Raw genomic sequence first — 72,089 nt, forward strand, 5'->3', positions numbered from 1 at the left:
ATACGATTTAATCAAATCTCAGCAATTTAATTTAATCCCAAAATATTCCTAAAAATCTAATTTAACAAAATCCCTGTAGTTTAACTTAATTCCGACATATTCCCAAAAATCTAATTTAATCAAATCCCTACAGTTTAACTTAATCCTAAAGTATTCCTAAAAAGTTATTGTAAAACTCACTAGCTTTTGTCAATATGTTTAGCCTATTTGCCTCCCTCGCTAAGCACACAATGTCAATGGAGGTATTGTTAATGAATTACATTTGCTTCAATGTTTATTGCTTGTTTGCCACGACTTTCATGAGTTGGTTACTGTTTCCGCTGCTATTTGAATGGATGTTAATGAAAGTGTTTCGTGAATGAATGTTGGTAAACGATAGACTGACTATTTAAGTAAGAGTGCTTTAGCTAGCGCCGCACGACCCTTCACAAAGGTGTGAAAATAGTCAAACCGTGACACTTGGTGCGCCATTTTGTCAACGACAACCAGAAGAATGGCGTGCAACTACTTGATGTCGCTCCGTTCTATGGTAATGCCCAAAGGAGCTCAACAACCAACAAGAACCCTTTTGAGCTTGTTACATGCCAACAACCGCTATTACCTCACACAGTGGGTGAGCCGTACAGACAAAAGAGTGTAGTTTAATTTAATTCCAACATATTCCCAAAATACACATACAATAATCCCAAACCACCCTTTTCCATATGTCTGATTATTCAAAAAAAATATAATAATTCATAATTACAAATCCTATATGCTTGAATATTCTGAAATATCATATATATCATTTCAATAATCATATCCTCAAAACATACATATAATAATTTAAAATTACCATTTCCATATGCCTAAATACTCAGAAAAACATTTATATTATTTCTGTAATCACATTCTAAAATTTAATGAGTTAAATTTCTGAAAATAACTGATATAATCTATTCCCCTTACCTTGGCCTTGGAGTGGTGCTTAGGATCCCCAAATAATGATTCCACTCCGGCTAACTTGTTGAGGATTGTCGCTAGGACCTTGTAGTGGTGTTCATTTTTCAATCTAACTTACGGATGGAGAAAAATCTTAGAAAGAGAGTAAGAGTGTTTGAGGAGAGAGAGAGAGGACCATTGCACGACCCGGGGGGGGGGGGATGACTCTCTAGATTGTGAAATGGGAATTGAAATCTTCCTTTGGAAGATTCGTTCCCTTTACACACACACACATATATATATATATATATATATATATATATATATATATTATTAATTTAATTAATTTTAATTTAATAATTAATTTTTTTTTTCATTTCCATGCATATTATTTTTGGAGTCAATACAGTATATAAACTAGTGTTTTGCTTTCTACCCTTTGCAGATTGACAAGTTCCACAATGACAAACAATTTTGGCGACATCTCTCTTGAGACTAGGCCAAAAGTACCTATCATCTACCATAGCAATGGTTTTATCCCTACCAAAGTAACCTGCGGCACCTTGTGCATGCAGTTCCCATATCAATTGGTCACGTAGAGATGTGGAGGGGATACACAACCTAGTACCTTTGAATAGGAATCCTCCATGGATCGCATAGTCTAGATGGGATCTGGGTAGTCCTTGTAACAAATTAGAGAAGATGTCGTAGAAATCCAAACATTGAGAATATTCTTTCTTGTTGCTCTTGAAGCTTATTACTCTTACTTCCAAAGTTTGTAAAGTGGCCACTACTCGGCTCAAAGGATCAACAACTTTATCTTCAACACCGCCACGGTGTTTAAGCATAAGGTTGTACTTTTGAATATACTCAATCCATTTTACATGCTTATGATTTAGTTTCTTTTGAGTGCATAGGTACCTAAAGGCCTGGTGATTAGAAAAGAGAACAAACTCTTGTGGGAGTAAATAATGTCTCCAGTTCCTTAAGGATTTGACCACAACATAGAATTCCTTATCATAGGTAGAGTAACGCTACTTAGCATCATTCAACTTTTCGCTGAAGAATGCAACATGATGACCCTCTTGACTCAGCCCTCCTCCTATGCCAACTCCACAAGCATTACAAGCTACTTCAAACAACTTTTGGAAATCAGGGAGGTGTAGTACAAGGGCTTTGGTCATCTGGTCCTTAATTTCTAAGAAGGCTTTGGTTGCAGCCTTAGGTCACACAAATTCTCATTTATTAAGACAATTGGTAATGGGTGCCATGATGGTACTGAAATTCCTAATGAATCTTCTATAAAATGTGGCTAACCCATGGAAAATAATTATTTACTTTTGTTTTATCTATTTTTAATTTGATGAAATCCCTATTGTATATGTTGGAAATAATAAAAAGTAGATTCAAAAGGATAAGGTCTACTTAGTTGTGAGGAAAATTAATTTCACTTTCTATTTCTAATTTTTCAAATAATTATAAAAATCTAATTTATAGGATAAGGTCTATTTAATTGGAAATATTACCAAATACTAATTTTTATTGAAACTAAAAAATTTATATGATATTTTAGGATGTTCAAAAGTAGATATTGACTTTTAAATAGTTATGAATTTATTATGATGCCAAGTCAAAAAAAATTATTGTAAAATATTTTGTGTGACAAAATAATCATATGTTAATTATAAAGTATCTAAAATTTATTTATACCAATGCATTAAAACTGAACAGTATGACTCCGTATTCTTTTCACATTAGAACATCACTTTTCTCGTAATTAATCCTTTTTATAAAAACTCTTATCTTTTTTATTGGTTAAAAATTTAAATCTTTTAATGACGTGTTCTATTGATTATTTAGATTAGCCAAAAAAAAAAAAAAAAAAGAATCCCAAAAATAGCATTTTTCTTGGGTACTATCATTAGCATAATGACATTACTAAATTTAACTATGTCAAATAATAAATTTAATGTTCAGTCAATGATCATAGGCTTATTTTATTACTCCAAAATTATTATTGTGTAAGCTCGTCTTAATTTTTTAGTAAATATACGTTAAATTATTTATATCACTTCCTCGCACATAAAATGAAGCGAACAAATTAACTTTATCAATTCAAAATTTTAAATTTTTTTTATTCACAAATCCAAAAGATAATGGTGATAAAGCCAAACAATTGGAAATTTATGACTTTGAATTTTTGTTGTTTGAATGATGGCAATGCCCTGCGACTCTTCCGGGTGTCATGGATGAGGGAAAGCCCACCAACTCAGACCAATTCAGATTAGCCCCAAATCTGTGGGACGGTTACGTGGACTGACCAAACAAGCCGAAACGTCCACGTCACGCCCATGGCGAAGCCCGAGTCCCACGTGCCCGGCACACACGTGGCACAGGTTTCTCCAACCTGAATTCGCCACGGCCACCGCCCGCACCCACCTGCAGTTGTCCACCGTGTACCATTATGCCACGTTGCCCAACACCTAGAGGATTCCCCGTCAGCCTGGTTGAGCCCACTCGTGTCGCCCACACGCATGACAACATTTTCGTGAACCATCGTCTGTTTGTTTCGATCCTCTTTTTCGTTTTCGTGTTCTGTGGCGCCTGCCACGTGGCCCCGCTATGGAATTTCTTCTTTATTTATCCATTTACCGCTTTGAAACTCGCCTGCCACTGTCCGCTCTGTAGTCCGTTCTTGTTTTACGCTGGAAGAGAGAGAGAGAGAGAGAGAGAGAGAGAGGCTTTGCTCAACTTTTTAGCAGGAGAGAGAGAGAGATGAAAATCTTGGGAAAATTTGGAAATTCTAGGGCTTTCGGTTTTTGAGTCTGCAATCGTACATCGATTTCTTGTGAACATGGCGACGCCATTAACGGGTATTAATCGGCACAGGGGTGGAGGTGTAGCTATAATGCCAGCAGTGAACCCGGTCGATCCTTCGTCGCCCGCGAGTAGCTTGAAGAACTTGTCCCTAAAATCTCCAATTCTCATCTTCTTGTTCTTCCACAAGGCCATTCGCGCCGAGCTCGGTGGCCTCCACCGTGCCGCCGTTGCTTTCGCCACAAATGCGCAGAGCGATATCAAGCCCTTGTTGCAGCGTTATCATTTTCTTCGCGCAATCTATAAGCATCATTGTAATGCGGAGGACGAGGTCCATTTCTGCCTTCTCAATAGCCTTGGAACTTATCAATATTGATATTTTTAGAACTAGATTCTTTAATGAAATATACGGAATCTTAAATTATAAAATTGGAATTTGACCTTGCGGAATTAAATATTTTTCAATTGAAATCGGTAGAAATTACTTAAGGAAATTTAGGGATATGTTGTCCCAATTTCAGCCTTCCCTTCTCTTGTCTTTTTATTAGTTTAATGATGCTAGCTTTGTTGAACAGTACATTATTCTCTTTTGGTTATTGTGCTCTTATTGGGAGCTGCCTGTGAATAGGTTGAATCCACTAAATATGGATTACGTTCTGTGAATACTCGGGCGTCTTCCTTGTAAGATTTGTAGGTCCATGTTGCTAGGTGAGAAGGCAGAGAATGAAGGACTTTGTAACTTGAAAGTACAGATTAAATTTTAGCACTGCTGTTTTCTGATGTAGAAGTTTGTACCCACGCTTTTCTATAACATGTACTTCTTTTGCTATTGCTTCCCAACGGGCCTCATCTCTTCTAATTCCTTAGTTGACTTTAGTTGGTGCCATATCTCTTAGCACCCAAGTAAATTATGTCTAGCATGGAAATCCATATGTAAATCATTGGATCTTGATATTCATATATGCACCATTTGTAATTTGTTGTGTTGTGTGTGTGTGTTTTAAATGATTTGTTAAAGATTTATTGATACACATACATTGTTCTGATACAAAGCTTCCTAGATATTTCAGTGGGATTGGGATACCCCTAGGGCCCTAGTAGTACACTTTTGTTTCCGGGTGCATCTAATTTACCAACTTACTTCGATTTCTCTTATTCTTCTATTCTTGTTTTTGTTTACCCATGTATTATCCCTTTAAATTGTATTTGTGTTGCACCCTATTTCATGCCCTTCTTTTTTTCATGAATTCTACTTGTTTAACACATCGGCACTATGTGTGTATGCATGCATCTATATGTGTGCACGCGTAGTTTTCATTGACCTCTGAATGTAAGCACTTGACTTAGGTGTTCCCCTATGATGCCACTCCCAAAAGCAATGGCTGGGGGGTTGACAGAGCAATAAGAATAAAAAAAGACATGGGATGCAAAGGCATGGATGAATGGCTAAATGGATCGCATAGAAGTTTTAAAAAAGAGGGGTGCAAAATGCACTTTTTATTGAACTGCTCTACTTTCTTCTCGTTTTGTTAATACTTTTTTATTTTATTTTTTGAGATTTAATACTTGTTTTTGTGTTAGAAATAAGGAATGCAGAATGACTGTAGGGAAAAATAAAATTATTTGCATGAAATCCCTTTGATCCAAATTTTGATTGCAAAACAAGAGGGTGGGGTGGCTAGGGATGCTAGTCCCTTGGCTGCCCCCTCACTAATGTATATGGGGGTAAGCGTTTAGGGTGAGGTGCACTAAAATTACTGAAAAACCGAAAACTAGAGCTAAACCAAATTATTTTATATTTAGGTTCAGTTCTTGGTTTTGGATTTTGATTTTATAAAAAAGTGATTTTTGGTTTCCATTCTGATTTTACAAGAGAACTAGATTGAAAAAATGAATTTTAAATGGATACACATGCTCACAAGCTGTATTTTTATGTTCATATATGTTGATAGATACAAGTAGATGGCTTGCAATTGGAATTGACAAATGAGGAAAAGGCTAAAAATTTGAGATTTATCCGCAAACTAGAATTAAGTTAAGCTTGCACTAAAAAAGATAAAAATTGGAAAGCTATAAGATATACATAGATACACACACACACACACATAAAAAGTTCATAAGAATCATGTATGTTAAAGATATATACAAGTAGAAGGCTTGGACTTAGAATTGACAAATGAAGAGAAGCTAAAAATTTGAGACTTATCTGCACAACTAGAGTTTATGAAGTTTAAGATTACATTAAAAAAGTTGAAAAATTGGAAAGCTATAGGACTAGATCACATCCCAAGTTTAGAAACACTCGGGTGATAATGGAATTTTATTTGGTTAATTAATTTATTTGACACAATTATAAGAAGTAAGAAAATGCTAGACGAATGGAGAAAAAACACTTTAATACCTATAAAAACAAAGGAGATATTCCAAATTGTATAGCTATCATGGAATTACACAATGAAACTTTGGGAAAGGAGAATTGAACAAAGACTGGTTGGAAATGAGGGTTTCAAAAAATCAGTTTAGTTCTATTCTTGGGAGATCAACTACAGAAACGATTATATACTAAAAAGATTAATGGAATTTTAGCGAAAAGAAGAGGGACTTGCACATAGTTTTTACTGCTTATTAACCTAGAGAAAGGTGATAAGGTACTAGAGAAAGGTGCTAGGTTCTTGGGGAAAAAAAGGAGTATGTAATGGATATATTAATGTTGTTAAGTATATGTATGTATGATGGAGTAATGACTAGTGCTAGGATTATAGGTGGAGAATCTAGAAAATTTCCAATCACGTGTTTATCAAGGTTATGTTTTCAGTCCTTTATCTTTGCATTGAGTATCCAAATTGAGATTCCATGGTTATGTTGTTTGCATATGATATTGATTGATGTAAATAGAGGTGGGCTTGAGCAAGCTTTAGAATCAAGAGGTTTTAACAATAAGTAGAAATATGACTATAAATGAAATGTAATTTTAGTCATGGAAGGAGGGATATTGCAGAAAAAAATTTAAACGTCAAGAAACTAAAAGGACTAGTAGATTTTAGTACCTTGGATCTTTTAAGCAAGTTGAAATAGAAGTTGAAGAAGATGAAATGTATAGTTAATGCAGGCTGGGTAAAATGGAGAGGTGCTTTGGGCATGTTGTAAGTTCAAAGAATACCCTTAAGAATAGGATGACTATGAAACCATCTATGCTATATTCAAAATGTTGGACAACTAAGAAACAACATATTTAAAATGTAAACAATTTCCAGGAGAAAAGGTGGATTGAGTGGTATATCCCTAAATGATAAATTAAGGGATGAATACATTTGTGGTAAGTTAAGCATAGCATGTATAAAAGATAAGAGAGGGGCTGTTAATGTGCATACATTTGTGGTAAGTTAAGCATAGCATGTATAAAAGATAAGAGAGGGGCTGTTAATGTGCTTTGGATACTTGCAACACTGGCATAGAATGATGGTACAAGGGGTAGGGGTAAGAATAGAATAACTTGGAATGAGATGGTAAGGATTTAGAAGCCCTCAACTTGTTAGAGGATATTGCCTAAGATCATGTAAATTGGTGCAAAAGGATTCATGTAGCTGAGCCAACCTAGTGGGAATTCAGGCTTGGTTGTTGTTTTTGAAAAGATGTGGGAGAGATGATGTAATAAGATGAGGAAGTGATGGTGTTTTTATAGAGGAGGATAGGATGTTAATGTGGGATAGGGAATAGGTGACAAGCCGAGATAATTACTCGGCGCTTCCTTCAGGAAACAATTCCACAACAGAGTTTTGCACAGTTATGACAAAAATGGGACAAAGAACCCCTTGCTATGACAAGAAATGTGATGAAGAAAGGTGCATGGAATCCAAAAAAAGAAGATAATAAGTGATCTTATATTGACAGAGATGGCAATTGGAGCTAGCATGAACTTTCAAAGTTTGCAGGCATGTGTTTGTGTGTGTCTGTTTATATGTGCATGGGAGTCTTTTTTCTTCTTCGTCATTGTCTTCTTCTTCTAATCTTTGTCCTCCAAAAACTTGCTCAGCTGCATACATCTATCAAGGAGCTGTGAAAGATAAGAGTTTCTGCTTTCCACTGGGACTTTCTTCAATTGATTACTGCATGATTGTACCAAAACGCACAGAAACACAGAAATGCATTAATTTGCAGTAAATTCCAATCTGTAGTACAGTAATAAAAATAACAATACCGACTTGTGATCACAAAACCTTAATCAAAAATTGAAGCAAACTGTCATGAGGAAATTTTGAAGTGAGAGAATACAATGTGACCTTGGAGAATCTTGGTGCCTATGGCCATGGCCTAGCTGGTGTGTAAGACTATAGAATTAGTGTAGTTATTGGTGGTGTGAGTGGAGTTGTTCTCATTGCCAACCTCTACATCTTTCTTTATGGCAGATTTCATCCATGACATTTCAAATTTGCAATCTATGAGAATGAGGCAGAAGCGAAGTATCTTAGTGCCACATCAACCAAGAGAAGAAGAGAAGAACCTTCCCCCTCCTCTAAAAACCAACCCACCTTTTTACATTTATATTTATATTGGCTAGGGGCAACCATAGTTGATAACATATGGGTGTTATTTTAGCCCTAACCCAACTTTTGCTTCAGAGCCCTTAGAATGATGAGGTCATATCTTCTGACTGTTAAATGAAAAAATTATAATTTGTTTAAAACTCATTAAAAAAAAAGAATTGAACCCATGAAATTTATAGTTTGGTTTTTATTGAACCATTGGTTTTTGATTTGGTTTCGACTTTAAAAATTTAAAATGATGAGGTCAGTTCAATCATCTGTTTTGGACAAAGCCAAATTGAACATATTACACTCCTAAGAGGGGGAAGCATGGCGTGGAGAAAAATCTTCAGGGCAGCCATGAGTTACAGACATGGGTGTATGGGTTACCGAGGATACTCATGTGCTGGATATGGAGAAAGAATGTATGTAGAGAAACAGTGTAGAAAGTGTTTAAATAGAAATAAAAAAACATTTCTTGAATAGTTTTCTCTCTAAGAATTTAAATTACCTTTAGGATTTAAATTATCTTGTAATTGTCATATTCAAACTCTGGATGACCCACTGCTAGGGTTGTACATATATTATTGAACTTTCCATCAATATATCTGCTTTCCATTATCCTCAACATCAAAATGGCAGTTGATTTCCACCTTACAAAATTTCATTGAATCATTTAAGATTTATCGAATCTCAAAATTTTGCTAAACTTATAGAAATTTTACTATAGAATGAAGTTTTCTTGGAATTCAAATGTTGAGATTTTAACCCCCAAATTGAAATTTCTCTCTTAATTTATCTTTTTTTTTTTTTTTTTATAATTGAAACCAAAGATTATTACAATGGCTTTTAAAATTATTTGAAAAACTAAACTTACTCCATCTTTGGGAAATTGGACTTCAGACCTCGGATTTGGATAAAATACATTTCAAATTTGTACTAAGTTTCACCCAAATCCACACAAAGTCAACTTCAAGGTCTTAGATCCAAGCTCCCAAACACAGCCTATATTAGTAGAAACATTTTATTTTTAACCATTTATGTCTAAATTATCTTTATTTGTATTATAAATATTAACTAATATTTAATTGATTTGTGAATTTCATTTATATTAAGTGAAATGTTTAATATGAATATCAATCATATTAGAGCTGCCGCACCTCATGAACAAGTATGCTATATTTAATTTACAACATATTAGTTCTGAAACTTGCATTATTATGTCTCTTAACCATTTCTAAATTTTCATAAAAGAATTCCATGCTTTCCTACTGATTTCCATTATTTTTTAAAATCAAAATTTCCATTGAAATTTCTATACTTTTTAAGCTTCAACAATACAGTTGAAATCAAGGTTGAAGACCTTGCTTCTATCCTTGATTTTATAAGCTTTTAGCCATTGAATCCATAGTGAAGGAGAAGAATTGCATTTTTGCCAAGGAAGCTTTACAGCAAAAGCCTCACTTATCTGACTTAAGCTTTTAAGGCCTATACCCCCTTCAGATCGAGGTGTAAAAATCTCATCCCAACATACACTGCAGCATGCAGGAACAGGTTCAGTTCCTTTCCAAAATAACAGCTTCAAGTTTGGCTCCCAAATCTTGATCACATAAGAAGGTAGAACCAGAGAAGACCCCAGGTGCTGATGTATACTGAGGATGACTGGTTTAATGAGCTGCAATATTCCTGTACAAGAAAGGTTTTTATTCACAAAGCTATTAATTCTTCCAGAGATTTTATCAAACAGTGAAGAGCTGTCTTGTTTATTGATTCCTCTTGAAACCAGGGAGAGTCCTGGATATTTTATTGGGAGCTTACAGATGGGAATTTCAAAAAGTCTCTGAATATTGTTTCTAATCTCCTCAGGAACACCAACAGTAACATAATAGATTGGGAAGGATTTGCCTGGAGACCAGAGAGGAGATAGAATAAATCCAGTCAGTTTTATACTTCTTGCTGAGGCTATGTCTCCATGAGAGAAGATTAACAAATCGTCAGCAAAATACAGTTAATAAGGCCAATCTTCTTACAATAGTTATGAAAACTTAACTCTCCTTTCACAGCAGCAACTTCAATTAATCTTGTAAGAATGATCCCCCATAGCCTAACAAACAAGTAAGGAGAGAAAGGATCCCCCTGCCATACTCCTGTACTCCTTTTGGAAAAACCTTCAAAGAGCCTTTATTAGCCAAAGTGAGAGGGAGTGAAAATGTGTTCCCTGATCCAAGAACAGAAGATAGGAGGTTTATTTATGGCATCAAGGATACTAAAGAGAAAATCCCAATTAGCTGAATCAGTGGGCTTCTTTATATCCACTTTAATAACTAAACATGGAGTGCCTATGTTGAATGGTAATTGTGATGAAGGGATTGAGCTTAGAAGCAAGTTATCCTGAATAGACCTTTTCTTCACAAAATGAGTTTGGCTAAAGCTTATAAATGATCCAATCAGTCTTGAAGTTTATTTGCCAGGATTATGGTTTTATAAATGACATTGCAGCAATACAGTGGTCTGAAATCTGGGTGTAAGGCGGGGTGCAGATTGGAGAATGTTGGGGCCAGGGTCAGTGCAGTATTGTTAACCTGAAGAAGAAGAAGAAGAAGAAGAAGAAGAAGGAGAAGAAGAAGAGATTGCATCAGAAAAATATGTTTCAATTATGTGCCAGCTGGCCTTGAAAAGCCAGGCATTTAAGCCATCTGGGTCTGGGGCTTCATCAGAGAAAGAGAAGATCACCTTTTTGACTTCCTCCGTCCTGACAGGCTCTCAGTTTTTCTGATCATTAAACCAACTAAACTTTAGCAGGCCCTGCGAGAAAGAAAGCTTACATGGGAGAACCACCTTATTCTTCTCCCCTGACAGACCATTATAGAAGTTGATAATTTTCATTTCCTTATTAATTTCGTCAAACTGGGTGATCTTAGTACCATCTGTCTTCATTAAGAACTTTATTTGTGATCTGGCTCTTCTTATGTTAAAAATATCAGAAAAGAATTTCTTGTTTTTGTCAACCAGCTTAAGCAAATTTACTTCATCATTTTGCCTGACAATGCTCTCCTCATCTTGCATTAGCTTGCTAAAACAGTTCTGACACTCTTTAGCTTCTTTAAGAATTTGGGGATTTGCTAGAATTTTCAGCTGCATGTCATCCATTTTGTTTCTAGCTTGAAGAAAAATCTTAGATATCAGGTTGGTAAAATTTTGCTAATGAAAATCCTTCAGGTGATGCTTAACTGCTTTTAATTTTTGGTAGTCCCTGAGCATAGGAACTCCAATATGTCTGCAAGAGTCTCAAGCCTTCTTAACCATATCCTGAAAATCTGAACAAGAAGTCCAGCAGCTCAAGAACTTCAGAGGTTAGTTCCTCCTTTTATCTTGTAAACCTTTACCCAAGCTAAGGATACTCGGTGAGTGATCTGATACCTGAGGAGGAAGGAATTCTACCAACATATCATGGAAATCATCAAAGCAACCTGGGGAAGTCATTAGCCTCTCCCACTTTCTCACAATATGTCCATATCTCTTTTGTTTGATTAAGTAAGCAAAGGATCAGCATGAGGAATATCCTGAAGTCCAGTTGTAGATTTACATTCCCTGAAATCTTTCATTTCAGAAATACAAGTAGTTGAGGAAGCCATTGTTTCAGAAAGATTGCCAATAGCATTAAAATCCCCAAGAACAATTCAAGGGCCATTTCCAACATCTGCAGAAAGACTAGCCAAATGGCTCCACGAGCGCCTGCACTTTTAACTTGCACAGTAATCTATTAGGTTGGTGGTCTTTGCTAGAATATTAATGGTCTTGGGATCAAATCCCACTCCCACCCATAGTCTACTGTATCAGTGATCACTGCTATAGTAATGAAGGAAAACTCAGCCCTACTTATGGCTTGTGTGATTTTTGCGAAATTGGCACCTTTAACTCTTGTTTCACACAAACCATCAAACTTAGCTTCCTTGATCTAATAGCTATATATTTTTGCTTAAGATGTTAATTCATGCCCCTTATGTTCCAGTCACCAAGATTCATTGACATGAGGAGCTTGCACCTTTATTTTCTCCAGATTTACTCTGGAATTTGCTAGGCCTGCCTCCCTTTTTTGCAAACTTTCTTGAAGTAATAGAATTATTACCTTCAGTAATTGGCAAAAGCATGCTGAGACCGTTTGATCATGAGTCCTTGCAGCTGAGCTAGTGATAGCTTTTCTTTTTTAATCTTTAAAGCCAGATAAATTTCCTCCTGCATTTTCCTTCAGTTAAAGAGAATTAGAAGAATTAGCCTCTTTATGGATTTCTTTTACCTTTCAAAATTTGGCAACATTCCTTCGATGAAGACTGGGGAACCATTGAAGCATCAGGATTTTTTACAGCTTTCTCTAAATTATTCTTTATGGGAGAATCATTTTTATTCCCAGAATGAGGGCGTCAACCTTTTTTTTTTTTTTTTTTTTTTTAAGAATCCAAACTTTTGTAACTGGAGTAGCTTCCGAAGGCTCCGTTTTCATGTTAACAGACTCCTTAGAGAGACATTAATCGCTTCCTCATCATACATATTCTTATCAAGATCCTCCTCCAGTTCACTGAGAATTTCGAAGGAGTTAGAGACGGTCACAGGATCTTCATGTTTTTTTTTTTTTTTCCTCTCAGTTCATCTTTCTTAATCATACAGTTACCTTCTTTATGACCAAAATTTGAGCATTTTTTCACATTTTTGTTGTTTCCAAGAAAATTCCAAATTAACAATCATATAACCTCCTGGAGCTGTAAGCTCAATCTGATCTGGTAAATCTGAATTCACATCAATTTCCACCATATTCTTGCACACAAAAGTTTTTTCATTTTCTGTGCAAAAGAATCCAGATATAAAGGCCACCCAACAGAACTAGTGACATCCCAAATTTGTCCAGTATACTGATGGAACACCAATGCATTTGACCCCCTACAGGAACAGTATCAAGCTGTAATCTATTGATCACCAAGGGTTAGGCAAATCGCGTTGTTCCCTATGAACAATGATGTTTTCGATGCACAATTTGTTTTCTCCTTTGTTAAATTGGAAATAAAAGCTCCATTATACATGTGGATATGTTGATAGGGTGAGCTTTCCTCCAAATTTTCTCAGTTATAATTTTACATAGAAGAATGCGGATGCTTTTCCAAGGAACCATCCTAGCAATGAATCTTTCCATTTTTCCTCCCTTGATCTGAAAATCTTCTGAGGTGGATTGATAAGAATCTCCCTACCATATGAATTGGTTCAAAATATCTAAGTTCATAATCCAATTCCTCTGATTTGAATAAATTCCTCCAAGTTGATTTCAAATTTTCCTTAAGTTTCTCCTGGACACTGATTACTGTCTGCAAAAGTATCTTCTATTCCAATTCCAAGAGATTTTTCCACTTCTTGAGATGAGTGATTTCCAAAAGAATCCTTGAATACAGACCAGAGATCAACAGAAACAGCAAGTATCCCCCCCCTAGAATTTAGCAAATTTTCAGTTTCTCTTGAAGAACAGCGTCAGCAGAAGAATCCAATCCTGCACCTAGAGCAAATTAAATTCCCGCTGGAGACTCCAGACAGTAAGTTACTAGAACAGAGAAGCTTGACATAGTCCTAAATCTCCTTACACACATCAAGATGCATGCACGTCCATGTAATTTGAGATTTCATCGAATTCCACGGAAGTGAAACAATCAATGCATCTTTTCGAATCCAATCTCATTCTTCTTGTTTTTGATGGTCTAGTCTGAAAGAGATGTTTGGATTGGCCTAGTCTGCAAATAATTATTTCTGCTCAATTTCTGGGTCATAACTGTGGGCAATGAGGAGGGAGTCAAACTTTTGGGATTCATGGACTCCAACCTAACAAACGAAAGCAAGACCAGTGATGAACAAGACAAACAACCACGCCAACAGATAGAATCACAAGCATAATGACACGGCTACTGCTCCTGCACTGATGGCCTTAGCTACTATCAGTGGACAAACGCTGAGGATGCCAAACACTTGCTAATATAGTTCATCTGATATGACTCTGTGCAAACAATAAAAAAGGCTGGAACTTTGGGCTTAAGACCATAGCAACTGACTTGATATCATGGTCCAGGAAGATTCAAGCCATGAAAAATCAAATCAGAGCCAAAACAGGCTTTTTGGAAGCCTTGCGCGCCAGGGTGCAGTATTGGAGATGTCAGCCTGTGATCTTGAGGGTGCTGGGGGCAGTGCCAGCAATGACTATTCAAGGACTGGTAGATTGACAAGGCTCGTGAACTCCTGTTGGTTTTCCAAAAAGATGAATGGACCATGCTCTAATAACATGTTAACAGAGTGTAGTAAAATGGATAACCTAACACGGTGATAGGTCTCCCTCTCTACTCATAATATATCTCCTGTCCACATTAATGACCATTATACCCCTACAAACCTATACTAACATACAGTGATAACGCAAGTAACCGATAGCAACTGCTTTCATATTAAGCTTGCCTTAGTTAATACATTTTGATTGTCTAACGTGATTTGGTAGTTTTTTTTCTTGACTTATTAATTAAGATTTTAAGGATCAGACTTTGTATTGTTTAGTGCACAAGCATGTTGGTGTCAAAATTTATAAAGTTAATATTAACTCAAGTGTCTAATATGTTGAAATATTGGCATAACTAATATACTGAGGGCCTATTCTGTATTATTATTATATTTCTAGTGTGAAGCTATGTGCTTTTATCAGTTTGATGTATAAGAAACAATAAAATTGTTGTGTCACATAACTTAAAAAGTTTTTCGGAGTGTAAATTAGCCCACAAGTCCCTGAAGTTTGACGGAATTGCACTTGTCTTCCTGAATTTGAAATTTTGACATTTTAATCCCTGAAGTTTCACATTCAGCTTCAGGCTAGTTCAAGTCCTTGTTCAGGGTCCTCATAAAAGCTAAAATTGGAATTTTAAGGATCAAACTGTCACAATTTAAACTTCTAGGGGTGAAGTGCAATTCAGCCAAAAAGCAGGGAATTTTGTATTCACCCAAACAATTATTATGTCGGACTAAGGGCTGTAAGATAGGTGACCTTGACATTATTTTGTTGGATGCATGGGCCTTTGGATCCTATTCACTTGTCAATCAAGGCAGGTCACTGGTTTTATTAGTGAAAATGTTATCCCAAATGTAATTGTAAAAAAAATGGTTCCATCCCCCCTCTCTTCCATTTTTAGCTCACGAAATAATATGCATCGCTTGGAGGATGGAGGTTGTCAACATTTTCTTTAACTGCAGGTCATTTTTCCAGCTCTTGATATACGTGTGAAGAATGTGGCGCGAACTTACTCCCTGGAGCACGAGGGAGAAAGTGTTCTGTTCGATCAATTATTTGAGCTACTGAATTCAAATATGCAAAGTGATGAAAGCCACCGTAGAGAGTTAGCATCCTGTACAGGAGCCCTTCAAACATCTATTAGCCAGCACATGTTCAAGGAAGAAGAACAGGTATATGAATTTAATCTATTTATATGTATAAAAAAACATATATATATATATATATATATATATTGCTAGGGGGTGGGGGCGGGGGGAGTGGGAAGGGTAGGGTTAATGGAATTTCAACATCATGGAATTCACTTTTTCAATTGTCTTTTGACTGGGTCTGTTCAATATCCAGTTCATGATTTAAATTTCTGAATGGTTGATTAGAAATTTTGTGTTCTTTTCATGTTCTTCAATTTCATTTGAGTGTCGTCTTCATTTGTGTGCTTTTTTTTTTAACGGCTATGATGTCTGGTGGCATATAGGTTTCAGTATACATGGTTCCTATGATATGTTGTCCTCGATATGGCATTCAATTCTTGGATACTGCATTCGCTTCAGCATGTGGCTATTTCTAGCATTATTCATGGTCAGTCAAATGTCTAACTTAGTAAATAAGGTGCCATTAGGTTCCATATTTCAAGAACTCATGCTATGTAAAATGTTTTGCTTTGTGAAATGCTCGTGACTTACATTTTGTTATTAAACTGCATTTATCTTCTATGCCTTTAAAGTTTTTTCCAAGTCATGCCAGCAGTATATGTCCAGTGCTGAAACTATGTAAGATCGTCCAGACTTCGTATTTTATTCATTTATGGCTCAACCGAAACACACAACGAAGACTCCTTAGTGGAAGAGGAAATTCTCTTAATGACAGCCTAGTAGACTAATTTGGTACTGAAGAGGTCAAGATGAAGTTGATAAGCAATGATCACATGTGAATAAGTTCATATGTGCCTTTTCAACAAACTCATATGTGAATTTTTTTTCAAGCTCATCATATATGCATTTTTTTTTAACAAGCTCATATGTGCCTTTTCTTTTATGTTGTGTAAGTTTGCTAACTGCATATTCATGTGATGGTTCCATGTTGCTAATCTTGCCCTGTCATCTGCCCTGCTATCATTGCAAAGTTTGATATTGTGAATTAAAAATATATGTTGTCTTACATGCCTGCTTTTTGATTTTGGCAGGTCTTCCCCCTGCTTACTGAGAAGTTTTCATTTGAAGAGCAGGCATCATTGGTATGGCAGTTTCTGTGCAGCATTCCTGTAAATATGATGGCAGAGTTTCTTCCATGGCTTTCTTCTTCTATTTCATCTGATGATAACGAGGATATGCATAATTGCTTGTGCAAGATAATTCCGGAAGAGAAACTTCTTCAGCAGGTGAGGTTTCATTTGGATGTGAACCGCATTTTTGGATGCATGAATTGCATTTTTGGATTTTTCGTTATACAAGAATATAATATGTTCTTGGCTAATTTTAACCTGTTCTATGTGCAGGTTATTTTTAACTGGATGGAAGGGGTAAAAGATTATAACATGCGTGGTAGTCATGGTGATAATTCTAAGATCCAGTGCTCGATTGATTCTGGAGCTAGTTCTTTAATCAGACCAACTAAAAAGGGGTGCTGTGCATGTGAAAGTTCCAAGACTGGTAAGCGGAAATTTGGGGATTTGGACTCCAACCTTGCTAATTCCACTTTGGCATCTCCAATAGATGAAATATTGCTTTGGCACAATGCCATAAAAGGAGAGTTGAGTGATATTGCTGAGACGGCTAGGAAGATACAGTTTTCTAGTGATTTTTCTGATTTATCTGCATTTGACAAGAGGCTGCAATTTATTGCAGAAGTTTGCATTTTTCACAGGTATAATTTTCTTTTGTATTTTCCGCCCTTTTTTGATGCTACTTTTTAGGTGAACATTATTTCTGCTAAATATGACATGAGCCTCATACTTCATTATTGTCGTGGTTGGTTTATTTAGCCTTGTGGTTAAGGAGAAAAATGGTCAGTACATCCTCCATTCCTTGATGGTCATAGCCTTTATGCAAAGAATGTTCACTGCTTTATCTTGATCCTAAAACTTTAAAAATTTTATGTTCCTCCTTACTCCTTAGAGTTTAACTCCACCAAAGTATAAAAATATTGTTAAATTTCCAAATGACATGCATATACAAAATACATACAACAAACAAAATAGCAATATACATTTAAATTTTAACCAAAAAAAAAAATCATATTTCATTGTATGCTTTCTCTAAACAATAAATATTAAAGGAAGGAGTCAAGAAAGTTAATAAAATTAAACTTTATGTTGTGGAGGATTTCTTGTTCTCATTCTTCTGGTACATTCTTCATTTTTTTTTTCTTTCTAATAAATTCATCTTCTTTTGCTATAAAAAAAAATTGAAATTTATGTTGTTTTAAGGAGAGGAATCAAGAAAAAATAATAAAAAACTGAACTTTTACTGTTTATCAACAATAGAAAACATATTTCATGCATAATCTAATTAAGAAGCAAAAAAAAAAAAAGCAAAAAAACAAAAAGAAATGAAGATAGTTGAGCAATCTACTAAAAAAAACGATGGTTTATATCTTAACAACACAACGGCATGAGAATACCGCCTTAGCACACCAATTTTCTTCCCCTTCTTCTCAATGGCAAAACATTATATTCCTCCAAGGGTGGAGAACGGTTTTGTGAGGCAACAAAGGACCTAAAGTTCTGTTTTCTTGTTTCAGCAAAGAACTGACTTAAAGAAGGAATGGAAGGCAATCATGTAAAAAAGCAAAGGAAAGGTTGTCTTTGGAAGGCTTTAAACCATTCGGGTCTGACTAGATCTGATAATTGATCATTCATATTGATTCTTTAGATTCAGTGGGTGAATTAATAGATTTGATAACAATTCAGTTTTTTTTTTAGTTCTCCAGTAAGATTTGAATCAATTTTGATGTGGAATTGATTCGAATTGCGAATCATAATATTCTAACAACTATGGTTTTAGTTATGATTAGGTAAGTCACCATTGTCATGCCTAAAATTTTAATTCCTCTTTTTTCCTCATTAAAAGAGCAATGTGCTATTACTGTGCAACATTGGAAGTTGAGGAAGTTTGTAGGACGTGTGCATATTCAGGACACCCTATGGTGTGTGTGTGACTTTTTTGCGTGTATAATGAAACGTTATCTTGTAAATATTATGTTTTGTGTATTTTTATCTACTGACATCCTTCGCATCTTGTATATATATGTTAATTGTTCTTCACTTAAGCAATATAGGCTATTCAGCCATGTCCCATCTGTCCCCTGCATCATTTATTGGAGTTGATTGTGTCTGTAATGTCAAATTTCTCTCCTCTTCTAGCAAAATTCTAGACATTTTGAGAGTTTGTCTAACACTTGCTGAGGAGTGTTGCATGACATGGTTTTTGGTGCCTATATGATCTTGTACAACTCGGTAGGGATGGCATCATGGTACCTGCCCTGTCCTGCCATTAATGGAATAGGGATGATGTGCAATTTGGCTTGGTATGAAAATGGGAGGGTTGGGACATGCTAGCATTTTGATCGTCCTGTCTCATCTTGGCTTGCACACATAGCGCAGTAGAATAGTTAATTTTCTATGAGCATCTACTAAGATGCAGCAGAATTGTGATATAAAACATAGTGAGCACTAATAAATTACACAGCAGTTCTGTTTAAGAATTCAGCGTCAGATCCATAGTTCAGAAATGGAGTAAATGGAAGAAGGATGACAATGGCCTCATTTCTATTCAAAAACAACTCTGACCATGTACAACACTTTGAGGAACTCTTATGAAAATTTACATTTCAAGTAATGATAATTTAAGAGAGTTCCCTTCCTTCTGCTTCACAAACTTCAAGGTTTATGATGTTGTCTGTTGCATTTGGTAAAGCATTAAGAAATTTAATTATACGATATACATGCTATCCTTGTTCATTTTTTTCAGCCTGTGCCTTCCTGCCAACTCCCTGACCTTGTGAAATGGAATGGCTCTCTTCTATGGGATTAAAGAGGGTTGATGTTAGTAGTGGGCACTTAGGTGAAGCATGTTGCCTGCTAGAAATTTGGGCACTGCTTGGCCTAGATCGAGCTTGTTTGGGAAATCAAGCCAAGCCTGCACCTGATTTTGGAATTTTGGCTATTCAATCTGGTGCACTAACACAACATGGTACACATTGAAAGGGCTTATTAACATGTGTAGGTGTGTTAAATTATGAAATACAATGAAATGAGTTGCTACAAATGGCAGACTCAATGAAAGGTGATTTCTGGGATAATTCAGTCTGCCTTGTTTTAGTGTTAAATGTTCTAGTACAAGTCAAAGCAAAGAAAAACTAGCTGAAGAGCTTGACAGATGTAAGAGGGACTGTCAAAGTCTTAGTTTAAAGCACTTTCAAAACTCAAGGTATCATAGGTTTTTTGCCCAACTTGAAATTCTCTAATTCCAACAAAACTTGAGGACGTTTCTATTTGATGAACAAGCTTTCTTTTTTGGTTGGGCCAGTTTGCGTGGCAGGCTTCCCTGGAACCAAGCTAATAGCTGTCAAGTCTACTTCTGAATGACCCAAGACTAGTTATACCCTTAATGAGATCAGCTAAACAAAAACAAACCCAATGGTGGCCAGGTTGGGTTGGTTTGGTCCCAATCTTGCAATGGATGTACTGGATTCTTACATACAGCTGCTTGCTAGATATTTAAGTATTCATACCCTTAAATTTCTACAGTTATTGTATCTGCTGTCCATATATATGTTAAATGATATTTAACTGAAAGAATTACCATAAAACAATGCATATGTAAATTTTCGTTCTTTAACAGTTTGTGGGCATTTAATCTCCCCCCTCCTCCCTCCCCAAAACACCATTATTGACTGTCAGCAGGCTTCTCGGACGTTGTGCATAGCCAATTTGGTCCTCTCTCATGCGAGGTGGCAAATGAAGGTAGATGGTCATGGAAGGAATTTCAACTTGGTTCTTGATGGAGAACAAGACGATCTGCTGTGGATCACTGAATATCTAAGGCTAGAAGGGTTTCCGTCTTCGTGGAGATGGAAGAGGTGGACAGTTGTCTTAGATCTTGGGTCGATTCCCGGGCCAGACCTCTTTGTTAATTTTGAAGGAGGAGAAAGGGGGAGAAAACCCAATTGCTACAATCCCATCTGGGATCGCCTAGATGAATCCTTTTTCACAAATTTGCACGACCTTGTGCAATATCCTCTTTTAGATGGAGGGTAGTAGAATCCTTATTATCTCATTCTAAGCTATTCGAGGTCTATCCCTGCCCCTTTTATCCATTTACATTAACTGGCTTGCTCCTCTTCGCTAGCGGATTATTTGGCTTACATTGCAGGTGTCCACACCATCTAGGCCGCCTCTTCTCTATCTTATATTCTATAGGTGCTATGTCTAACTTATAACAAATATGTTCATTTCTTACTTTTGTCTTTTAGAGTTGTACCCAACATTTTGGTCCATATAGCATGGTTGATAGCCATTTCATAGAACTTTTCTTTTAATTTTATGGGTATTCTATGATCACACAACATGCCCGAAGCACTTCTCCATTTTATCCAGCTTGCTTTAACTCTATGTGCAACATCATTAATTTCTCCTTCAACTTGCATAATCGGTTCAAGGCTTGGAAATCTACTAGTGCTATTTGTTTCTTGATCAAGTCTAATCTTTATTTTCATGACTTGAATTACATTTCATATATTCTATCTTACTTCTTATCTACTTTTACTCTACTTCTAGTTTCATCAACCAAGACAATATCTACAACAACATACACCATGGAGCCTCATCTTGAATACTCCTATGTTCATCCATCACTGATGCAAAAAGATAAGGATTCATAGTAGACCCTTGATGTGCACCTATTGTGATTAAGAATCCCCTAAACTCTCTTCTTGTCCCAACGCTGGTCATTACTATATTATACATATCCTTAATGACATCAATATACCCGTACTCCCTTTTTTTTTTCGAGTGTCTATGGAACTTCCCAAAGTTCCCTGTCATAGGCTTTCTCTAGGTCAATAAAACCATGTGCAAGCCCCTCTTCTTTTCCCTAAACTTCTATATAGCTTTTGTAGTTGATCACCTAGGTGTAAAACCAAATTGATTTTTTTAATTCCTTGTTTATAACCTTAGTCTTTATTCAATTATCTTTTCTCAAAGCTTCATTATACACCCCATACATTTAATTCCATGATAGTTGAAAATAATCTACTTTTTTTTTTTTTTTTTCTGTATAGGTGTTGAAGTGATTTTTCTCCATTCATCTAATATTTTCTTAGTTCTTATAGTTGTGTTAAAGAAATTAGTTAACCCAATAATTTCCATTATCGTTGAGGCATTTATTTGGTCCTATATCTTTTCCATTTTTATCTTTCTTAATGCAAACTTAACTTCATTAAAATAAAAATTTGTAGATAAATTTCTAATTTTTCAGCCTTTCCCTCATTTGTCAATTCTAAGTTTAAGCATTCTGCTTGGTTTTCATTAGCCATCTTTCCTTTTTGTTGTCTTCTTTAACTAAAACACTACCATCCTCATTTTTTAGACATTTGATATTACCTAAGTACTTGCTCTTTCTTTGTCTAGCTCTGGCAAGTTTAAATGTCTTTTTCTCCTCCTTTTTATCTAGTATAATATATAAATTATTATATGGTAAAATCCAACAACACTCCTTGACTTTTCCGAACAAGACACTCCACCTCCTAAAGTTTAATTTTATTGACAAAATGAACCTTCTGTTTGTTGGCCATTAGTCAACCATTAAGTCTAGTGAAAAAAATAAAATTTTAGCCTTAATAAAATGACAATTTTACCCTTCAATTCAATTTTAATAAAATAAATTAATAAAATTACATTAATTTAATAAATGAAGTTGGGAAAATTGGTCTCTTAAGTACAATATGTTTTGAACATTGGACTTTTAAGTGGATCGAACAACTAGTGACTAATTTGAGTCAATTGGTGACATAAGCATGATAATATAATTAAATTATTATTTGAAAAAAAATTGAAAATATATGAAAAGTGAATAAATAATACTAGCAATTCTAAAAAAAATTCTTAGATAATTATATTGTTCTAAAATATTTGTTTTATACATTTTGTGCAAATTAAATGACTAAATATATCTTTAAAAATTGAAATATAGTTTAAAAATTGGCTTGGATCAGCTGGTTGGTCGAATTGCGGCTCGTTTTTTTTTTTTTTTGGGTTCTAGTTGAATGTCATATTTAATAACATAGCAACTTGAATAAAATTAGGAAAAATTAGTGGATTGCCTCAAAGAAAGGTTAACCAATTAGCATAAATTTGAGTTTTCTTTATCCATTTTACGCATAAAAGATTTAACATTCAATTTTATAATTTATGTTTATAAAGCATGGATTTTGAAATTTTAGTTTATGTTTTTTTTTTTAAACACTATGATTTGTTACTTGAATTTTAAAATATTGAACAATGTTTTATTTGTTTTATGATGTGTGTAGTCATTAATTTTTTTGAAAATTGCATCCGGCAAGCTTTTTGTAGCATTTTAATGACTAGGTATTTTTATGATCTATGAGTTTTATTTATTTCATATGTTTTTTTTTAAAAAAAATTGAAGTAATAATGGAATTTTTTTTGCTATGCTGATGTCATTTGGTTAATTCAGATCGGTAATTTGAGAATCGATTAGGTTTTTGATTCGCTTAGTCAGTTTTCAAGACATTATATTGACAAATTTTCTCAATTTAATTTATTAAATTGATGTCATTTTAAAATATTATTTTATTATTATACGGGTAAAATTCATTTTTTTACATATACTTAATTGTTAATTGATGGTCAACGAACAAAAGGTTCATTTGGTTTATAAATTAAGGAATGAACATATTCGTGGTAAGTTAGGTGTAACTTCTATAGAAGATAAGATAAGGGAGGGACGACTCAGATGGTATGGACACTTGCAACGTAGGCCACATAGTGCACATGTGAGGAAGAGTGATTTAGTTTTTGTCGGGGGCAGTAGAAGGGGTAGGGGTAAACCTAAAATAACTTGGGAGGAGATAGTGAGTAAGGATTTAATATCCTTGAATCTATCAAAAGAAATGGTCCATGATCGCATAAATTGGCGGAAAAGGATTCATATAGCCGACCCCACTTAGTGGGACTAAGGCTTGGTTTTGTTGTTGTTGTTGTTATTATATCCTTTATATTTAGCTTCACTAAAGGCCTTGTTTTGATCTTTTCTCACCACTTTATACTTTTCCAAGTTTTCCATGTTTCTATATTTTTGCCATGCCTTAAGTAAGATTCTTCTTGTCCTTGCAGCTCTTTTGGATGTCTTGATCCTACCATCAACTTTCTTTTCTTGTTATAATCTTTCTAGATTCACCTAAAACTTCTTTTACTATCTTTTAATAGGATGGGCTATCTTACTATAAAGAGTGTTTGCGTCTATGTTATCTCCTAGTTCGCCATCTTTGATAATTTTATCTTTAAATTTTACTATATTTTCTCTCTTTAGGTTCTACTACCTAGTTCTCTTACATTGATCTATGTTACCCTTTTTTTTCCACTTTTTTATGTATATATCTAATAATAATACTCTTATATTGTGTTAAGCTTTCACGCTAGATAACTTTACAATCATTTCATGATAAATGATCTATCCTCCTGGTAAACAAAAAATCAATTTGACTTTCAATTTGTCCACTCTTGAAGGTTATTAAGTGCTCTTCTCTCTTTTTAAAGCATGTATTCATTGTTATAAGATTATATGAGATGGCAAAGTCCAAAGATTATATGCCTGGACTCAGTTTTATCTTCATATCCATGTCTTCCATGTATCCTCCCATTACCTTGATTGTCTTGTGCAATGTGATCATTCAAATATGCTCCTATGAACATTTTCTCAATTCTTGATATCCCCAATATAATGTTATTCATATCTTTTCAAAATTGTCTTCTAAGGACCTATTTGGTATTGTCGCTGTTTTCTGTTTCTATTTCTCCACTGTGAAAAAATAGATTATAAAAACTCGCTTGTTTCTGTTGTTGGTTTTCAGTTTTTTGAAAATCTGATTTAGTGGTTTTCAGTTGTATTGACAACCTTTTGCGAGAAATTTTAATATCCATAAATAGTTTTTTTTGGATTAAATTATTCATTTTATATATTTTTAAATTAAAATAAAAAATTAAATGATCATATAAATTTAAATATAATTTTTTAAAAATATACATAAATTTTAAAAAATAATGATAAAGCTAATTGCAAAACACTTTTACTATTTTTCAATTGTCATGTCCAATAAAAGTTTTATTGTAAAATAAATTTTGGAAGTAGAACAATTATAGTCATTTTTTTAATGTGTATTATTTGTAATTTTATTATTTTAATCATATTTTTATAATATTTTGATTTAAAGATGAAAATGAGCATTTTTTTTAATTAAGTTTTTAATTTGTATTAGTTTTGTAAATATTAACCAAACAGGTTGCTGGTTTCTAGTTTTTAGTTTCTGTTTTTGGTTTTTGGTTTTTGGTTTTTGTTTCTAGTTTTCGTTTCTCTAATTTTTGACAATGATACCAAACGGCCCCTAAAGTTTTCTGCTGAGCCTATTTGAGGAGGATAGGAAATACTGACCATTTCTTGCAACTTGGTTGAGTGTTTCCATGCGCTCTTTCACTTGAGTGGTCATAGGAGACTCAAGGCTTGGCTGACAGCTGGATCCCCATTGGTTCTATTCTGAAAATAATGGGCCATCCTCTCCTAGGCCCAAGGTGTTCAACTGCTTTAAGTACTTTGGCGAGAGCCTTCCTTAGGCCCAAAAGCTCCCTCCCCTTGTTCAACCCAAAACCAAGCCCTTTTGATTCGTTCAATAAAAATACAGGCCTGAATCCCTCTTTACCTCTTCTTTAACCCTGGGCCTAACATACCCCCTGATTCCTTTTAAGTAGATCAAACCAGCTTCGTCTATCACTCTCTATGTAATGCAGAAATAGCCTCTCAAACTGAGAAAGAAGGGACCAACTAGGATGTTTCCCCAAGGTGTCTGGTTAAAGTTCAAAAGGTTCAGGACTATTTGTAAACCCCCAATCATGGCAACCCTACTCAAAATTGGCCTTGATTGCAGTGAGTGACAAGGCACTCTTGGACTTCAACCCAGTGGAAATGGAATCCACTAAAATTTGAGGAATACAGATAACAGTGATCAGTTCAAGGACCATGTGTCTAACTGGGTTCTTTGGAAGGCTAAGATGGTGAGCAAGGTCAGTCAAGTCTCTTTTAGATGGCTTTGATGACAAATCTATGAGCTTATTTGGGGAGATAGAGGAAAAAAGGAGAGAGGAAGGCAAATAAAACCTTAGGAGGAACGCTAGTAACCGCTAAAAGAAAGATAAGATCAGGGAATTGAAGAGACTGGAATTTCAGTTAACAAGGATGAGAATAGGACTTTTTCAGATCTTGAGGTGGCTGGTTGCAGTAGGGGTTATTGGGAGGACTTATGACCTTAAGACTTATATATTGGAAATTGGAATATTAGGAATATGACTACATAATATTACCAAGCTTTTTTAGCTGGCATGCTTCTGAGGTATAAAGTTTGTCGTTGTAATGTGATCAAACAATGAAAATCATTTACTTCAAAACCACTTGCACTCCTACAAAGATTTAAACAGAGTCAGATACTGTAGATGTAGCTTTTGGTCCTAGAAATTCTGACTCAATCTTGGATTATATGAAAGAAAAATCAATCCAAGCTTGAAAACAGTATCTTCCATTACCAAGCTCAAGTCTAGCTTAAACCAGACCAAGATACAACTGCTTGAACAGGTCCGGACACTGTTCAGCTTGATTTGTTTACACCTTTTCAAAAGTTCTCATGTTTGTTGCTATTCTACAAAGTGGTCAGTAATCACATTGCTTCTGCTTCTTAATTTATTTTTCCTAAAGAGTAAAGAATAATTAGATAGATTAAATTTTGGAGGTGATGTTAGCTTAAAAAAGACCAAAGATCAACTGCTTGAAAAGGTCCGGACACTGTTCAGCTTGATTTGTTTACACCCTTTCAAAAGTTCTCATGTTTGTTGCTATTCTACAAAGTGGTCAGTGATCACATTGCTTCTGCTTCTTAATTTATTTTCCATGAGTAAAGAATAATTAGATAGATTGAATTTTGGAGGTGATGTTAGCTTTTTTATGCCATTTCATGTTAGGAAATGAGTTTCTCTGTCACTCCTCTGATTGCAGTATTGCTGAGGATAAAGTTATATTCCCTGCCGTAGATGCAGAACTCTCTTTTGCACAGGAGCATGCTGAAGAAGAAAGTCAATTTGACAAGTTCAGGTGCTTGATTGAAAGTATTCAGAATGCTGGAGTCAAGTCATCTTCGGCTGATTTCTATACAAAATTGTGTGCGCATGCTGATCAAATTATGGACACCATACAGAAACACTTCTACAATGAGGAGGTTCAGGTGAATAATTTTGTTCATTCAGTAAATTCTTTGTGGTTTAGCTTGACTACGGGTGGGGAGGCACAGACTGCTCTCTGCACTTGTTCTTCTGATTTCTTTCCCTAAAATCCATCTACTGTAATTTTTTTTGTTCTATAGGTTCTTCCACTCGCTAGAAAGCATTTTAGCCCCAAAAGACAACGAGAACTTCTGTATCAAAGCTTATGCGTAATGCCCTTGAAATTGATTGAGTGTGTCTTGCCGTGGTTGGTGGGTTCACTCAGTGAAGAAGAAGCAAGATCGTTTCTTCGAAATATGTATTTGGCAGGTTTTCTAACAGTTCTTTGCCACTTTGAATTCATTTTTAAATGATTTTAGTTTTTTCAAGGAGGTTATGGTCTTAGGCTTGCATTTTCTCTCTGGCTACCTTTTCCTAACCTTTTCATGATATTTGATCCAGCTCCAGTGTCAGATACTGCTTTAGTTGCACTTTTTTCTGGTTGGGCATGCAAAGGCCGTTATGGAGATGGTTGTTTGTCTTCAAGTGCAATTGGCTGTTGTCCTGCAAAACTTCTGACTGAAACTGAAGATTTTGAGCGGGCATTCTTTGCATGCACTGGGTCACTTTCCACAGAGGAGAAACTTGCATCTGTACAGGCAAGTGATGCCAGGGCAATTATGTTTGGAAATGCTTTGTTGTGTGCAACTGATGACGTTCCTGATGCTATGAGGACTATGAATGCACAGAAAGTAGCTTGTAGTAATCAGTCTTGCTGTGTGCCTGGGTTAGGAGTGAACAGCAGTAATCTGGGAATGAGTTCTCTTGCTGCAGCAAAATCTTTGCGCTCCTTATCGTTTAGTTCTTGTGCTCCATCCCTCAACTCCAGTCTTTTTAACTGGGAAACAGATATAGGTTCTGCAGACATTGGATGTGCAACACGACCTATTGATAATATATTTAATTTTCATAAAGCCATCAGGAAAGACCTGGAATACCTGGATGTTGAATCTGGAAAACTTAGTGATTGTAATATGAATTTCCTTAGGCAGTTTAGTGGTAGATTTCGCTTATTATGGGGCTTATATAGAGCTCATAGTAATGCTGAGGATGATATAGTATTTCCAGCATTAGAATCTAAAGAGACACTTCACAATGTTAGCCACTCTTACACCCTGGACCACAAGCAGGAAGAAGAACATTTTGAGGATATATCATCCACACTTTCTGAGCTTATCACACTTACTGAAAGCTTGAACAATTCAAATCTATCTGATGATATAGTTGGAAATAAATTTGATTCGTCTGATTGTAACAGTAGCATGAGAAAGTATAATGAGCTTGCCACGAAGCTTCAGGGCATGTGCAAATCCATAAGAGTAACCCTAGATCAACATGTTTTCCGGGAAGAACTTGAGCTTTGGCCATTGTTTGACAGACATTTTTCTGTGGAGGAGCAGGACAAAATTGTTGGGCGCATAATTGGTACTACAGGTGCAGAGGTTCTGCAATCAATGTTGCCCTGGGTAACATCTGCTCTCACCCAGGAGGAGCAGAGTAAAATGATGGACACATGGAAGCAAGCAACCAGGAACACAATGTTCAGTGAGTGGCTTAATGAATGGTGGGAAGGAGCGTCTGCTGATTCTCGAAAGGTTGAAACAGCAGGGAGTAGTGTCTCTCAAGGTTTGTACAACTGCTGTCATGGTGATGCAAAAATTTATTTTGTTTGCTGTTGATTTCATTGTTCTGTTTAATATCCCAAGAGTCCGCAAAATCGAGGCTAATGGATTGACATTACTTCTTTAATTTTATACCACAGTAACATTAAATAACTTCCATTGCTAATATTTCTGGCATGCATTTTATATTTTTCACATTTTTTAGGTGCTGATCTTTATGAAAGTGTGGACCACAGCGATCACACTTTCAAACCTGGATGGAAAGACATATTTAGGATGAACCAAAATGAGCTTGAATCTGAGATAAGAAAAGTTTCCCGAGATCCAACTCTTGATCCAAGAAGAAAAGCCTATCTGATTCAAAATCTTATGACCAGGTTCATTTCTACGACAGCTATTTTCTGGGATAGTGTGTTGAGATATTGTTTATTATTACATATTCTAATTATCTGGATTTATATTTGCACATGCTAGTCGCTGGATAGCTGCTCAGCAGAAATTGCCTCAAGCAAGAGTAGGTGAAAGTTCAAATGGTGAAGATCTACTTGAGTGTTCTCCATCATTTCGAGACCCTGAGAAACAAGTGTTTGGGTGTGAGCATTACAAAAGAAATTGTAAACTGCGTGCTGCTTGTTGTGGCAAGCTATTTACATGCAGGTTCTGCCATGATAAAGTCAGCGATCATTCAATGGACAGGTAACATCATACTAGTTATTGTGTTTGTTGGACTTCTAAGTGACTTGTACACATCTATCTGACACTAATTTATTTGCAGGAAGGCAACATCTGAAATGATGTGTATGCAGTGCCTCAAAGTTCAGGCTGTTGGGCCCAATTGCACAACATCTTCCTGCAATGGACTCTCAATGGCAAAGTATTATTGCTCAATCTGCAAATTTTTTGATGATGAAAGGTAAAAGAATATTCATTACATATCATTTTCTTTCTTCTAACTTGAATATTGCTGCCAAAAAAAAAACAAAGAGAAAAAAGAAAAGAAGATTCTATTTGTATAAAATTAATACAATGCTAAAATTTCAATAGAGTAAAAGAGGTAATAAGAGGGTCATAGAATTTTATGCTGAGCTTTGTATCTGGATCATTGTGATTTATATACGGAGTATCATAGATCTCATACTTGGTATATGATGTTGAATTTTAAGCATGGCTGCCCCCCCAAAATCTTGATACATTGTCTGCATGGATGCACTATATTTGTGTATGTGATTCTAATGTAACACACTAGTCTTCAAAAATATGTGCTTTCACATAGGTTAATAGTGTTAACTATTTCATTGTCTTTTGTTGCTGACTTCTTGTATCACCTTCTTATCATATGGTTGTTGCTTTTGTTATAAAAGTCAGTTTCTAACTTGATCCTCAGATGGTGATATTGCATGTAGTTACTTCGTCCCATCATCTCTCTCCCTCGCTCTCTCTCTCTTCCAGAGAAGAAAGGAGTGTAAATTACCAGGTATAGAGAAATTGTTGGCCCAACACTGTACTAAAAGAGAGGTAGGTTCTACCTGAAAATGCAGATCATGGAGCTTAAATATAACTTGGGTCTGGTGATTGTCAGAATTATCAGGTATTAGAAAGCCTAGCACCGTGCCTCCTAGAAAACCTGTCACCATATTCCTATAGACTGGCCAAGGGTGCAAAGTGGCTCAACATTTGACTCACTGACAATTAGTGTGAAGATAATCACAGGTCTGGTCATATCACTGTAGTTTTTCCAAGGAGGTTGACAATGTGCCAGTTTTTGAATCTTGGTGGTGATGGGAGAGAATGACCATCATAGACTGAATATGGGGGCAATCTCTTTGCAGGAGGGAGCTTTTCTAGGCTGGCGAAAAGGTTTCAGGAATTTGCACCATCTGCACTGAAGACTTTTAAGCTGTTTTTGAGTTGGGGGGCGGGGGGTGGGCGGGCAGTTTTCTGTCTTAAAAAATGGAGATATGGTGGTGCTGGTGGTAGTGGTGATGGTATGATGTGTGCCTACTGGCCTTTGGTGCAAGCTTGTGTAAATGTCTTCAATAATCAAGTTGAAAGTGCTAGACATAAGTCATTGAATGAGTAAATTATGATTTCTTCTACAGGATAGATTCTTTTGAGACCCTTATATGGCAGCCATGGCATCATCATTGGAATCCTCCAGCATTGCCGTTTTTAGAGTGGTTGATAAGGTGAAGGACTGTCACGTGATGTTTCTCTCATCATCATCTGTTCATCTCTATGCTTTTGTTTCCCTTTCTGCCTATGACACTGGTGGCTGGCCGTGGTTCCCAATCCGGAGTGTCGGTACCGTCTGGCATTCCCCAAGTGCTTGGAATGGGTGAACAACCAAAGAGTTGAAAGAGTTTTGGGGAGAGGTTGACGGCCATGGCATTCCCTCCGTTGATACTCTTAATTGCTTCTTTGGCCTTTGGTTTGCAGGATTTAAGTTTTCCTTGAGCACTGTGACTCCATGGAATCGTGATACTTGGAATATACTATTTTTATGCATTTAGTTTACAAACGTATTATTGATGCATTCCTGAGAATGTGATGTTTGGTTTTGTCCTAGAAATAATGATAAAATAACTATGCTTTCCCAAAATATTCTCAAGTTGGGCATGTTGAGGGAGTCATAAATGTCAAAGTATTGTGTGAATGGCCGAATGGTTTGGCCTTGCCTTGAGTTCTATATATTATATATAGACTTTACAAGAATGCCATACATGGAAAGTAAATAAGTTCTAGCATGATTCTGGCCCTATCATGTAAACTATAATTTGTCAAGCCCTATACATGCAAACTATATGCTAACTGTACAAAATAATGAATTGAGAAATAAGGAAATAATTGTGGGCTGAAGTAAGGAAAGAAATCTTTTGCTTTGCTATTTGCTAATCCGTTGACAGCCCCCCTCAAATTGATGCAGGTTGATCAACAAGCATCAATTTGCTACTTAGGAAGCAATGTCGATGACGAGTGAGAGTCTTGGTGAAGATATCCGCAATTTGTAATTCAGTGGAAATATGTGGAAGAGTGATAACACGAGCTTCAAATGCTTCACGGATAGAGTGACAATCAACTTCAATATGCTTCATGCGCTCATGATAGACAGGATTGGCCGTGATTTGGATAGTACTCATATTATCAGCATGTAGAGGTGTAGGATTAGTCTTAGAAAAATCTAGCTTAGCAAGCAATCCTCGAAGCCAAATAATTTTAGAACAAGCAAAAGACATCGCCTGGTATTCAAATTCCGTTGATGACTTAGAAACTCTGTCTTGCTTCTCACTCTTCCAAGAGATCAATGCATCACCTAAGAACACACACCAACCAGTGATGGAGCGATGTGTATCCACACAACCAGCCCAATCAGCATCGCTATAAGCAACAAGGTGAGTAGAATTGCCTGCAGGGAGGAATAAACCACGGACAGAACTAACCTGAACATAGCATATGATCCTATGGACAGCAGCCAAATGAAGATGACGAGGATTCTGAAGAAACTGACTGACTTGCTGTATAGCAAAAGAAATGTCTGGTCTAGTCCTAAGTGTGATTGGGCTCTAGAGTGGCAATTTATTCCTGCATAGCTTGTCGCCAACAATCATGCTTGGCAGTGTGTGAGTAGGATGTGGGAATATCTAAATTGGACAATGCAGCAGTAAGAGCTACTAGAAGAGACAGTGGGCGAGAGCGTCGCGTATACACAATACCTGGTTTAAAATGAGAACTGACTTGATGAGGATTCGAGAACTGTTCCTCAAAGGAGGGGAGAATCACAGTAGAAGAAAATGGTATAGAAGACACAAGAAAGAAATGTTGATTTTCAAAGAAAATAACATTCCTAGAAATGCGTGTACGATGTAATATAGAATCATAGCAAACAAATCCCTTTTGACACACATTATATACCAAGAATGCACATCAAACAGATTGAGCAGATAATTTATGTCGCTCATGAGGAGGTAAATGAACAAAACATACACAACCAAAGGTATGGAGGTTATCATAACTAGGTTGCTTAGCAAATGAGTGGAAATAGGGAGACGCCATGAGTAGGACTTGAGAAAGTAAACAATTAATCAAGTAAGTAGCAGTTTTTAGAGCTTCAACCTAGAATAAGGATGGAACAAAGGATTCCAGCAAGAGAGTACGTACCACATCTAGGAGATGAAGATTTTTCCGTTTGGCTACTCCATTTTGTTGGGGAGTAGTGGGACATGAACGTTGATGAATAATACCTTTAAAAGCCAAAAATTCCTGAAACTCAATAGACACATATTCACCGCTAGAATCTGTGCGTAATGTCTTAATAGAAGTAGAAGATTGATTGTCAACATACGCTAAAAGCTCAGTGAAAGTACGAAAAATCTTAGATTTAAAGCGATGAAAGTAGACCAAAGTAAATCTGCTATGATCATCAATGAAAGTCACATAGTATTTAAATTTTTCATGTGAACTAATAGGGGAAGGTCCCCAAACATCACTATGGATAAGATCAAAGCATCAAGAAGCTCTACTAGCATGCAAAGGGAAGGGAAGAGTTTTGCTTTTACCAAGTTTGCAAGAGGCACACTCAAGAGATAAAGAAGAACGCTCTTTATTACCAAGTAAACTAGAGTTCAATACATGAGATAAGATCTGAGTATTGAAATGACCTAAATGACGATGCCACACCATACTAAGATCTGAAACATTATTACAAGAAAAAGACTTAATAGAAGAAACTGGAGAATGTGCTGGAACAGGAAAAAGTAGTGGAACCAAGCGCCCCACTTTAGGTCCCTTCGCGATCGGCTCCCCCATTACTTGGTCTTGCACAACACAACCATTACCAGAAAAATTAACAGCACAATTGTTATCAACTAATTGACAAACAGAAATAAGATTTGTGGAAAGCTGAGGAGCAAGAAACACATTAGTGAACGTAGAAGAGGCATCTCCAACAGCAGCTATTAGCAAAGAATTGCCATTGGCAGTCTGAATAACAGATTGATCAGTGTTGTATTTGTGTGTGGCTCTTATACTTGGTGGAGTTCATAAACAAAGGAAGAAAAGCATATGGTTGGAGATTTGGTGCTCTGCAGTAGGGACTCGTCGCTCACTCATTGACGAGGAAATATCGAGAGCCAGAAAATCTCATAAACGAGACTCGTCGATGAGTGCCTTGTTCTAGTCGACAAGTGGATTTCTCTCTCTTGTTGACGAGTGTGTCCTGCTCGTTAATGAGTGCTCTTGGGGCTGCGAGGAAAATTTCAAATTTTGAATATGAACGTTGTGACGGTTGGGGATTCGGAGGGAAGCCTCTGTGGGGTTATTAAATATATCATTTTGAGTATATTTTTGTAAGCGAGAGGGTGAGAGAAGGAGAGAAGATCATTGTATACCATTGTAGTGTGTATCTTTAATTTTCATAGTGAAACTTTTGCCGATTGCTTCCGTGGATGTAGGCTTTGTGGAACCACGTAATTCCTAGTGTCGTTGTTCTTATTATTGCTTTCTATATGTTGCTATGGTTGTGGAAGTATTCTGTATTCACCATTTAGATTGTTGCATTGTTTATGTTTGATCCTCTACAACAATATTGTTATTTCGCTTTGCATTGTTTGAAGAGGTGTTAATTTTCACAAAAAGCAGTGTAGGGCCGAACATGACACAAGGTAGTGAGATTATTCGTCATGTGATTAGAGGCACCTGAGTCCACATGCCAGAGTTTAGTAGAATTGTTACCTTGGAGCCCCATTGCTGATAATGCCGAAATTAGCATATGTTGCACCATTTTGGGTGTGCAGTAATTCGCTGTAGGAGGTGTAGGAGCAGAGGAGTCACCTAAAGAAGAGCTAGGGACCGCAAAAGTCACTATGGTGGGGGTACAATAATAGAAGTTTGTAATGCCGGGGCCTGACGATTCTGCGGGCAAATATGACAGTTTTGATAATGTGACCCTTCTTCTTGCAATAAGAGCAAAATTTCTTGGAACAATTAGCAACGATGTGCGGCATGTGCCCAAATTCTTTGCAGCAAAAACACTGCAAGGTACTAGAATGCACAAGCAGTAATCTTCGTTGAGCAGCATAAGCCATAGGGACAAACCCTAAACTACCATGAGATTGTGCCAGAGTAACTTGAGTACTAAGTTGTTGTTTTTCACAAAGTAACTCACCAAAACAAACATCAAGAGAAGGAATAGGAGAGCGATTTAGTAGAGATGAGCGAACAGATTCATACTTGGGGCGGAGTTTCATAAGAAACTGATCACGGCGACTAGTCCTGTGAAGATGTTGAATAATGGGAAGAGAGGCAACATGAACATCCATAGTAACCAGATCAGAATATTCATTCCAAAGAGTTAGAGACCCCTAATAATAGTCTTGGATGGAACGATTGTCATGTTGAAACATGGCAATCACATGCTCTAACTGAAAACGATGGGCACCGTTATCTTGATGATATAATGCTTTTAAATAAGTCCACATGGATTGAGCGGTGCGATGAGGTCGCAAGTTGGGGACAATATGTGGCTCAATCGAGCCTAGAAGCCAAGACATAATCCGAGCATCAAGAACAGCCCATGAAGGACATGCCGCTGAAGCCTTGGCACCAAGCACAACCCATGAAGGACAAGCTATTGACTCCTTGGATTTATCAAGATTGGGTGCACAATCCGTGCCATCAATATGACCCCAAAGATCTTTTCCCTTTAGGAAAAGTTCAAATTGAAAAGCCCACGTAGAATAATTGTTGCCCGTAAACTTGGCACACAGGTGCGGAGTCCATTCTAAATAAAGGAGAAAATTGAGAAGCCCAAAAAAAAAAAAGACTGCCAAAAGAAAAAGACCACCAGAAAATCTAGAAGCCCAAAAAATAAATCAACACAGGTACAAAGAAAACCAAGAACAACCTGTCTGCACCAAAAAATAAATCTTGAACCAAAAAACCTGCTGTGCCGAGAATCACAAGGACACAGAAGCCCCAGAAACAGCGACAGAGAGAACCAAGACCAACCTTCCTGCACTAAAATATAAATCTTGAACCAAGAAACCTGCTGTGCTGAGACAGAGAAGCACCAGAAAGCTGTTGCCTGCACTAGAATAAATGGCAAACCAGAAAACCTGCTGTGCTGACAGCCACTCAGCCACAGAAATACCGAAAGAACAGAGAACTAAAAAATTCTGGAAGAGAAAAAAAACCACAACAGCCACAGAAACGAGTGACCTCCGAAACCGAGAAGACAAAAAAATTCGAAGGGGAAAACACTTAACATTCGGCTGGCTCTGATACCATGTCAAAGTATTGTGTGAATGGCTGAATGGTTTGGCCTTGAGTTCTGTATATAATATATAGACTTTACAAGAATGCTATACATCGAAAGTAAATAAGTTCTAGCATAATTCTAGTTCTATACGTGTAAACTATAATCTGTCAAGCCCCATACATGGTAAACTAAATATATGCTAACTGTACAAAATAATGAATTGAGAAATAAGGAAATAATTGTGGGCTGAAGTAAGTAAAGAAATCTTTTTCTTTGCTGGTTGCTGTTCCGTTGACAATAAAAAATTGAGGGTATTTTTGGATTTTAAAAATAGAATTGTGGCCCTTTTTATCAGTTCATGTTTTTTGGTGATTCCCTCCAGGCTGCAGCTGGGTGTTCGGAGGAGATTTGGATGCCAACGCATGAAATGGGTCGTGGTTATAAAATGTGAACCAAAATACCTGGGTATCAATGAGGATTCCCAGGAATCGATAGTTGATTCTGGGGACCAAACACCACGTTAAGCTTTCAATGGCACCGAAAATCCCCTAAAATAGTGCAGTAAGATGTAGGGCTTGATCTACACATGTTTTAAGTGCTGAATCTGAATGTGTTTGGTGGTTCAATTAAATGTATCTGAGGTTTAATGACACGGGCTACTTCAAAAGGGGTCTGAAATATTAAGCCAGAAAGACTTTATCTGAAGATTTATATGGGCTTTTAATTATTCAATTGAACTACATATTTTCAGAACTTCATTTTCAGTTCTATTATATACTGGCCTAGACTGTACTAGTGCACTGGCCTGTTGGACTGGTTAACTGCTCACCCTGAAAACGGTGTTATCATTTCACTTCATAAACTTGTTTCCAGTGGGAGCTGCTGCATAAAACTTATTGCTAAAGAACCAAAACATTTAATCAATCCAGTATTACTCCCTGTTCTTTATTACTTTAATGGTCTGAAATTGTGTTGATACTGAGGCAAATTCCCTGACAAATTTGTCATGTTACTCATTTGGTTACTTTAGGACGGTTTATCATTGCCCTTTTTGCAATTTATGCCGAGTTGGGAGGGGACTTGGCGTTGACTTCTTTCATTGCATGACATGCAATTGCTGCTTGGCAATGAAGTTAGTTGATCACAAGTGCAGGGAGAAGGGTCTGGAAACCAATTGCCCTATCTGCTGTGATTTCTTGTTCACGTCAAGTGCAACTGTCAGAGCTCTTCCTTGTGGTCATTTCATGCATTCAGCTTGTTTCCAGGTCTTTTATTTATTTTTTCTATTTGATCCCCTTGTTTTATCTGTTGATTTGTTCCCATTTTTCTGTCAACTTCAATGGAAGAAAAAGCCTTAGTGAAATGCTTAATATAAGATTCTCTCTTCCATCTTTGCAGGCATACACTTGCAGTCACTACATCTGTCCAATTTGTAGCAAATCCTTGGGGGATATGGCGGTAAGAAAATTCTTTGTCAGAAAAACTAATTTTTAGTTTCTCCTCAAATATTAAAGTACTATGTTATCCATCATGAGGCATTTTGACAGCATGAATTAGTGAGCCCATTTCTTCATTCTAGGGTGATTTTGGTGATTTCACTTGGACTGCATTTCCACTCAATAGTTGGCAGCCCATCTTATAGTGTAACTCACACTGACGAGTAGAAGGGTGCTATAGGCAATTTGCAACTCTTGAACATCATGTCTATTGAGTCACAGAATCAGCCCCTCACATGGCTGGGTAGTGCTGCATAACATGTACCACCCTCCAGACTTAGCATTGGCGGGACTTGGTGGGACTATCATGCTGTCCTTCCTACCACTACAAATTCAAACTTTAGGGGGTGTGTTAGGGGATGTACTTGATTTTGCATACAGCTGAAGAAGTTTTTGGCACAGTTGTTGGTAGTCCCATCTTGCTTATGTTTGATCCTTTTTAGACCTAAAAATGGATTTTGGATTTTCTTTTTTCAATTTTCTATCCTCTTTAGTGGGAATAGCGAGTTGTTGCTGCATTATGTGTGCGTGATCAAGTGAACTGATAATAGCACGTTAAACATAATAGGGATGTGTTGCTCATATTTATTCAGATGCATGTCATGAGTGCCAATTACCCTATCACTTTAAATGAATTTGTCACTTTGGATTGAACTTTGGATGACTTGGGGATTGTTTGGAACCACTAATGCAGGAGTACTTTCCAGGAAAAGTGCTGAATGAAATGCTGAAAGTTATAAGTGGTGTTTGGTTGTGTTTAAAATAAGTGGTATTTGGATACCTACTTTTATTATAGGGTATTAGAAGATAATTTTAAACATATTTAAAGTTATAAATATTAATATTCTTTAATTAACAATTTCATTAATAATTATTTTGATTATATATAATTAAAATTTTAATATTTCTATCAAAAAACAATATAAAATTATTATTTTTAATTATGATAAAAATAATATTATTAATGAAAGTTAAAAATTTAATTTATTTAATGTTAATTTAAATTAATAAATAATTCTTGTTCAATCCAGTATTGAATTATAATAACTAATATGTATTTTTAAATATATTTTAAATAAAAATATTAATATTTTTATAATTAAAAAATTAAGTGATAATTATATTAATTTTGATTAGAATTCAAGTATTTTCTATTAACTAAAATAATATAATATTATTTATTAATTAACAATAATCTTGTTATTAATGTATATTTATAACATATAATTATCACATTAATTTATGTTAAAAATAGTATTAATAACTAAATTAAAATTTTTAATTTATTTAACATTAATTTAAATTTATAAATGGTTTTTTTATTCATTCCAGAATTTGATTTGATTTGATTAATAATTAATAGGTTATAATGCATAATAAAATATTATATGAATAATTTAATTAGTAATTATTTTAACTATTATTTTTAATTAATATTTAAATATTTTTATTCAGTAAAAAATAAAATATTGTTTTTTGATTAATAATAAACTTGTTCTTAATATATATTTATAACATATGATTATTATATTAATTTATGTTAAAATAATATTATTAATTAAATTAGTATTTTTTAATTTTTAATATTGATTTAAATTAATATATGGTTTTTCTTTTTTATTCTAAAATTTAATTGTGTTTCGTTAATAATTAATATATTTTAATGCATAATAAAATAATATATGATTATCTTCTAATGTATTTTTTAAATTATAAAATAGTCACTAAATTTTCTTATATTTACAAAATTGACTCTGCCTATGAACAGTATCACTTATAAGTAATCAAAGCTATCCTGAATTGTTTCTTAAAATTCACTTAAATAATTTAAAAAAAAAGTGATTCTGGAAAAGCATTTATTGCAATAAGTGTTTGTTGTAGTGCAAGCCAAACGCCACTTTTTTTTTTTTTTTTTGTAGAAGTGCTTATTTTAAGTGATAAGTACTATAATCACTTTTTTAAAAAGTGTGCTCCCAAATGAGGCTTAGCACTTAAAAAAAAAAAGTGCTTACGGCACTTATTATGTAAAATAAGTTTTATAAAAATAAGAGCTGTTTGGCTTGAACAAAAATAACTGCTTGATACAAAAATTACTTTTTTGAACCTCATTTTTTGAACGAAAATAAGTGAATTTGTAGAAACTGTCTAGGATAGCTTTTTGCCCACTTATGAGCGGGCACTGTACAGGCAATTCTTTCTCCCTCTCTCTACGCAGCTCTCCTCCCTCTCCCTCTGTCTGCACAGGCACTCTCCCCTAAACACTCTCCTCTTCCTCCGCCCTCCGCTGCCGCCTGCCCTTGCATTGCAGCCATCGCCACTGCCTCCTCAAGGCTTCCTCCCTGCGCCCTCTCCTTCCTCACCTTCCTTGCCAGATGACCTAAATCTGCAAAGCCTTCTGCCAGGCAATTTTAGATCTGAAAGGCCCTCTCCCTCCTGCCCAGCTTTCTCCCCCCCCCCCCCCCGCCCCCCCTCCCTGTCCGCGTCCTCTGCCTGTCTCGGCCTATGCTTTCCTCTGAAAAAACCCAGATCTGACTTGTTGTCAATACCTCTTTTCTTTTATTAAAAATATTTTTTAGGGGTTTTTAAATTTGGCCGCATGAAAAAATTTATTAACAGTACAACAACAATAATAACAAAACCAAGCCTTAGTCCCACTAAGTGGGGTCAGTTATATGAATCGTTTTCCGTTAATTTATGCGATCATGGATCATTTCTTTTGATAGATTCAAGGATATTAAATCCTTACTATTTCCTCCCAAGTTATTTTAGGTCTACCCCTACCCCTTCTACTGCCCCTCACAATAACTAAGTCACTCTTCCTCACAGGTGCACTATAAGGCCTACGTTGTAAGTGTCTATGCCATCTGAGTCGTCCCTCCCTTATCTTATCTTCTATAGGAGTTACACCTAACTTACCATGAATATGTTCATTCCTTAATTTATCTTTCAATGTTATACCACTCATCCATCTAAACATCCTCATCTCAGCAGCTTTTACTCTTTGGATATTATGTTTCTTCATCGCCCAACATTCCGATCCAAAAAAATTTATTAGTAGTGTTAATTAAAAATAATAAGTAAAATATAAATATAAATTAAGTAAAAATGCAAGGTAAGACTGTATTCTATAGACCCATTGTGGTCTGCCCCTTCTTGGACCCTGCATACATGGGAGTTTTGTGCACCGGGATGCTCTTTTTTTTTTTCGAAAAATATTAAGAACTATAAGTAAAAATATCAATTAATGTAAAACTAATTAAATTGTTAATTAAGAGGACGTGGTTTTAAGATGGTTTTTTTCATTAGGATTTATTTTAGTTTTTTTATTTGTTTCTAGGATTTTTACTTATTTTTATTTTTTGTGTTTGGGATTTGAGGATCTCTTGACCTTCCCTAGCTTTGTAACTTTCTCTATTCTCATTCTTAATATATTTATTTTGCTATGAAATTTTTTTTAAATAAATTGTTAATTAAAAATATTAACAATGTTACAATATTAATTTAAAACATTAATTAGGAAATATTAATTGAAAATATATTTTTTATTTTTATTTATATTGTTATTGACATAATTTAATAATTATAGATTATTTTTATATATATTATAACCTATTAATTATAAAAATATTTTATTTTTTATATTGTTTTTAACATAATTTAATAATTATATATTATTTTTTATACATTATAACCTATTAATTATATTCTGAAAAATAATAATAATTAAAATTCAAGATTTTAAATCTATGCTTCACTTGTAATAAAAGTCAGTATCCAAATGGATTAGGACTATTGAGAGTAAAAGAAGAAATGTTTTAAGGGGGAAAATGTCTTATTTTTCCATGGTAATTCAGTAGGTGCAGAAATAATTTGACAAATAAATATGTTATTATTACTTTTAAAAAATATTCCAAATTTTGCTTAGAGGCATGAGATTTTTTTATTTTACTTTTGAAAGTGGGAAAAGTTGTATATTCTGTCATAATGTTGGGGACATTAGATGTACATCAGTGCTGATACCTAACTGATTCTGTAGGGCTAGGGTTTACACAGATACTAGAGATCTGTAGATATCTTTTAACTGAAGCATTGCTGAATTTTATTTTACTGCTCAAAGCATGTTGAATTTTTTGCATTGCTTAAATTGCGAGGTCATTTCGCGGGCTTTACTTTAATTTATGTTATGCTTGTTCTCTATGACAATGCTAATAATACTTGGTTTTTTTTTTTTTTTGAATGAGATTCTTGGGCTGTTGCGATTGCTGTGTTGTGTGAGAAAATGAAACTGAAGCATAAAATAATATAAAAAAATCACTCACTTTTGTTTTATGACATTGGCATTAGGTTTAAAAAATCACTCACTTTTGTTTTATGACATTGGCATTAGGTTTACTTTGGTATGCTTGATGCTTTGCTGGCTTCTGAGGAACTCCCAGAAGAATACAGAGATCGCTGCCAGGTAAAGAAGTCATTCTTTTGAGCCCCTCAAACCAATAAACAGGATAAAACAGTTCGGATATGCTTTGAGGTGCATAATTACTGATTGAAAAATCACATTGGCAACCCTTGTTCAGTACCCAGTCGCAATATGACCCTGTCCATTAAATATACAAATGAGCTATTGAGCACAGGCTAGTACCACATGATTTAATCTAATGATTTATTTATTTTTTTAAATCTGTAATCTTGAGTAGTTTAGATCAATTACAAATGATGGTGAAACCATTTTGAACTGTTTTTAACCAATCCAAACTGCTCAAGATTTACCCAAAAAATGTGTGATTTATTTCTTGAATGCTTTTTTTTTTTTAAATTACCTATGTAATTTTGTTTTGAATATGGAGTTCTTTTAATAAATAGTAGAGACTAATAACATATCGATTTAGCTTGATATTTATTATGTTCGATCAAAATACTTCGCTTTTTATCCATTGCTATGAGAATTTTTGGAAGCCAAGATACTAACTGGATGTGGGACGTTTCCCATCATGCCCAGTAATGTGCTTGTGGGTCTTATGCATTAAACACCAAATATATAATAAGACGACACAGTTATTCTCTCTTATTTTATTTTGACATTCTGATTGTCATGCAATCGGGTTGAAAAGTTTCAAAATAGGAATCACTCGAGTATAGATTATTCAGGTATATTTCTTCTTATTGATCTTAATACATTAGAGTGCACAAAATGAATAGGCATTTTGGTATTTTATTGAATGAGTTGCTAATCAGTGCAAGGAAATTAAATTGAGTAATATTTTATTATTTATAATAAAAACTTGCTTGAAAAATACATGATTTTGAGTAGCGTTAAACTCCCAACAATTTCTCATTATATTATATTGTTGTTATTATTGGTGCCGATGACATGGTGGTGTTATTGATATTATTTGTTTATATATTTTCTTTATTGTGATGATTATAATTGGAAGATATTTTTAAAAATTATTACAATAACTACTTAATAGACATATTCAGATGACTAGAATGTAGGTGGAAACTAAACTTTATTTGATGGTGATTTGGAAAAACAGGATATATTGTGCAATGACTGTGGGAAGAAGGGAGCTTCAAGGTTCCACTGGCTGTACCATAAGTGTGGATTTTGTGGATCATACAACACCAGGGTCATAAAGCTTGACTCTACAAATTCCAACTGCTCCAATGTCTAACTGTTCAGCTGTATGAATCTGGAAAATAACGAGTGAAAAAGGTTTTTGCAAACTACATTGCCATTACAGCAGTTGATCAATTCAATCTTCTTGCATTCTTTATATTTCACTGTTATTTGAAATTCCTGCATCTGGGCTGGGGGTTTCTTTTTTATACCTCCAAAACATTTTTTCCCTCATTGCCCAAAGATATTACGATTTTTGTTTTTTTTGTTTGTATATTGTTTTGAGTCATTTGACCGTCAATAATACCAAATTCACATTCTGGAGCAGTTTAAACTTTGGCTTTTGTAGCTAGTGGTGGCAGGTTTTGAGAGGGTGGGAGACAACTCAGTTCTCAATGTATAATTCAAAATTGGGTAAAGAGTACTACTATCTTCTCCTCAAGAGGTTTTTTCAAGAATTTCAATGACCTTGAGGTTTGTAAAAAAGTTACACTTCTTATGTTTTTTACGGGAAAAAAAGTCTTTTGAATGAAAGTTTATGTTAAATTTCAGGAGCAGTCTGTGATACGCTTAAAATTTGGAGGATTTACTTGAAACTTTAGGGGAGGTGCTGAATTTTAAGGGAAGTGTTGACCTTAAAAATTTAGCGGGTTTTAATTTAATGGACCAAAAAGGATTGCTGAATTTCCCATACCCTCTGCTAGGGATAACAATGGAACGGATATTTTTGTGTAGGAGACTTGTGAGGTAGGAAATGGAAGATGTTTCTTTTGTTGCGTAACGCAGGTTTTAGGTAGGAGGTGCTTTTGGTAAAATTAGAATTCAAATCTGATGCTTGATGTAAATATAAAATTGAGGAAGACTTGAAGGGTAAAAGTTTGGCGGGAGAAACATATCCATTGTAATTCTTGAGAAGGGTGATGGATAAATCCGACCCTGTTCAAGTTCAAGTCCTAACAATTTACTTGAAATTAAATGAACGAGTTTATAAAGGATTCGTTTAGCTGTAAAAAAAAATATCTTTTATTTCCCATCTTAATTTTTTTATTTTATAATATGAAATAAATGAATAATAATAAATAATGTTGAAATTAATAGCGTGAGAAGATAACTTTATTTTTAAATTTTACTTTTAAAATTATAAAAATGATTTAAAAATTTTTCAAAGTTATATAACAAAATTAGAAAAAAATTTCATTTTTTTATTTTTATTTTTAATCCTGATTTTGCAAATGGAAATATGAAATTTAGATTTTGGAGTTTAATTTATGTGAATTATGTATAAAGTAAATTCAAATTTAAATTCTAAAATTTATGATTTTAAATTCAAATAGTACCTTGTAAAAATTTTGAAAAATTAAAATAAATATTTTTGTTATTATTTTAAATTTTGAAAATAGAAAATAAAAAATTATTTTGCACATATAAAAAACTTTATATGAGTCTTTAAAATCTTAAAATAAATTAAAATTTTTTATAATTCTTTAAAAAGTTAAAAATAAAAAAATAAAAAAAATATTTCAAAACTAAATAGACTCTAAGCCTCTTAAGAGATTGCTCAAACAAAACAAACGTTCTCTAATACAAACTAATCTTTTATTTATTAGTATATTTCATAATCAAGACTTACATAATGAGGTGAAATGTAATGAACTAATAATAAATTTGATTTTATGTATGTAAATTACAATGTCACTCTAAGTTATATTACATTAAACATTGTTTAAATAGTGTCATTTAACTCCTAATTTTCAAAATAATAATTATTGATGTGCAGCGATTTTAATCTTCCGATTAACAAAATAAATCACACAAAAAACATTCACAGAAAAATGGAGACGAGAGATTTTACGTGGTTCGGTAAGGTTGCTTACGTCCATGGAGCGTGCGCTTGGAGAAAAATCCACTATGAAGTGATGGTAGTACAAGATTTGATTAGTCTCTTCTCAATTCTAGATCTCCTGTACACCCCTTCACCACTCAACTTGTTGAAAAAAAGTTCTTCCTAGAGAGAACCCCTCTCTAACTCTCCTTGCTCAAAATGACAAGCAATCCCTATATTTTCCCATGACTTACAAACATATATATGACACCACACATTAGTTGGATTTAGAGACGATCCAACGACTGTGATAAAAGTCACAATAAATAAATAAAAATAAACATAATTTTTTTAACAATCTCCACCTTGACTTTTAATCACAGCCAAGCACAACATTCCATCCCCACGCTCTGAAATGTTCTGTCAACAATTAATAAGAGACTACATTAACTAAGTCCAGACAACACTTGAACTTGGCTAATGTAACAGGCTTCGTGAGCATATCTGCAGCATTTCCATCTGTGTGGATCTTCAATAACTGGAACTTACCACTTTCAAGTTTCAACCCAACCTCTAACTGCATGGTACCGTATGTCAATATGCTTTGTGCGAAAGTGGTAGATCTGATTCCTTGCTAAGTGGATTGCACTTTAACTATCACAGAATACATGTAACCTATCCTACATAACATCAAGTTCCTAAATTAGTCAAGTTAACCACAAAACCTCCTTACCTGCCTCTGCCAAAGCTATGTATTCGGCTTTTATAGTAGACAAAGCTGTAGTAGGTTGCAACATTGCCTTCCAACTAATGGAACCACCAGCCATGGTAAAAATGAAGCCAGAAGTAGACATCCTCTTATCCAAATCGCCTGCATAATCGGAGTCCACATAACCCTGAATATTACAATCATCAGTACTTTCAAACAGGATACCATAGTCAAAAGTGCCACGCAAATATCTGAAAATCCATTTCACCGCATTCCAATGCATTTTACCTGGATTAGCCATATATTTGCTTACCAAACTAACTGCATATGACAAGCCTAGTCCACTACATACCATAGCATACATCAGACTCCTTACTACACTGGCATAAGGCACAGTAGTCATATCCAACTTATCCTCATCAGTAGAAGGACACAGTTTAGCAGACAACTGAAATTGAGCAACTAGAGGTGTACTTACCAATTTAGCCTTATCCATGTTAAACTGGCCCAACACCTTCTCAATATACTTACCCTATGACAACCACAATTTCTTCTGTTGTCTGCCCCTCCTGATTTCCATGCCAAGGATCTTTTTAGATGCACCAAGATCCTTCATCTCAAACTCATCCTATAACTTGGCTTTCAACACATTCAACCTATTAGTACTGTTAGAGGCAATCAACATGTCATCTATATATAGCATAAAGATCATATATACACCACTGTTAAGAAATTTGAAGTAAAAACAACTGTCATAACTGCTTCTAACATACCCAATCCTCAACATATAAGAATCAAACCTCTTATACCATTGCCTAAGGGATTGCTTTAAACCATAAAGAGACCTATTCAACTTACATACCAGATGCTCTTTACCTTGTTCCACAAACCCCTCCGGTTGCTCCATAAAGATATCTTCCTCAAACTCACCATAAAAGAAAGTTGTCTTTACATCCATCTGTTCCAGATCTAAATCATGCATGGCAACCAATGCAAACAAGGATCTAATAGAAGCATGCTTAACAAAAGAAGAAAAGATTTCATTACAATCTATACCTTCTTCTTGTTTGTATCCTTTTGCTACTAACTCGTCCTTATATTTTATCCCTTCTGATTCTGAAGTAGGTTCTTTCTTTCTAAAAACCCACTTATAATCAATCAACTTCCTGTCCTTGGGCTTCTAAACCAACACCTAAGTGCCATTCTTATGAAGAGACTCCAACTCCTCAACCATGGTTCCAAGCCAACTATCTTGCTCAGAACTCTGAACTATTTCCTCAAAATCAGAAGGATCTCCACTACTAGTAATCAGAGCAAATGCAACTAAGTCCTCAAACCCATACCTGACCGGAGGCTTAACATTCCTCATTTCTCTACTGGTGGCTAGCCCTGTAGGCTCATATCTATCACCTATCTGAGGAATTTTCTGAGGAACTGTAGCCTGTCTCATTATATCTTGTGCAACAGAATCAACAACAGTAGTATGAGTATTACCTATACCTAAATTCTGAATACTGTCCAACTCCACCTGAATAGGTACTCCCGCTGAATCAGACTCCACCTTCTTATCAGCATTCTTCTTCAACATGACTTCCTCATCGAAGACCACATCCTTGTTAGTGACCACCTTTGGTGCTATAGGGTCCCACAATCGGTATCCCTTCACTCATTCTTGGAAACCAATAAATACGCACGGTTTGGACTTAGAGTCCAACTTTTATCTATCTTGTTCCTATACATGCACATACGATGGACAACCAAATATTCTCAACACAGAGTAATCTACTGGCTTAGCTGTCCATACCTCCTCAGGAACCTTTACGTTAATAGCTACAAAAGGAGACCTGCTTACTAGGTAGCATGCCATACTCACTGCTTCTGCCTAGAATGACTTAGGCAGATTAGCCTAAATACTCATACACCTTACCCTCTCTAGTAATGTTCTGTTCATCCTCTCAGCCACCCCATTCTGTTGTGGTCCATGTGGAACTGTATAGTGCCTAGTGATCCTCTCTTCCTTACAGAAGTCAATGAACTGGCTATTTTTGTACTTCGATCCATTGTTAGATCTTAGAAACTTCACCTATTTCCCTGTTTGCTTCTCTACTTGAGCTTTCCATTCCCTAAACTTACTGAATACCTCACTCTTGTGCTTCAAAAAATACACCCATACTTTCCTGAAAAAGTCATCAATAAATGAGACAAAATAAATAGCACCACTGTGAGACTGTACCTATACTGGGCCCCATACATCTGAATGAATGTACTCCAGCACCTCCTTGCTCATATGCTTTCCTGTTCCGAAACTCACTCTACGCTGTTTACCAAACAAACAGTATTTATAGAACTTAAACTTACAACAAGAATTACCTCTCAGTAAGTTCTACCTGTGCTGCTCCTGCAAACCACGCTCACTCATGTGACCCAACCTCATATGCCACAGAGTAGTATCATCTGTATTTGTATTTGAAGAGGTACTAGCTGCAGCTCCACCTGTCACAGTGCTACCCACCAGAGTGTACAAATTGTTCCTCAGATGACCCTTCATTACTACTAGTGAACCTCTAGCCACTTTCAGCACACCACCCCTACTTGAAAAAGAGGAACCATTACTGTCCAAAAAGCCCAAGGAAATCATATTCTTTTTCAAATCTGGATCATGCCTCACATCCTTGATGGTTCTAACCTCACCATCAAACATCTTAATTCTGACCGTTCCAATACCAAGAATACCACATGAAGCATTATTACCCATCCACACCGTCCCTCTAGAGATTGGTTCATATGAGTCAAATTCGTCCCTGTATGGACACATATGATATGAGCATGCTAAATTCAAAGTCTAGGTAGGGGTGTACAAAAATTACCGAAAAATTGAAAATCGAACCGAAATCGAGTCAAAACCATAAACGGTTTTGTTTTTTGGTTTTCGATTTCAGTTGCGGTTTTCAAAAATAAAAATGTTCGGTTTTGATTCGGTTTCGATTTTATGTTGAAATCGAACCGAAAAAATCGAAAAACCAAAAAACTGATTTATATAATATATATATATATAATATGGCTAGTAAAAATATAGCATGCAATATAGCCATATAGCCACTATAGAAAATAAAAATCCTCAATAATTTTTTTAAAACTTTATGAAAAATAAAGCTATTGGAATTGATGTATTCCCAAGAGGAGGGGGGGTGAATTGGAATTTTAAACTTTTCTCCTAGGTTAAATAAAAAATCAATATGATTTAGCTACCTAGGGTCTTTCTATACAATCCCAAATGCGCAAGTAGATATAACGTACGGAAATCTAAATCATGCGCATCATTTACACCATAACATACACGTGTGGTAAATATAGAGTATGAAAATATAAATAAACACACGATATGTTATTGGGGTTCGGACAACTGTGCCTACGTCCCCGCCTTTAGCTTACAAGCCCGAGGATTCCACTAGAGGCTCACTTAAAGGGTGGAGCGGCACCGATTACAACCAGGTCAATTAGCACAGGGCTGACCTTAACTTTTACAACCAGGTCAATTAGCGGGACTGACTTCAACCTTTACAACCAAGTCAATTAGCGGGGTTGACCTTAACCTATACCTTAACAGGATGGTGCACCTAACTTTCCTAACCGGGTCTAAGCCAATCCGGGACTATTTCAAAGGGCTAGTCTCCCTCTTCAGGCTCGTGCCTGGAAATACAACAGATTTGAAATACTATACAATAGTATAGTGATTATACTTTTATGCAAAGCAGATATGTACCTAATTATGTGCAATCACATACACCACCAAATGATATAATATGTAAGCTCAATGTGGTTTAATATATCAACTCTCAAATATATTTACTATCATTATAATGCATGTGTGAGAGTATAAACCAGTATAATCTTTGTGTCACAAGGTATTCAATCAACGTGCTCAAACAAAGATATCAGCCAAACAATATATATATATATATATATATATATATATATATATATTTCAATCAACAGATTTTCTCAATCGTATGATGCTCAAGTAGTGTATATGTTTGGCTTGCAAAAAGAGATTTAATCTTTGTATACAACAAAATAGATAACTTAATGAATATTGCCACAAAGATCAATATCACGTAATCAAATGTCTCTTCAAATATGTTTCAAGATAAAGCGCAATAGATATTTGAAAATGTTTTGAAAGAGTTTTTGCAATCCAAAAACAAATATAGACTTCGCAAGATATTGCAATGAATGTGCAATACTCAGGAAGTTTAATATAAGTCTTCTTAGGAAAGACTTATTAACAAAGTCCCCTAAAAACACTTAGGTTTGTCTCTCAAGAATATTGTATCAACCAAGCAAAATAAGGAGAGCAAACCTTTACAAACAAACACTCAATCAACTTATAGAGAGTTTAGGCAATAGTAGAAGGTGAGTATGAGTGAATGGGGTGAGAAAATGTGTAGTATGGATTTTAGGATTTTCAAGGAATTTCTCCTAATCAAGATTTCTAATCCTCCTGCTAATCTTTGCAAATGATGGACTATTTATAGATGTTGGAAGAATTATAGCTATTAGGACATGTAGGGTATTATTAATATTTTTTTAAATCATTTTAACTCTAATTAAACCCGTTTAAAATAGTTAACCGCGGTGAAAATTCAGAGCAACCTGAGGGCACCGGTCAACTAGAAGACTTTCGATCGATCGAAGTTCATATGGCTCGGTCGACTAAGCCAATTTTGAACTTCAAGGTCGATCGACCGGGAAGGGCGATTTTTCCAAATTAGCGAGATTCGGTCGATCGGGGTGAAAATGAACTAATTGGTTGATCGATCAGAATGGCATATCTGAGGCGATTTTTTAAAATCAGTGCGGTTCGGTCGATTAGGACTAGAATAAACTAAGTTGGTTGGTCGACCAGATCGTTGGGATAACTCTCGATGACCCTCGGTCGACCAGGAAGTCAAACTATTGACTTCAAGGGTATTCGGTCGACCGGAGTCAAATGAGCTTTAGAAGCTCGGTCAATCGGACTGCGGTCAACATGTTGACTCAGACCTAATTCGGTCAACCAAGGGCAAAATGACCTGTATAGGTCGATTGACCGAAAGTACATAACTTGTGCAGCTCGGTCTTATTTTATTCCACAATCACCATATTCAAGTGCCTAACACATACAAGTGCAATGGTGAGTGTCCTAAGGTCTTTTCTAGGTCTCTTTGAAGACATCAAAAAAATCCGGTGTCGGTCGACCTTCGATCGGCCAAAGGGTATTCCCTAAGGTCCTTCTAAGGTCATTTTTAGTTTACGGTTGGTTTGAGCTTACCTATTAGATCATGCATGCGATGTGTGTGAGCTTATTACAAATCAATCCCTATTAACTATAACAGACCCTTTGCATAGAAATGAAATACAATATAATCGTAAATTGGGTCTTCAACTTCAGTTCCTCTTTGTGCTATCACTATGATCTGCCAATGAGAATACCTGCACATCAACTCGGCAAACATTAAATACTTGAGCATTTGTCATAATCAAAACAGGGATATGACCTATAAGGTCAACAAAAGGTTATTTTTGTTAAAAGTGCCCAACAGATTTTGTTTTGTTAAAATTATGAGTCCCTATAAAAAATTAAAATGCTCAATAAATTTGCAACAAATTTATGAAAAATAAAGGTTATTTTTTTTTTTTTGGTAAAAAAAATCGATTTAAAACCAAAAAACCGCAACCATATTGCTACATTTTCAGTTTTCAATTAAAGCATAATTTTAGTTCGATTTCGGTTTTGATTCGAAAATTCCAAACTAAAAAATTTCGATTCGATTTTTGGTTCTGGCCAAAATTGAACCGCACCGAACCGTGTATAGTCCTAAGTCTAGGTATCGTCTAAGTAGTTGGTACTTGTAGTAACAGCCAAAAGATCCCCATCAAAAACTAATGAATTGCTCTCCACTACAGTAGCCTGCTCAGTCTTCTTCCTGTTCTTTTCCTCTAAATCTCTTTTCCTTCTTAGACAGTCCTTCTTCATATGCCCTTCTTTCCCATAATAAAAACAACCACTCCTTCAATTCCCACTTTTACCCTTGGACTTGGATCGAGATTCCCTCAATTCCAATTAACCCTGCTAGAACTCCTTCCCCGCTGTTGGCTAGACTCACCCTTAGCCACCAGCCCTTCTCCATGTCCTAGATGATCTGGTTTGTAAAAATTCTTACTCTTCAGAATGGCAGTAGTCACCTCATCAACTGTAAGAGTCTCCTTACCTAGTGGTAGTGTGGTTTTCAAAGTATCAAGTGAACTGGAAAGCTAATACAACGAAATCAGTGCTTTATCTTCTTCCTCAATTTTTACCTCAATACTTAGCAACTGCATGATTATCTTATTGAAATAATTGAGGTGGTCTCTGACTTATGTGCCCTCAGTCATCCCCAACTGATACAATTATTTCTTCAAATACAGTCTATTAACTAGGGACTTGAACATATAAATATTCTCCAATTTTTTCCAAAGCTCAGCTGGTGATGTTTCATTCAACACACTGTACTTAATTTTTGGAGCTAAACTTAAGTGAATGGTACTTACCTCTTTCATTTCCAAATCCTCCCACTGATCATCTAACATGGTCTTTGGCTTCTTGTCTTTCCCATACAGTGCTTTAATCAGCCCTTGTTGGACCAACACATCCTTCACAATGCTTTGCCATAGACTGAAATTATTTTTCCCATTAAAGGGTCCCACTTCAAACTTGGCCATTGAAGTACTCGCCATTAAATTATTTTTTTTTTTTTTTTGCTTCTCTCCTCTTATGTCAGCAGTGACGTCAGCACCTTTTAGGATGACGTTAGCAATGACGCCTACATCAGCTTCTGCTTTAGTGTGACGTCAGCGCTCCAAGTGGAGGATCTGCGCCTTGACTCGCACTCCAACCTGATTCTGAATTTGGGTCTATCACCCAATTCTGGCATTGTTCATCATGTTTTTCATCCACGAAAATTTTTTTTCTTTCGAATTTTTTTTTCACACCTTCAATTGAAAAATTTCGTAATATATTTTCGGCACCCGATTTGAATCTTTGCGTACCTCAATCCGATCTGAACGAACCACTCTAATCTTGAGCACTCCCGCGGAAAAACTTTAGATCCAAAAAATTTCTTTTGATCTGATCTGATCTATTAGATTTGCACCCAATCGAAACTGTACTCTGATACCACTTGTTCACGCGTAACGATTTTAATCATCCGATCAAAAAAATAAATCACACAAAGAACATTCACAAAAAAATGGAGATGAGAGATTTTACGTGATTCGGCTAGGTTGCCTACGTTCATAGAGCGTGCACCTGGAGAAAAATCCACTATGAAACAATGGCAGTACAAGATCTAAATTAGTTTCTCCCCGATCCCAGATCCCATGTACACTCCTTCACCACTCAACTCGTTGAAGAAAAGTTCTTTCTAGAGAGAACCCTTTTCTAGCTCTTCTTACACAAAATGACAAGCAATCCCTATATTTTCCCATGGCTTACAAACATATATATGACACCACACAACCGTTGGATTTAGAGACGATCCAACGGAAGTGATAAAAGCCAAAATAAATAAATAAAAATAAATATATTTTTTAACAATAATAATTATATATTCTTTAATAGCTGTCATTTACATGACTAGGACATCTACACTTTGAGAAATGACTTTTTTATTCATAACAAAAGCTGAAAAATAGTAAACTAAATGATGAGTTTGTAGAAATTTAGTGATAAATTTAATTTTATTAAAATAAATTACATAGCTATTCCTAATGTTCCATTATATTGGACATTATTCCTTTAATTGATGAAAATTTAAATCATGAAATTTAACTCCCTCGCATTTATATCATGACATTTTAATTCTAAAACTCTTAAAACACTGTAGTTTCACACCTAATAATCATTCACGTGGCTAACTATCACGGTCCAACTATTTTCACACCCTTATGAAGGGTCGTGCGGCGCTAGCTAAAGCACTCTTGTTTAACTAGCCAGCCTATCGTTTACCGGCATTCATCCACAAAACGCTTTCATTAGCATTCAATAAAATTGTAGCGGAAACAGTAATCAATTCATGAAAGCCGTGGCACGCAAGCAGTAAACATTGAAGCAAACGTAATTCATTAACAACACCTCCGTTGACATAGTGTGCTTAGCGAGGGAGGCAAGTAGGCTAAATACGTTGACAATTGCTAGTGAGTTTTACAATGACTGATGATCACTCACCCTCCCCTAAAAAGGTTTTTATGTAATTATCATCCTGGCACTAGGAAACAACAAAGTGACCGAGGAGTCATACTGCCCTATTTGGCATACAAAGACACTACTAGTAGAAAATAACCCTACACTAGTATTTACATGATGGAAACCCATCCCAAGCACATGAGATAAGCGGTCATAGGCAAGCATAATGCCCTGAACAAGCTTAGCTCGTGACATTCTCTCCCACTTATGCGGTCGACATCCTCGTAGACTTTGGCAGTAGGTACACTTGAACTTTGTCCATGAACGGTTGCATATCTTTCGCAGAAATCTAGCTAATTTCTTTGTCATCAAGGCATTTCCACTTCACTAGGAACTTCTGCCACTTCTTCCTTGAGGATATGAACTTTATGTCTGCAAGGATCTCTTCAACATCATGTCTATCAGGTGGCATTACCTTCAACTTTGCTTTGTAAAATTGGCTTCTACTCAGGTCATTGGTGTCGGCGTTGAACGGTTTGAGGCAGCTGATATGAAATTGCGGTCTTCTCCCCTAATCTGCCCACTTCTTCATCTACTTAGAAGCTTTCTCCAGATTGGCTCGGGCAAACTCTGCATTCTTTCTACATTCTTTGGTGAAGATGTACACTCTGGGACTCTTTCGTCTGTACGGCTCACCCACTGTGTGAGGTAACAGTGGCAACTGACCTGTAACAAGCTCAAAAGTGCTCTTGTTGGTTGTTGAGCTCCTTTGGGCATTGCCATAGAACGAAGCCACATCAAGTGGTTGTATGCCATTCTTCTGGTTTTCATTGACAAAATGGCACAAGTACTCATCTAGCAGCTTTTTGAATCTTTTCATCTGTCCGTTTATTTGTTGGTGATAACTCAAAGAGATGTCAAGGTGTGACCTAAATATCCTGAAAAATTATGTCAAGAAGTTGTCAGTGAACATTAAGTCTCGATCACAAACAATAACTTGGGGAACACCCCAATGTTTCACAAAAGTAACAAGGAACAATTGCATCGTCTCCCCTATTGAACAGTACTTTGGTGCGGCCATGAAAGTATCATACTTCTTTTGCTCCCCCTTGTCTTGTTGGAAAGTGAGACAAGTTTTGGTATAATCAACCACATCATCCCGCATGTGCGACCAATAATACCTCCCTAGTAGTCCTGTCATTGGAGTCATTCTCCGCGAATACCCCTCAACAAACTTCCTGCAGTATTTAGTAAGGCTAAGAAAGGAACGCAACTCCTTCACTATCGTGGGGATCTTCCATTCTTGAATCATCCTTGCCCTAGCTTCCCTTTGAGCTATATTTTTTAATATCATTTTTGGAAAAATCTTTGGGTAAGTCAAGAGTACCTTGAGGATATTTTCATATACATATCTTTGCTTGAAAGGTCTCTCACATTTTGATTTGAAGAAAATTATTTAGAAACAAAACACTAAGTTCTCCCACACTTTTCATTGAAAAATATTTTGGAGAAATATTTATTAGGGTTTGAATCTTTGAGTATTCATGATATATATTTTTATTCAAAGATTGCAAAATTATATTGAGAAAAATACCTACTTTACTAAGCTCTTATTTCATATCATACGAGATTGCATTGAGCTTCAATTTGTATATCTCTACTTTTGTAGAAGCATTCACATTTGTACGAAAAATTTTATTATCTTTGTATTCCAGGCATGGCCTGAAGAGGAATACACCGTCCTGTAAGGTATATTGGTTTGGCTCTAGCCTGATTAAGTGAGCTGAGGAGACTCCTCCTTATAAGGAGAATTAGTGTGGTTTAGCCCAGTAAGTGAACAGAGGAAACTCCGCCTCGGAAGGAGAACCATTTTGGCTCAGCCTAGGTAAATGAGTTAGGTAGGCATTGACCTGTAAGGTGTTGAGGTTTGACTTGGCCCATAAGTGAGTCGAGGGGACTCCGCCTCATAAAGAGTATTGTAAACGGCGTCGCTCCACCCGGTTTAGTGAGTAAATAGTGGAATCTTTGAGCTGAGGCTTGAGGCGGGGACGTAGGTAGGATTGGCCGAACCTCGATAACAAATATTGTGTCATTCTCTTCCCTATACTCTTTATTTTCCGCACTTGTATGCTTATGCTTAAATTATTATGAATGTCTTATCTGTTTTAAATATTTGCATACATTTATTTTTAGGGAATTTGAGACTGCTAAAAAAAACCCTTGGTTGTGCAATACTGGCCGTGGTTTAAAATTGAACACGCATAACCTAGAAATAATTTTTTTAATATCCAATTCCCACCCTCTCTTGGGATTACACCATTCACATCAATATCTGCACACCACTTGAATGAGTTCATTATAAAAAATAATTCAAATCATTATTAGGGTATAATAAAATTACTAAAAATTTGCAGACAACAAATATAAAAATTTCTTCCCACAACTTTTGAAAAAGTAGTATGGAAGAAAGAAGAGAGGAAAGAAACGAATTTGAATGGACGACAATAATATATTACTAATAATGTTCTTTCAAATAGAACCACAACTGTTTAATTAAAGAATTATTTATAATACTATTTTAAACAAATATAGTTGTTTAGTTGAAGAGTTCCTAATAGAACTCTTTTAGATAGACACAATTGTTCAATTGAAGAGCTATTAATAATACGGTTTCAAATTAATTTCAAGTTTGAACTAATAAATAATTTTTAAAAATTATTTTCTAACATTCATGTGACATGAAATTTGATTATAATTATTTTTTTTAGAGTTAAATTCAAAGAATTTGATAGTTATGGTGCAATCCCAAGAGGGGGGGTGAATTGGGTATTTAAAAATGTGTTGCTTAGGTCTACTGATTTTAACAACAATGTGATTTAGCCTAGGGTCAGTCTATGCAATCATCAAACAAACATACACGTGTAGTAGATGTAAATTGCGGAAATGTAAACAACATGCACGATATGTTATCGGGGTTCGGCCAACTGTGCCTACGTCCCCATCTTGGCCACACCAGTACAAGGATTATCACTATAATGCTCACTTAAACGGGTGGAGCGACACCTATATAAACCAAGTCAATCCAAGGGGCTGACCTTAACCGACACGCCTTAATAGGATGACGCACCTAGCTTTCCTAACTGGGTCTAAGCCAATCTGGGACTATTCCACAGGGCTAGTCTCCCTCCTTAGGCCCGTGCCTGGGATACAACCAATGTGTATAAATTGTTTGTATACGAAAATGCACTTCTAGAAAAGCAAATGAGTGCACCAATATAGCTCAGTCAATAATGCAAGCACGAATGATATATAAATATGCCTAGTGCTCTTAAAGTGTGCTAACCACTCAATCAAGTATATACTTTCAGTCTAGATCTAGAGTGTTTATCTAAGCAAGATTTGAACTACAATATTTGAATGTAGCAATATTAGATCAGGGTTTCAAATATGCTAAGCAAAATAAATCAAACAAACTCAATAGTATATTTCAATGTGTAAAGCTCAATGGAGTTGTTTGAAAGACTAGCTTTTTGAGAAAAGATTTTTGCACACAAAATCTAGGTTTACGTAACTTGCAACAACAATGCAAGAACCAAAACCCTCAAAGTCTTTCCACACTAGATTTATCAAATGAAATCGGTGGAAGAACTTTAGGATATACTCTCAAGTAAAGTTAATCAATCAATCAATATACCAAGAGAGAGAATTAGCTAGAGAAATTTAAGCACAATAGCCTTATAGAGATACTCACCATGCTTAGAGAAAGAGAATGAGGAGTATATGAGTGTTTTCAAGAAATATTTGGCTAATATAGGGTTTTGAGGATTTTGAGAGTTGAGAGAATTTTTTGCTTAATAATCTTGCTAAACTCTTCTTAATTTTGCAAATGAGAGGATATATATAGGCAAGGGCAAAATTATGACCTTTGGGGACTAAATGGGTATAATTAAAATTGTTTCAAAAGTCATTAAGAAAATTAACCCAGTTACCCCATTAAAAAATCAGTAAAAATTATTTTAACTCGTAAGGTTCAGGTGCCCGAACAGATAGTCAAAAATTTAACTTTAAGAGGTTCAGGTGCCCGAGTTGAGGACCAGTTGGCTGAACCAAAGTCAATAGTCAAATGTCCAAGGTTCAGGTGCCCGAAGCTGAGTTCGGTTAACCGAACTACGTAGTTTGGTCACCCGAGCCTCTATTTGAACGTAAACATTCGGTCGCCCGAGTAGTTGAAAAGTACTCTGAGAAGCATTCGAGTGCCTGAGGAAGATACATTCAAAAGAGGTTTGGTCGCCCGAAGCTAAGTTAACATGTTGACTTGTTCGGTCGCCTGAGCCGCTTTATACGGCATAGGTTCGGTCGCCCGAACCCTCTCAACCTTTTCAATTTTCAGTCCAATTTTTAGCCAATTATAATTCCCCTGATGTGAAGATGATAATGGGGACTTATTAGTGCATTTGTTTAGAGATCTAAGGACTTTCTATCCTACCGAAAAAAATCCGGCGTTTTGAGCATATTTACCTACCATGCATGATGCAAATTATTACAAGTCATACACGCACACAATTCATAATAAATTACATCCTAAAATGAAGAAATGAACAATTCAATACAAAATACAGGACATAGATCTTCATTCTTCGGCATGAACACCGCACGCCATCATGATACGTCTTTCAGTCCTAAAGCGCGCACAAGGTGAACCTGCATGCAATTCTCAGTACAACCATCAGTACCAAGAGTATTTGTCATAATAAAAAATGGGTGTGACCAGAGGTCAACAATCTCCCCCTTTTTGATGATGACAAATACCTTATGCAAAAGTGGGTTCAGCCAAGAAAGGCTCCCCCCGACTTTATGCATAAAGATATGGGTATTAAGAGATGTAAGTAAAATAAAGCACAGTAATACCCACTTTTGCCTCTTCTCCCCCTTTTGGCAACAGCAAAAAGGGTTAAACAATAAAATGCGAAGGCAAAGAACATCAATTAGATACAAGAGGTATATTGGGAAGATTAAAAAATTCGGAAACATGCCGTTTGAAAATAGACTATTCCCAATCATAACTCTATACCTAAGTGACCTGTTTGGAGTTATAATGAATAGTATATAGCATATTTCAATCAATTAACCCAAACATAATATGTATTAAGAAAGTATAAGTAGTATACAACAGGTTAACAATTTTAATGTTCTATACTCCCCCAATGGATGATTATGCAAGGATGAAGATGAATCTTTCATTTGGTTTTCACTCATCCTTCAAAAATATTTTAAAGTTAATTTTATCATAATCATCTTTGGTTTCCAAAACAAACATGTATGCCCATAAGGTATAGTATAATAAACATGTGAGTCTGATACCAATCGTTATAACTATGTGGTAGAGAAGATACAAATTATAACTATAAGGACATATTGTTAGTTTTGAAATGAACATAATATCAAATATAGATTTACTAAAATGTGCACATTGATACCAATTGTTATTATATTTTCCAAAAGATATAGCGGTGAATGCAAGATATATATATATATATATATATATATATATTTATTTATTTTCTCAGAATCTAATGATTTTGAGATAAAGGACTCCCCCTAAGAATATGCATTTTCTTTATAAATCAACTTGAGTAAAATTCACAAAATTTCTTAGAAAAACACTCAAGTTTTAAGGAGTTTAGCATTAAGAAAACGATATTAGGTTATGTGCAAAGGTTTCAAAAAATTTTTGCAGCATTTTGTCTAAAGATGTAAGCAATCCATAAGAATCTGCCAGTATTCTAAATAAATATGCACAACTAGCCCTAAGGAGTTTAACCAAATAACACAAATGATCCAAGCGTAAATATTTAAAATTTAAGTATAAATCACATTTGCACGCAACAAAGTAAATCATCTCAATTATTTTGGGCAAATTTTTATAGAAAATTTGGCAGCATGCCGGCTGTAAACAAGACATTTCCCAAAATTAACCTGCACAAAAATGATTCTCAAACAAGCAGTATTTCAAGAGTAAGGCATGTGAGAACCTATAATCTACCAACAGGCAATTCTCATCCACTGCATCCGCCATGTAGGAGGCTTTCTATACTTAGCATGTATTTCAACAGAATAACCATTTAAACACAAACACATGCAAATCAAAGTACTGCATATATATATATATATATATATATATATCATAATAAAAAGAACAGTCACCATATCATAGTATCTGTGTGTGTGTGGTGAATGTCAAATAGGAACAGATATATAAGCTATTTTAAGTATAGATACAGACCAAATAAAAGAAATGTATCTGAATAAAATAAAATAGATGATCAAATAAGGTGCTGTAGAATGACGGACTGGATCCTCATGAAGCACTCCTAGGTCTCTCTGTCGTCATGATTGTCATCTCCCTCCTCCCCACTCAACTCCATCTGGTCATCCTCACCGATGTCCTCGTCATTCATCTCTTGCAGTCGCTCACCAAGGAAGTGGAAGTTAGCCCACACCTTGGACTGGAAGTTAGTGAACTCGCTGTAAAGGGAATCAAGTCTGGCCTGTGAAGTAGATGTTTGCTCAATCATGGAGACTCGAAACTCCTGAAATGAGGCAGCGAGATCGGTGATGACTGCCATGATCTCGGCAATAGATGGTACATGGGGTAGCTCCTGTGGGACCTCCTAAGCTAATAGCTCTCTCTCATGTGTAGTAGGCAACCACATGTTGCCAGTGAGCTCGTATCCCATCAACTTCAAAGTGGTGGAGTTGAAGACGTCAGAGGGCCGCACCTTCTTGATGGTAGCTAGTGGTGACCTATTCAGACTTTCCCTAACGAATATCCTAGATAGAATCCCACCATAGGGCAAAATGATCCTCTTTCCCATGGTTTTGACAAACATCCACCATAGGATCAATCTAGGCAGGTTTAGCTTCTTCTTGGTGAAGAGGCACCACACGATGAAGCAATCCAAGTAGGACACATGATCCCTCGATCCTGACTTGGGCAAAATATTTTAGGAAATCAGGTGGTGTACCACCTTTGCCTCCAAAGTCAAGGATCTATAGCTAGGGGTATGGGTCAAGTCAGCTACAAGGTTTGTCATGACCAAATTTACAAAGGTACTCACAGTGAAGTCTTGCTCGGCTATCTAGGTGGAGGAAGAATCGGGGCAGTTGAAGTCGCCACGTTTGATGTCAAAAGTCTCCGCTAGGTATGCATCATCGGAGTGGATATCTGTCTCCAGCACCCTGGTGTAGTAGCCTTGGCCATCTTGGGCAAGGTTGGCATAGAAGAGCCGGATGAGCAGCGGGTATGGGGGGGCTGAAAGGCGATGAGCTCATACCATCCTTGATATCGAAACATGTCTAGAACATTATTGAAGTGGGTTTGCATGAATTCGATATTGAGGATTTTTCCCAAAATGGGATCCTTGAGACGAAACACCCACTCATATTTTATTCTCTGATCGGGTATGGGAAACCACTGATCCAATGGGAACACCCGCAACAGCACGTCTCTCATCTCTGGCCATGGAAATGAATCCAATAGAAGACTAGGGAAGGATGTGAGCGGAAAAGCTAAGGAGGCTCTCAAATGTATGGAGAAAATGAACCATTTTTCGCGGAGAACCATATATATTAGCGCGGTTCGGGTGCCTAAGCATTAGTTCAGTTGCCCGAAAAACTTTAATTATGAGGGTTCACTGAGTCTGTTTGGCAGCTTGAAATCAGGTTCGGTCGATTGAATTTCAAGCACCATTTTGTATTTTCGAGGGTCGGCTACCCGAACAGATTTTGAACTATTTCAATCGATCACCCAAAATGCTCAGTTTGGTAGCCCGAATATATATTCAGGGACCCGAAGATGATTCGGCAGCCCGAGCTGATTTGAACACGAAGATTCTACCGCTCGAAATGTGGTCAACGACTTGGTCAACCTTCTGGTTCGGTTGACCGAAGTACAAATGTACTTAAGGGTTCAGTCGCCTAATTTGGGTCTATTTATTCTTATTTGATCTGTTTCTTGAAGCAAGATACCCTATAGATTATCTGTAGGGTTAGGATACTGAAATGATTTCAAGGTAAGATTAGGGCAGGATTTATGACTTTAATTCCAAACCTCAAAGCTGAACAATGGACTAAGTATGCTTAACGTAAGATGTTCGAAGGGGTTAAGCAATTTAAGTTTAAATGCAAGGCACTCATGCCATGTCCATTTATGGGAGGACTTTTATTTAAACAGCCAATGATATATATTTAAACCAACAAGAATATTCATTTAGGCCATATTGGTTTTGTGCTTCAATTTACATATTGGCTTAGTTCTCTAAGATGCTTGGTATGCTTTTGAATGGTGAAAGTGCAAGATTTCATATTAATTAGCCCCAAGCCACTACCAAACCTTTTAGAGAATGCTACCCCCTACAGCTAATCCTAACTACTAAGGAGGAGCCATATGATTATGTAATTCCTATTTAAGCAAGTTCTTCCTTTTCTTTCTTAGCCACCCATACCATTTTTCTTAGTTTTACTTTTGATGGGTTAGGAGTTGGTGATTCTTTGGCTTTCCATACTTGTTTGGATTTCACACCTTTTCTTTTAAATGGGCAATCAAATTTTGTGTGCCCCTTCTTTTTACATAAGATGCATGTGGTGTGAGTGTATGGACTAGAGGAGGTACTGGCATAGTATTTCGATTCTTTTACAAAGTACCCCATGTATAGGTTCTTTCTTTCCTTGTTTTCAATCCCATTATAACTATACCTTCTTTATCTAAGGTCATTTTTGTGCACCTAACAGTTTATCAAAGTTTTCCTTGCCTTTAGTGAACGTATAGATGATTTTAGATTGGTCTTCTATTTTCTTCTCTAGATCTTGAATTTTTGAGTTTTCCAAATTTTTGTAAACATTCTGAAGTTTCAAGAGTTCTTTAGACATGTTGTTTGCTTTACTTTTAAGATCTGTAATAAAGTAATCTTTACTATCATCATTAGAAATTTTAGATTTCAAAATATTTTCTTTTTTAGCAAGAACTTTAGAGTCACATTCTTTCACGCATGCTTCATACTTGTTTTTCAAAGCAGAATATTTCTTATTACATTTAACAAGTAACTTATGAGTCCTAAGATATTCAATTTGCAATTCCTCATAAGTAGGCATGCTTTCACTATCAGTGCTATCATATGATTCAGTATCAGATGCAATATTCAAATCAGCACAAGAATCATACTCATATTCATCTACTAAGACAGAAGGGACTGAAATAACCTCATCATTAGTTAAAGTTACATAACACTGGTTACCTTCCTTAAGATCAGTGAAGCCTGATTCGTATGGAGAGATGACTCCCTTTTGCATGGACGCACCATATCTCCACCCAAGTTCGTCCCAAATCTGCTTAGCACTACTACAAGCCATAACTTCACATAAAACATTAGAATCTAAAGCATGCAGTAAGGTATTCATGGTATCAAAGTTTACCTGTACTAAGTCCCTATGATGATCATTCATTTCAAACTCAGATTTAGGAACATCAGTACACCCAATAGACTTCATAGGCACACAATCACCCTGATCATTGACTTTCCAAAATTTCCAATTTAGAACTTTCACATACACAACCATTCTAAATTTCCATATAACATAATCAATACCACAAAATATAGGTGGGTGTGTGACTAATCTTCCCTCATAGGAAGGGGATGCACTAACATGAGCCATCATGATCGTTTACTAAATAACTTCTAAGTCTAAGTAACGAGGCTCTGATACCAATTGATAGTTATGGTGCAACCCCAAGAGGGGGGGGGGGATGAATTGGGTATTTAAAAATGTGTTGCCTAGGTCTACTGATTTTAACAACAATGTGATTTAGTCTAGGTTTAGTCTATGAAATCATCAAATAAACATACACGTGCAGTAGATGTAAATTGCGGAAATGTAAACAACACGCACGATATGTTATCGGGGTTCGGCCAACTGTACCTACGTCCCCGCCTTGGCCACACCAGCACAAGGATTATCATTATAATGCTCACTTAAAAGGGTGGAGTGACACCTATACAAACCAAGTCAATTCAAGGGGCTGACCTCAACCGACACGCCTTAACAGGATGACACACCTAGCTTTCTTAACCGGGTCTAAGCCAATCCGGGACTATTCCACAGGGCTAGTCTCCCTCTTCAGGCTCGTGCCTAGGATACAACCAATGTGTATAAATTTTTTGTACACAGAAATGTGCTTCTAGACAAGCAAATGTGTGCACCAATATAGCTCAGTCAATAATGCAAGTACGAATGATATGTAAATATGCTTAGTGCTTTTAAAGTGTGCTAACCACTCAATCAAGTATATACTTTCAGTCTAGATCTAGAGTGTTTATCTAAGCAAGATTTGAACCACAATATTTGAATGTCACAATATCAGATCAGGGTTTCAAATATGCTAAGCAAGATAAATCAAAAAAACTCAATAATATATTTCAATGTGTAAAGCTCAATGGAGTTATTTAAAAGACTAGCCTTTTGAGAAAAGATTTTTGCACACAAAATCTAGGTTTAGGTAACTTACAACAACAATGCAAGAACCAAAATCTTCAAAGTCTTTCCACACTAGATTTATCAAATGAAATCGGTGGAAGAACTTTAGGCTATACTCTCAAGTAAAATCAATCAATCAATATACCAAGAGAGAGTATTAGCTAGAGAAATTTAAGCACAATAGTCTCATAGAGATACTCACAATGCTTAGAGAAAGAGAATGAGAAGTATGTGAGTGTTTTCAAGAAATATTTGGCTAATATAGGGTTTTGAGGATTTTGAGAGTTGAGAGAATTTTTTGCTTAATGATCTTGCTAAACTCTTCTTAATTTTGCAAATGAGAGGATATATATAGGCGAGGGCAAAATTATGACCGTTGGGGACTAAATGGGTATAATTAAAATTGTTTCAAAAGTCATTTAGAAAATTAACCCAATTTACCCCATTAAAAAATCAGTAAAAATTATTTTAACCCGTAAGGTTCGGGTGCCCGAATAGACACAATCAAAAATTCAACTTTAAGAAGTTCGGGTGCCCGAGTTAAGGACCGGTTGGCTGAACCAAAGTCAGTAGCCAAATGTTCGAGGTTCGGGTGCCTGAAGCTAAGTTTGGTCCCCGAGCCTCTATTTGAACGGAAATATTCGGTCGCTCGAGTAGTTGAAAAGTGCTCTGACAAGCATTCAGGTGCCCGAGGAAGATATGTTCAAAAGAGGTTCGGTCGCCCGAAGCTAAGTCAACATGTTGACTTGTTCAGGTTGCCCGAGCCGCTTTATACGGCATAGGTTTTGTCGCCCAAACCCTCTCAACCTTTTCAATTTTCAGTCCAATTTTTAACCAATTATAATTCCCCTGATATGAAGATGATAATGGAGACTTATTAGTGCATTTGTTTAGAGACTTAAGGACTTTCTATCCTATTGGAAAAAATCCGACGTCGATCGACCGAAAGGTCTGTGTAGGTACCTAAAGTTTAACTATGGTCGTTTTGAGCATACCTACCTACCATGCATGATGCAAATTATTACAAGTCATACACGCGCACAGTTCTTAATAAATTACATCCCAGAATAAAGAAATAAACAAATAAATACAAAATACAACACATAGATTTTCATTATTCGGCATGAACACCGCACGCCATTATGATATGTCTTTCAGTCCTAAAACGCGCACAAGGTGAACCTACATGCAATTCTTAGTATAACCATCAGTACCAAGAGTATTTATCATAATCAAAACTGAGTATGACTAATGAGGTCAACAAAATTCAATTATTCAAATACAAAGTCATTATTTTATAGTGTACATGCCAAGTGACAAGTGATTACATACATAAAACTAATAATTATGTGACTACTCACACTTGTTGCACTTTTGTGAATAATCTTAATAAAATTTATTTATTTATTTTTAAAACAAAAATTAATTTATATTATCATAATTAAGTTTTTAAATATTAAAGCATGAATATTAATCACTCTATTTATAAAAATCTATATATATTTTAAAAAATTATAAACTACAAACATTAAGACACCATGTAGATTCAGAGATAGAACTTAAAAACATAGGATGTGATTCAACATAATAATGCTCCACTAATGTTATGCAAAATAATAATTTTGATATTTATAAACATTATATATATATATATATATATATATATATATATATATATTAGAGCTATTTACATTTTTTTAATGTTAGGCTATACCTTTTATTTAGCATTTATGTGCCATTATGTTTTTTTATAAAAATTTTTAATCAAATAATTTTTTGGTTCAAAACTTAACCTATTTAAAATAATCGTTCTAAATGTAATTTTCTTAAGTTTTTTTATTTAATTTAATTTATTTTAAAATTATTAAAATATTTTTTTATCTACAAAATAATTTATGCTACTCGTACTTTTATATATGATATTAACCAAGTGAGTTTTGAGTTTTGACCCAACGGGAGGATATGATATCCAAACTTGAAGGTGAAATGTTCAAATCATGGAAAGATTAATCTCTAACAACATGGGTATAACTTATCTTACACTTTTTAAATCCTGATTCGTCAGCAAACATTATATATCGTTTGTAAATAATATTATGAAAATATTTTTTTTAATTTCTAATAAAAGTTAGATATATTTTTAAAATAGATTAATAATATATAGTCATAATTTATTTTACAAATTTTAAATTATGAATATTCAAAGTTATTTAATTTTTTAAACTCTAAATACAATAGAAAAGACACATGATACTGTTATGATACTGCTTAAATATAGGGACATTAAAAATATTTAAAAAAATGATATGGAAGAAATACTTCAACTAAAGTAATGTGAACCATTAATTATTTTGGTTGGTACTTAAGGATGGAATAGAATGAAACCTCCATTCTGTCCTTTCCTTTTTTTCTTATGTTTGGATGTGTTTAACTAATTAGGTGCGAGTTCTCACATAAAGTTAGAAACTTGGAATGAGCATCCCATTACTATTCAATTAATCAAGAAATAATTTGTAGAAACCCGAATGTAGAAAATAAAAAAAAAGATAAATAAAAGAAAAGAGAAATAAATGAAAAGAAAAAGAAAAGAAAAGAAAAAAAAAAAAAAGAAAAATGAAAGAAGAAGATGGTTTGGTTTAGCATTAAACCGTTGATGGTTTGAGGCCATCTTAGAAAGCCGTCAGCGATTTAAACTATTGAGGGTTTTTATAAAGGGATTATAGGGTCAAATTATCGACGGTTTGAGGAAGTCTCAAAAAACCGTCAATGGTTTAGTGCGGGGGCAGCTTGCCTATAGATAGAAGTTCACTCATTTTTTTTAGAAAATCCCTTTTCTCTCTCTTTCTCTAAAAGTTAGGGTTTTGGTTTCTCTCATCCCTCCTGTGTCTTCCTCTCTCCTAAGGCCATCTAGAGTCCGCTCTCGCTCCCCAATTGTCCCTCCCTCCATTCTCGGGGTGCCGATTTTTTCTCCATAGCAAGCTTACGAAAGCTAGGGTTTCGTTTCCCGATCGTTTTAGGCATATCTTCAGGATCAAGTAAAGGGAATATATTATGTTAGCTTGTTTTCTAAATTGAACCGATTAAACTACCATATATGGATATATGAATATTATGATAGTTGTATTTGTGAAATTCAACCGGTTAAAGTTGAGTATAAGTAAAGAAATGAGATTGTATTAGTTATTTTCGAAAGGTGAACTGTTTAAAATTGGGTATTTGATTACATAAATACTATACATGATTTTCTGAATGAATTGTGTATATGAAATAAGGGCTTTGAGCTATTATACTTGTATTTGTGAAAGATTAAAGTGAGTATGGTTGATTATTTCCGTTTTCGTTCGAAATAGATCTTTGTTAAATTAAATTGCAGAGATGATCTATAATGCCCCAACCCGCCACGTGGGGCCCAGGGTACTACTTTAGTGACATATGTGTTCCTAATACCACGTTCATTATATACAAGCAGCAAAAATAATTGATACATCCTCCAAATACATTACCAGAGTTCTAAATTGCTAACATACCTAGAAGTCTCCCAATATCCATATTACATCCCAAACAAAAGAAAGAAAACTAACTTAATCCATACGGCCATATTACATATCCAGGTCTCCAAACAAAACTTTAAATATATCAGAGTTCTTATAGACATTCACACAAAAGAGAACTAGCTATCACCCCACCCCCGAGTTGATTAAGCTCGATCTTGATACAGTCCTGAAAAATGATAAATTGTATATTGGGGTGAGACATTTCTCAGTAAGACGGATTAAATTAATTTCAGGGTGTGGCCAACATGAATTTAAATAAACATATATATATATATATATATATATATATATATAACCCAAATTATTAAATCTGATAAATATAGCATTTGTATATCATACTCAAACCTACATAGTTAAAAATATACTTCCATAATACCACCTGTAAATCAGTTTAATAAATATCACCATTCACATAAATTAACACACACACACACACACACACACACACACACACACATATATATATACGTAAAAATACTCCCTAGGTCTAATGACATGTTTAACCCCCATGACGGGTTGTGCGGTCCGAAAGCTGGAATTAGCCTGGGTGATCAGCTCAAAACTAACTCAAAGTAATCATCTGCAAGTGCATCTGCATGCATCTGCAACCCCATTGCAGGTGCGATTGCCTTATATAACTTCACCCTTACGTAAATCAATTGGCTACTGAGACCACCCTACACTTTCACTACAGTGTAGGGGCACATGGCCAAATATTCTCCTAGCTACGGTACCGTGCTCATAATACAAGAGGTCCTTAGGGTATTTAAAACCATATCATGCAATTTTAAATAATAAAATAGTAGTATAAATATATGTTTCAAAATCTAGTATAAATCCGTCATATGAATCCCGATTCTTAGCTGCCAATAAAGAACTCAACTCTTAGCCGTCATATGAAAACTCGGCTCTTAGTTTTCATATAAAAATCTGGTATTTTACCCAAACGGTTCCAGTATGTTTCACAAATAGTTCCAGTATTTCATAACCATTTCCATATTTGGTTACTACAATAAACCATACCAATTATTCACCTGCCACACAATTTCCATATTTGAACATAACTCGATAAACAATTAAGAAACACAGTATTTTAAATCCACATGATAAAACAAGCTTTCCACCGTTCGTATTATTCAAAATAGCGTACCATATATTCTATATTTGCAAAAATCCATTTTGAACGGTCGATTTTCGAAATAATTTTGGAAATCAAGTATACATATATATAAAACAATTTAATCGGTTCAAATTTAATAAAAACCTAACGTAATTTAATCCTCTTACCTGTTTACTGAGATATTTCTTGAGAAGACCCTAAAACCAAACCCGCGGCGCTATGAAGCTCAAAAACCTTGAAACCACATTTTTCCAGTTCCATCATCTCAACCCCAAAATTATAATTTTCTTAATATTCTGAGGCTCACAAAATTCTCAATAACTATTTTAACATTTCCAAAGCCTATAAACTACAAATAATAATTAAATTCCTAAAAACAACAAATTTACTTAATTAATAAAAATAACTGACATAATTTATTCTCCTTACTTCACCCCGGGAGTGGTGCTTAGGATCTCCAAATCCAAAGCATGCATGAAAAGTTGGAAAACAAATGTACTCTTTGATAGTAATGACATTATTGAATAATTGAAGAGGTTAATTTCTTGTTTCATTCTTTATTTTCTATCCTACTAAATGTGCGTGCATGCGCACATACATACTTAAACACATTAACTATTTTTTCTAATGGATGACGATAGGAGTACTTATAGTTAATGATATATCCTTGAAATGGTTAGTCAACTATTTTCTCCATCTATGCACAAATACACTTTTAAACCTATTCTTTGTTTTCATAAGACTATAAGATTTTCTTTTGTTTTTCTTTTTTGAAGAAATGACATTTTCGTTTCTTGTTTGTTTTCCCATTTGGGAGTGCCATGTAGAATTTCACGATGCCAATTTCCTTTATTTAGTTTTAATTAACTCCAATATTGTATTATGTTTTATTTGAAACAACTATTAAATCAGTATTATAATTTTCTTGGATTTCAATGGACCGATCAAGATTTGAAATAGGACTATATATTGTATGCTCACAAGCAAAATAATCATCTATACAATAAACTTCACAAGCCCTTTCAAAAAATACATTTTAAGTTTTATACAGTTCAATTTGCTAACTAAGATGCCAATAATCTTTGTACAAACCCATGTGATAAATTGTTTAATTTTTATTTTTATTTCTCTCTGCAAATGGTGTGGATCAATATTATTATATAAGCTTGGGGGAAAAAATCTAAATATTAGAAACAAATTAAGGGTAAAAATCTAAATATTAAAAATTTGCGTCGACCAATGAGTCTTCCTGTGGCGTCTAGCTACTTTTTCCAAACGAAAGATTGAACCAGCGGCACAGTACAAATTCATTCAGAAAAGTTCGTGTGGCCATAAATCCTCCAAACTCATGGAGGCCAAATCCATTGCAATATTCATCTCCCTCCTCACCGCATTAGAACTCACACCCACCTGCCGGCCACAGAACGACGACTCAATCTCATCATCATACTACGACTTCTGCAAGCCCTTCAACTGCGGCAACTACACCTTCTCCTTCCCCTTCTCCTCCGAGACCGACGACCAGGCCCCCCTCAAGTGCGGCCTCCCTCTCTCCGAGTACATGATCTTGTGCGAGAACTCCACCTCCCGCGCCGCCCTAAACCTCGGCGGCGCCAGACAGTTCCGTGTCAAACAAATCTTCCCCACAGAAAAACTCATCACCGTTGTCGACGACCAGCTCATCACGGATCTGAACTCCAGCTCCTGTGAGTCTCTGCAGAATCTCCCACCTCCTCCTCGCCCTTCCGATATTGCGCCGCTTGAGCTGTCCCCCTTGGGTGTGAATCTCACCTTCCTTAAGTGTTCAATATCACATGGGGGGCTCGTCCTTGATGGGGTTCTCGCCAACTATAGCTGCGGAGAGGGTGTTAAGTCTTTTTACCTCCGGAAGGAGGTGAATCGACTCGACGGCTACTCTCCGCCGCTGCGTCCGGCGGAGGTGCCAAGTGGGTGCGAGTTCGTGGCGATGCCTGTGTCGACTGCTAGTTTGACTAAAGCTCGCCTCCTGAACGACACGAAGGAGAATATTGCGAATATTGTACTGGTTGATGGATTTGGGGTGTTCAATAAGGGAGAAAGGGAGCGCAGGAGGGTGCTAGCGGACATTTTTAGCGATGGGTTTTCGTTGCAATGGCCGTCTCTTTCCGACTGCGAGAACTGCCGGAACAGAGGTGGACGATGCGGCTACGATTCCAGCTCCAGGCTCATTGATTGTTTCTGCGAAGGCGGCTGTGACTCGCGGCAGCGTAAGTGAGTGTCCCTCTCTCTCTACAGTTCACAGCACTGCCCCATCCATCCTTGAACTTTAAGCGTTGATTAATACTGTTTTGTGGCAATAGTATCAATTATTTTATGGTCTAAAATATTCTCTCTCTCTCTCTCTCTCTAAATTATTTTCAAGAACTAAATTCAAGTAAAAATGAACTAAAAAACTGTATTTAAAAATTTATTATAAATAAGTTAGTATTGAAGTGGTCCTCACACTTGACCGCATTTCTCTATTGCCCTGCAGTTGAATCAAGCATTTTCAATCGTGCCCTCTTCTAGTCCTGTCCCCCCACCAAAAAAACATGAAAAAGTAGGTCTTTCCAAAGAGTCGTCGGCCTCACAATTATAGTCCTCCCCCTCTTAGTTAGTCATAAACTTCAATTAGTGTCATTCATAAACTTGTGACAACTACACTACATCATATAATAAAACATAATTAACTTTCTTTTTTAAAAAATATTTTAAAAAAACTATTGATTATTTTTCCTTCCCATAATTTTTTTTAAAATTTTGTTTCCAGAAAAAATTGCAAAGATATACAAGTTAATTTATGCTTAAAAACTACAAAAAAAAAAAATAGTTAATTTTCTTTTGTAAATCAATATTGCTTCTATTATTCATTTTTGTCTATGCAATTTCATATTAAAAAATAAAACGTTTTATCATTTAATATTTATTTAATTAAACGTAATATTATTATAGAATGAACTATATTTTTTTGTATGAAAAGTATAACACTATTATTTATTTGTATTTTATAAAATTTTATGGTTGGCCAAATAAAATTTTAAAA

At 35.5% G+C, this 72,089-nt stretch overlaps 3 protein-coding genes across 3 annotated transcripts in view; 2 read left to right on the forward strand and 1 right to left on the reverse strand.

Moving 5' to 3' along the window:
- Nucleotides 1-3,492: 3,492 nt before the first annotated feature.
- LOC131152874 (zinc finger protein BRUTUS-like) lies at nucleotides 3,493-43,417 on the forward strand. Its single transcript, XM_058104807.1, has 14 exons — nucleotides 3,493-4,069; nucleotides 15,528-15,737; nucleotides 16,748-16,942; nucleotides 17,060-17,427; nucleotides 26,841-27,066; nucleotides 27,205-27,373; nucleotides 27,506-28,729; nucleotides 28,931-29,102; nucleotides 29,200-29,421; nucleotides 29,501-29,638; nucleotides 37,008-37,242; nucleotides 37,376-37,435; nucleotides 41,861-41,932; nucleotides 43,008-43,417. The coding sequence occupies exons 1-14, from the start codon at nucleotides 3,776-3,778 to the stop codon at nucleotides 43,143-43,145; spliced, it is 3,723 nt and encodes a 1,240-aa protein (XP_057960790.1). The 5' UTR covers nucleotides 3,493-3,775; the 3' UTR covers nucleotides 43,146-43,417.
- A 1,925-nt stretch (nucleotides 43,418-45,342) lies between these two features.
- Nucleotides 45,343-46,117, reverse strand: LOC131153710 (secreted RxLR effector protein 161-like). The gene is made up of 3 exons (XM_058106158.1): nucleotides 45,984-46,117; nucleotides 45,646-45,872; nucleotides 45,343-45,416 (listed from the first exon to the last, which is right to left on the reverse strand). Exons 1-3 carry the CDS (start codon nucleotides 46,115-46,117, stop codon nucleotides 45,343-45,345), a joined length of 435 nt encoding a protein of 144 aa, XP_057962141.1.
- Nucleotides 46,118-70,134: 24,017 nt separating this feature from the next.
- The window catches only part of LOC131152875 (rust resistance kinase Lr10-like), a 21,728-nt gene continuing 19,773 nt past the window's right edge, over nucleotides 70,135-72,089 (forward strand). Inside the window, exon 1 of the mRNA XM_058104808.1 lies at nucleotides 70,135-71,278. Coding sequence (XP_057960791.1) covers nucleotides 70,377-71,278 — 902 coding nt within the window. The 5' untranslated portion in view covers nucleotides 70,135-70,376. The remainder of the gene's footprint in view (nucleotides 71,279-72,089) is intronic.

The sequence above is a fragment of the Malania oleifera genome, chromosome 4, assembly GCF_029873635.1.
Source record: "Malania oleifera isolate guangnan ecotype guangnan chromosome 4, ASM2987363v1, whole genome shotgun sequence".
Taxonomy (NCBI): domain Eukaryota; kingdom Viridiplantae; phylum Streptophyta; class Magnoliopsida; order Santalales; family Ximeniaceae; genus Malania; species Malania oleifera.

Excerpts from the sequence above, each read along its gene's own strand:
- LOC131152874 (XM_058104807.1), top strand. The coding sequence starts at position 3,776 with ATGGCGACGCCATTAACGGGTATTAATCGGCACAGGGGTGGAGGTGTA. Across the intron at positions 27,067-27,204 it reads TCTACAATGAGGAGGTTCAG|GTTCTTCCACTCGCTAGAAA; the intron begins GTGAATAATTTT and ends TTTGTTCTATAG. Across the intron at positions 29,639-37,007 it reads AAATTTTTTGATGATGAAAG|GACGGTTTATCATTGCCCTT; the intron begins GTAAAAGAATAT and ends TGGTTACTTTAG.
- LOC131153710 (XM_058106158.1), bottom strand. The coding sequence starts at position 46,117 with ATGGATAAGGCTAAATTGGTAAGTACACCTCTAGTTGCTCAATTTCAG. Across the intron at positions 45,873-45,983 it reads AGTGTAGTAAGGAGTCTGAT|ATATTTGCGTGGCACTTTTG; the intron begins GTATGCTATGGT and ends ATGGATTTTCAG. Across the intron at positions 45,417-45,645 it reads CATAGCTTTGGCAGAGGCAG|ATATGCTCACGAAGCCTGTT; the intron begins GTAAGGAGGTTT and ends GAAATGCTGCAG.